This window comes from Cyanistes caeruleus, chromosome Z, assembly GCF_971803275.1.
Source record: "Cyanistes caeruleus chromosome Z, bCyaCae1.hap1.1, whole genome shotgun sequence".
NCBI classification, from domain to species: Eukaryota; Metazoa; Chordata; class Aves; order Passeriformes; family Paridae; genus Cyanistes; species Cyanistes caeruleus.
In genome coordinates, this window is record NC_141732.1 from 43,309,323 (window position 1) to 43,381,411 (window position 72,089).

Sequence of the window (72,089 nt, forward strand, 5' to 3'; positions counted from 1 at the left end):
TAAATAAACCCAGGCCATAGTATATCAGCCTCTTAAATCTGACTTTTTATAAGTACAGCAGGGATTTAAAGTCAGGAATTGGCATCCTACAGCCCACCTGTTATTAAAAAGCAAACTTTTATTTTTTTAAAAGAGAGGGAGAGGAGAGGGAGAGGAGAGGGAGAGGAGAGGGAGAGGGAGAGGGAGAGGGAGAGGGAGAGGGAGAGGGAGAGGGAGAGGGAGAGGGAGAGGGAGAGGGAGAGGGAGAGGGAGAGGGAGAGGGAGAGGGAGAGGGAGAGGGAGAGGGAGAGGGAGAGGGAGAGGGAGAGGGAGAGGGAGAGGGAGAGGGAGAGGGAGAGGGAGAGGGAGAGGGAGAGGGAGAGGGAGAGGGAGAGGGAGAGGGAGAGGGAGAGGGAGAGGGAGAGGGAGAGGGAGAGGGAGAGGGAGAGGGAGAGGGAGAGGGAGAGGGAGAGGGAGAGGGAGAGGGAGAGGGAGAGGGAGAGGGAGAGGGAGAGGGAGAGGGAGAGGGAGAGGGAGAGGGAGAGGGAGAGGGAGAGGAGAGGAGAGGAGAGGAGAGGAGAGGAGAGGAGAGGAGAGGAGAGGAGAGGAGAGGAGAGGAGAGAGAGGAGAGGAGAGGAGAGGAGAGGAGAGGAGAGGAGAGGAGAGGAGAGGAGAGGAGAGGAGAGGAGAGGAGAGGAGAGGAGAGGAGAGGAGAGGAGAGGAGAGGAGAGGAGAGGAGAGGAGAGGAGAGGAGAGGTCTCACTTTATTACAGACTTTACAACTTTTACCGCGTTTGCGTGGGAAGGATCAAAAGTACAGATGTCATATCAGTGCCTCAGGGCATCTGTGTAAGCTGTGCCATTGTGTCCTTGCTGTTTCACTTGAAAAGGGTTGCACTGGGTAAGTTTCTTAAAATGTCTAGGTCTTTGCCTTGAAACCTCTAGGTCTTTTGCCTCTTGACTTGAAAACTATGTAACTGTTTAAAAAGCCTCTAAGAATTGCAGTATGAAAGGAGATAATAGCTCTGAAGCAGTCTGTTGTTTTGCCAGGCCCTTATTTTTGAAGCTGGTAATATTTTGTCCTCTACACAGTGAGTTTCTCCCCAGAGGTCAGCTGAGTCAGAAACAGGACAACATTGCAGGAGATCACTCTCCAGTGATGGAAAAATATTAGTGTTGATGAGTCTGAACTGCAAATGATAGCTGAGCCACATCTATGGGTGGCACCAGGGTAAGCAAGCTTAATTTGCAGCAGCTTACGTCCTAACACAAACGCACACATATAGTGGAAGTTTTCAAGCAAAAAGGCATAATTTAAATGGGTAAAAAGCAAGGAGTAGACCCAGTCATGCTTTAGTCATTAGCTTTTAACTTGAAAGTCAACTTTAGAGAAAAATGGTCCGAAGAAGAAGCTATCTCAGCAAGAAAAGGTTGAAAATGAAGCATGGCATTTATAAAACAGCTTTTGAGAGAGCAGAAACTCTCCTTCAGGCATACCACAGGTTTCCACATTTCTCTCGAGCAAAGTGCAACATGAGGAGCACGCGTTTTACAGTTCTAAGCATATTTAATACAATGTTTTTACAACAGCTGTTGCTTTCACAGAACTTTAACCCCACTGTGTAAATGCATCACAGGGAAAATACTCTGTTGTCTTGGAGACAGCCTTTGCTCGCAAGTTCTTTTCCAGCGAGCTGGTGTCAGCTTTCAGCTCCGGCTGCATTCCAGGCAGGCAGGCACATCCCGGCCTCTCTCTCTCTCCTCTGTCTTCATTATTAGCCTCGCTGAAGGACGGAGGGCTCAGGAATCCGGGATAATTACCGGAGCTTCGTACCCACGGTTTCCATCAGCACACCTGATGAGAAAACGGGGGAAAAAATAAGCTCTAAATAGGGAAGGGGGGCAGGGGTGCGGAATTTGTGAAAGGTTTACTGACGTCCAATTTTTCTTTCGTTTCCTCCCCCCCCCCCCCCCCCCCCCCCCAATTTGGTTATGTCTCGTTTATTGCTTATCAGACCTAGTACAGAGTCAGGTGTCTTTTCCCTGCTAAATTTAAGCCAATTTATTGTCTTTGTTGAAAAGTGTTATGTTACAGCTGACACATGGAAGACCACTGGAGATATCATGTGACAAATGCCTCCCTTTAAAGGACTCCGGAAACCTCTCCTGTCTTTGAGAAAGGTGATACCAGCTAGTGACTTGACCCCTCCAACTCTCTAGCATATGCACCCACTGCTACAGGTAGTAGAGAGCAAATGCTGCCCTCATTACTTGTGTGCAGGCACAGCCCAAAAATGTGTTCTAAAGCTCTGTCTTCAAAGCTGGACATACAAAAAAAGAAATAACTGGAAAGTTTTCTTAACCCCGGAATATTTGTTTTCATCTCAGTTTTAGACATATGAATGTGCTTGAAATGGCTGTACTCTATGCATGAATAAAAATAGTAAAAAATGATGCTACAAACTTCACATATCACCACAAAATATCAAAGAGATTTTTCAAAACGGTGTAGCTGGAACTAATCCTGCAAAGCACTGAATGCCCTTAAATGCAGTGAATGTTGAAAGGACTTAGGTCTCCCAAAAGAACACTAAAGATCTTAAAGAACTAAGGCCCTAAATCTATTAATCTCTCTGTAAACAGCAAGGTGCAGCCATAGCTTTGGCTACCTTGCAGTCAGTGCTGCTTTGCTTCATGTATAAGCACTGCTTAACTTCCACCGTATGTGTGCTCTTGTGTTTGGACATAAGATGCTGAGAATGGTAGGTAATGCAATGCAAATCTAAAAGGTACCTGTTGTTTGTCCCTGTACATCTTCTTTAATGCCCAAAATGCATCCAGAATGCACTCCTATCTAGGGCAACATTTAATTGCAGTCTTTAGTGGAAACATGCATTTCAGATCCCTTGCTTTAAATGACAATTCCAAGGCATATGTTTAACATTAGGAGGTTTCTTTCCTGAACCAGAGCCCAGAAGATTAGCTGAATGTTTTTTCTAAAGGTTTAAAAGTAAAATTTCCCTGTGTCAGAACAGTTTCGTGAGCAAAGATCTGAGGGAGCCTTTTGTAACTTTAACAATGCTTGACTGGAGTAAAAGCAGTAAGGTCCAACATATTGTCCTCTCTGAAACAGAACAGCCCTTAACAGAAGTAAAAGTTTTAGCTGTGAAACAAAATTGGGGTGGAATCCAGGACTGGACCTTCAAATAAGCTCAGTTCAGACAAAGGCAAGTTTTAGAGCCATGTAGCATTAAAACAAGGAAGAGGTCATAGAAGAGCAGTGTATCCTACAGCATTGCAGGGAGCTCTTTTCTGAATTAGGCTGGTTTTTAAGTTTGTATTTTGAGTTAAGCATGGCACATCACATTGATTTGTGCCTGCTGATGCTCACAAAATGTTGGTTATGAAATGGGGGAAGAGGGAAGATGCCTTCAGAACAGGTTTAACTTAAGTGGCACAGACTGAAGCAATGTCTTCCACTCATGGATAAATGGCACAAGAGGCAGTTCAGTCAGCTCTGCCCAGCTGTATGGGTAAATGTAAATGTGTTGCTCTTCCACTGCTCCTTTTGCAGCATTTGCTTGCCCAAGACTAATGATGAAGAGCCCTTCAGATGCAGAGCTACATGACCCCGCAGTGCCTAAGCGTACTCTGCTGTCAGCCGCGGGTCGCAGCACTGCTGAGAGGCTGAGCAAAGCCAGCAAAATGCCATGTCCCATTCTGCTGTCAAGGGGTTTCCTCACCTGGGCTGGGCAGCCAGAGCAGCAAGTACAGCTGCAAGTGCATGGCTCCACCACCCCAGAGGGTCGTCTGAACCAGCTTTCTACTCGTCTCTTTGCTCCTGCCCAAGAAAGGGTTTGAGAGCCCTTGGTGCAGTACCTTATTCCTGTCCATCTCTGATGACTTTGTCCTAGAGGCACACCAGCAAATAAAGGAAAATAAGATCCTAGATTTGCATCTTCTTTAATTTTCTCTTGCTTCTGCTTATTCTGCTGACAGCAACAAGGAACAATGGAGAGCACAGATCATGATAATTTTCCTGATGCATGCAGAGTCACAGTCTGAGCCCCAAAGGGTGAGTAGAGGGTGTTTGCTAAGAAGTGCAGCAGACTTTTAGGATAGAAGTAAAGACAGGAGAATGGAGACAAAGATGAAAGCAAATGTACCCAGACTGAAGTGAGGAGGATAAGGCCTCTTGAAAGGTGTGCGCACATCTGCCCACAATCTAAAATAAGATGCCACATTCTACAAGTGTCACACACCCACCCTGAACAGAGGGGTTCATTAGGAAACTGAACTGACAAGTGCTGTCAGGCTGAAGCCTACTGAGAAGAGCTTGAGTCACTGATCTGAGTCACAGAAGAATTAGTACATATTTGACATTTGTGTGTATAGCCTTCCTGTAAAGGAGAAAATATTTCTGACTTCAGTATCACTCACATATTTAAACGGTGCCACCTCTGACTTGGAAGGCACAAAACCTTTCTAAGTTTGTGCTGCCAGCTGAATTTTGTTGTTGTTGTTGCTTTTTGTTTTGGTTTTGGGGGTTTTGTTTTGTTTCTGGACATTCAAAAGTGCATCTAAAAGTTATACACTAAATAGGTAGAAGGTTGCATAGGCAGCTGCAAAAATTAATGTGACACTTAAGTTGTTCCAAATGAATACTAAGCCAAGGTGAGCAATTAGAAATATATAGTACCTAATCACATCCATTTTGTTTTTGTAAAAGGGTGATCCTTATCTGGGTTCAAATGAAGGCATGCATGTGAAAGGTTTGTATCCAATCACAGACTATACAATCTGACATATTTCTAGTCGACATGAAGCAACCCAGCTGGAACACTGAGGCTCTGAATGTTCCCAAAAATGCAGGGAGACAGGATTATTAATAAATGCATTAGCAATAAGCTTGGCTCAGCTCAAGGCATTATATTTCAAAATAGACTTAGGGGGTTTTTTTGTAGTTTAAAACAGACTGAAGTGAGATGGCTGTGATTTATGTAATGCTAGCTCTGACATATAATATTTTTTATAGATTGCACTCCTGCATTTGTATGTAGTGAGAAGCAAAGATGTCCCGTTATGTTCAAGAAGGAAATACTTCAATGTCAAAGTTGTATTCTTGGAATTTCATCTTGGCCTTTCAAGATGTTTAACTGGTATTTTATTTATCTGTGTTTGTGACCTCTGATACCTACAGTTTCTTATCCTCCATGTCTGCTGTCTTTGTCATTTTTTGGTGCAGTTGCAGACTCCTGAAAATCTATGATAGAATGTTCAAAACTGTTTAATTCTTTTGGAAACCGAAGATCTAAACTCATATTATCAGCCAACATTTTTTCTTTGGTTCTTTCTGAACTCCAGAAAGAAAAATGGGTGTGTGTAGTTCATTATATGAAATCACTGGTAAACAATATTAAGTTTTTTTCCATCCCTTAGCAAAATATCAAAGAAGTAAGATAAAAAAAATTGAACCCTAGTGTATGCTGAAGCAATGCTGTGCTATTTTTATGGTCATATTTTTCAATGAGATAGGACAAAAGTCCTGATTTTTGAAATGAAAGGTGGCATCAAAACTTTCCCAGCCAAGTGGCTAGGTTTAAGCAACAAAAGAAAAGCTGCAGCAGCCTGTACATCCCACTGTAAGATCTCAAAGTGCCTCACTACATCTCACACCCTGTCCAGGCTCCGGCTCAGGAGTGTGTCTTCCAGTGCCATCACCCTGGCTGGTTCTGCAGCAGCCTGTGCCAGACAGAGCAGCTTGCCCTGCAACAAATGTCCCCTGTGAGCTGGAGCCACAGAAGGAGGTATTCAGTAGGCATAGCCTTCTTTCCTGATGCCTCTCCTCACAGACCAGTTAACTAAACTTCTAGTTTGTGCCTAAGACTCATCCTGTTTGACAGTGTGACAGAGCTGTATGTTTTTAGGTATAGACCTAATAACAGACTGTTTCAGTAGCCATTTCTGCAGAGGCACCTTCCATGTTAAAAAAAACCCCAAAACTTTAGAATTTTCTGCCATGAGACCTGTTAACATTAGATAAGGTAGTGTTACAAGATATAAAAAAACTTTTTTAGTAAAAAGTAGAAAGTAAAAAGCTTTCTTTTCTGAAACCTATGAAATACTGAAATAGAAGGAAATTAGTTTTCTGGGGAGGAATCACCTGCAGAGGTGGTGAGTCATCAGATCAAGTCTGATTCACCACTTCTTTGTTTTTTGGACACCGTGATCTCAGAGGTATTTTCTAACTTAAATGAGTCTGTAATCCTGTAATTTATTGGACCAGTTGGTAAAATTCTTGTGCCCTATCATCTGTTAATGGTGACAAATCCATTGTCAGCTGTCAGATATTCAGGAAATAGGTGGAATTCAGAATGAAGTCATTCACACCTGCAGGTTTTTAAAGATGCTCTTACTGATGTTGGTCGGTCTAAAGAGTACAGATGTAAAGAGAAGGAGGATATTCCTTGTTGTGTGGGTGTTTTATAAAGATTTTTGCTTGACTTATGTAAAATGAAATATTAGATCAGTAGAATCAGAAGCAAAATTATTTTCATTAAATGAAGCTATTCTTATGAGTTTTGGTATCTTTTAGTAACAAAGTATCAAAACACCGTGTATTACTATTTGTAATCATTTAAAGGACATCAGGTGAAATATTTGAAATAGTATCTCCGGTGAATTTAATGCAGATGGAACAATTTCAAGAAACAGGAACTTTGGGGTTTTTTTTTTAACAAAAAGATCATTAGATACAGTATAGTCCCCTTTTCCAAATTAATTATCCACCAAGGGCCCAGTCAGTAACACATACTCAAGCTGAGCAGTTGTTAGAGCCTGTGGGACCCTTGCCAGATCTGGGATTGCAAGGCTGATCCCTCAGGGAAGTATTGTAACAATGATGCTGTGCTGAAAGACCTTTGAAGGAAGAAGAAAAAAAAAAGAAAAGCAACCATGGGAAACCCTCCAGGTACTTCTTGTAATTAGATACAAATTCAGTATCATTTTGAAAAGCAAAGAAATAATTACCTTCATTGTTTCATTTGGAATGCTGAAAAAAGCCCCAAACATCCTGGTTTTCAGCAAGCTCCCCAACTGTGCTGAGGAATGTGCAATACCTATTGGTCTGGCTGGAACTACAACTAAAGGATGGCTGTGTCTTCTGCTGGTCACAGAGGTGGAAAGAGGCACATCCAATGGGCAGTTCAGTCACATGCAGACAAGCCATAGGTACCCAGCCATACCGATTATTCTGCCCATGTCTCCACCTCACCCTTTCCTGTAGTTGCAATGCACCATATGGTTTTCAGTCTTTGGAAGAGTTTGAGGTCTAGCACAGGTAGTGGTAACTGTAGTAAAATGATTGCCCTCAACACCTGTTCCACAAATGACAAGTGTGTCTAATTTTCCTTCTTGAATCATCTGATACTCCCTGACCTGGACTTCCATACAGGTACAAAGTTGCTTTGAGAAACAATTTGCATCAGAGTACATTAAATTCATGTTAAATAGCATTTATTTTTATATAACATATGTATTACACACTAAGCATATGCTGATGAATGATTTCTGGGTTTGTCAGTATCTGTCACTAGAATTACATTATCGTGGAACCAAAGCAGTCAGGATCATCAGTCTTCTGAAATGACATGCAGCTCATCAGTTCTCATTATTCTCATTAGTTTTTGCTTGCAGCAGCATGAACTGCTGGCCCACAGAAGGAGCTGCTGCTCTAGTTCCACTAGGTAATATTAGTTTTTTGGTTTAGTTAAGTGAGTGCCTTTAAGGAATTTTCCTAATCACTCCAGCACATGGACTTTCAGATCACTGATTGGTCTCAGGGCACAAAACATACATTCCTTTATGGTTAAACTAAACCAGAGAACATCACTCAGCAGCACATTGACTGTACTCCCATTGCTAATGGACATTTAGCACAAACCAGATCAGAGCTACTCTGAAACAAAACTCCTGAAACACATTTGTTGTGAATGTCACCTCTACAGTACTGCTCATATTGTGCTCTAGAAGTTGCTTACTTACTAGGTACACAGATGTCAGGTTCACTGATGCACATTAGGTTGTTACCTGTGAGTGTGTGATTTTCTGCACTTCTGCCTGTCATGGTGCCTGAGTTCACACTGTATCCACACAGGATGATTCCAGACCATTCAAGTTATGACTGTATTTAAAAATGCTGTATTTCCTTTCTAGGAAGATTCTTTATTTGTTTCCTTTATCTAAAAGACCTTGCAACATGACAGGTGTGCTCAGTTCCTACTGTCTCAGACCTTTACTCTGTGTGGCTTTACCTACCTTTTGGCTCTGAATTAACTTACAGACTGCATTCAATAACAGCTTAAAGATAACAACTGGACAATAAAAGCAAGTGAGCCTGCAAGTGGATTAATAAAAAATATGAAAACAGTATATAGAAAATATTCCACCATTTCTTCACTTCAGGCAATTACTTCTCAACTAACTCCTGCTGACAGACTTTTCTGCTGTATTTGCTTAGACAAAATGTGACCAGAAGCCAATTATCTCCTTTTCCCTCCTGGGAACCAAAACATTTTTCTTTTATCAAAGGTCTTGTTAGGATACAGCCCTATCTTCCCAAGTAGCAGAAGATAGATATATCTCTCTCTATCTCCTTCCCAAAATCACAGCAAAGAGAGCACCCTTGTCCGTCATCAATGCCTTGAAAGTGTCGAGTGTTCTCCTAGCACTTGTTTTTTGCTGAGCCATGCAGTTGTGTTAGAGTGTTCTGTGTAATCCATTACTTAATGACATAGAACCTTGACTTTTAAATTAGGACCTTGTTATTGCAGTCCTATTTTTAGCCACACGTGGCAGTATTAGAGATACTATTGTGTATTCTGACTTTGTTAGGAGATCTAAACCCTATCTTTGATGGTGTGTGGTGATAAAAAGTATACAAAAGCTTGAAACACAAATACCTTAATGTATGTATTTCTTGGAGGATTTACAGGTTTAGTAGGGTCCTGGAGAATAAGACAGGTTGTCTTATGTGCTGCAGTCATTACTGCAGTTACAGACCAGTTTAAGATGCACTTAGTTTATAATGCTTCATAGGAAGATGCACTGAGGTGAAAAAAGAGGTGCTATTTTTACTCAGTAGTTTAATATGTTAAAGGTTAAATTTTGACAGCCTAGTCTTGTGGAGATTGATAGTTTCATCAGATTGTTACAAATATTTTAGTACAAAACCATGCCTTCACTAAAAACAAAATAAGCAGCTACTGAATCTTCTTTTCATCACCAAAACAAACAAGCAAACTAAACTTCACAAAAACCAAAATTTTACATCTGGGAAGTGATCTGAAATGAAATGGCAGACACAGGGTGGTTAAGCCTGCAATTTCATGTATTTTCTACTTTATACTAAATGCTGTTTGAAATGTAGTACTATGGAGGCTTGATTTACACCTAGATTTAGGAATGTGCTCACATGCTACTGTTCTTTATGTACAGCTTTTGGCCCTAGCAAAAAGCATCTGTTCCACATGGCGGAAAATTGGAATCAAATTGACTTGGTTTAAATTAGTTCATTATGTGCTAAGTAGTGGTTTGGAGCAGTGGGTGTCATTGAAATGTTTTTCTTGTCCATAGAAAACTAGGAAATTACCTAAAGTAAAGGTGGAAAATATTAACTAGTGCCAACAGCACTTGAAAAGAAAGGCTGGAGGTGTCAGGTCTTCACTGCATGAATCATGTCAGATTATTAGCTCACTTTCCTGAAGTGCACCTGTAATGGAGGGGTTTTGATGATAAATAGATATAAAAAATATGTAAAAAATAAATGAGAATATGAGCTGCGCTTCATGTAGCCACAAGATTTAACAAACTCCATTTGGTCCATAGCAAATTGTAACTGAATCCCACTGATTTCCTGGGACTCATGAAGGAATTCAAGTAAAAAGGACATTCCTGTAGGAAATACTATCATAATCAGCATTTCAATAGCTCTGCTAGAGCTGTTCTGGTGTTATATGGGATACATGGTTTTTAACTAAAATCTGCTTTTACAAAAAGTGCACTTCAATGGTTTGAATGGGAGCTTGGGAGTTTGCTCCCATGCTGTACCATCTAGGAGAAGTGGAGACTGCAGCTCTTCCAAGGAGCCAGGAAACCTGATTGTGGGCAATCTCACAGCATGAACACCAAGTCTCTGATCTTGATATGACCACTAACAGGTCACACATCAGGACATTGCCAGACACTGAAAACTCACCCTAAGCAAGTGAGCCAGCCGGTCACCTATCTGAGTGATGTGCTGAAAAACGTGTGTTTCTGAAAAACATGTGTTGTCTCACTGCTGAAGGAAAATAAAACCAAATCCAAGTTTAAAGACCGAGGTACCTATTTTTTCTTTTCTAATTTTCACCTTAAAACATTTCAGTCTGAGGCCAATAAATACTATTCACAAAAAAACACAGAAATTGAGCAGTAACCCTTTGTCCAGGCCACTGTTCCTCTTCAGAAGAGACTGAAAAGCAATTACTCACCAGTTTTTGGGCTACCAGGATGCAGAACAATAGTTGGTACTGATTTCTTCTCTCTCAAGGCTGTTACTTTACCATACACAAGCACTTGACATAAGACACTATTTATTTATGAACTCAGACACACCACCCCTGACTCTCATCAGCTCTCAGCTCCCTCTCTGAACACCCTCTCTGCTAATACTCTGCAGCCTCAAGCCTCAAGTCTCTGGATACAACATTGATCCATCCCCTACTTTAGTTTAGTAAACCCTCCAACCTACTCCCAAAAAAAATCCAAAAATATATTTGGCATTATCAGGAAGGATCCTAATGGCAGAGGACACTGTTTTGCCACCTAATAAAACTTTGTAGTGCTGCATGCAGAGCCTGTCTCTGGAGCAAGAGAGGGGTGTAATGTACTTGGAAATCACACACAAGGGAAAGCAAAATGCTTAGGTTGGCAGAGGAGCAGTCTTAGCAGAAGGGTTTAGGAGGACTGTGACTCTGGCACAGAAAAGAAAGAGCTGGGGTATGACATGACACATCTACAAAATCATAAAGGCAGTGAATAACTTGGATGTGAGGATCCTATCCAGTCAATCTTACATTGCTAGAGCTAGAGGATACTCCATGACGTTCATGGATCACCTCAAGTCAGATGAAAAGGTATTCATTTACAGAGCACACAGTGAGCTTCTGGAACTTGCTGCCAGAGGAGGGTGAGAAGGCAGGTAGTACCAGCAAGGCCTCCAGACAGAAATTTGTGTGCAGTATCTGTAATTTGTATGTGAACACTAAGAAGAGAAGGCAGGGATATAGCCTGTCTCACCCCTTGGTGGTGCTGGGAAAGAAGACGAGGAATGGCTCCAGAGTGTTCAGATTCACAACCTCTCCTCTAAAACAGTACCTTCCCTTATGGATAAACATCTTGAAAATTGTCCTGAATATGTAGACAGTCTACCAGTATTTAGCAGAGTCCTTGAAATGTTTCATCTGTGACACAGGCTGCAACACAGAAATCAATACCAGAGGCTAAAGCTTTCTAGGTCATAGTTGGAAATTACTCCTTTTTCCTGGAATTATTTCCCTTTTCATAATTGTGACAAGTATTCTTCTTATGCAGTATCTTTGAAGGAGAACTGTTGTTCTGCTCCTGTGGAGACATGGCTTTGGGCATGCCCCAAAGATACCATCAGTGTTAATACAGTGTCATCATTGTCATGATACTTATACATACCTCCTGATAGTAAAACACATTGGATTCAGGTAATTTATCTTTTTAATCTTAGATATTAAATATTTAACGTTTTTGTTTGTTTGTTTTGGGGTTTTTGTTTGGGTTTTTTTTGTTGGTTTGGGTTTTTTTTGTTGTTGTTGTTGTTGCTGTTTGTTTTAGAAAGAGCGATTGCAACCTTTCAGCCTCTTACTGAAACAGGGGGAAAAAAAAAACTTGCTAATGTTTCTCATCCCCAGATGCCTGATAGTCTTCAATCCTTGTCATGGGCACAGGAGTCAGAAAAGAATATATAAGTAAGATATGAATTCTGCTTTTTCTAAGATGTCTGCATGTTTTGATACACATTTATTTGAAATTTGAGTAGTATCATCGGTGGGACTGTGATACGGAAAGAAAAAAGATTTGTTGATGTTCAAAATTTGCTGTTTACACAGCTTTGACTATGGCCAGTTGTGACTGACATTCTTATGTGGGCAATAAGGTGTTTATAACTGGAAAACAGTCTTTGACTGTAGAGAACTGATGAGTAAAAACTGATGATCCTTTTACACTGGATCCCTGACTCTTGAACCGACTGACATGCATGTAACAACAGATCTCAGATCACTTAGCTCCATAAGCATTTTAGAGATCCTGTATTCCAGTTCTGGTATGTAAATATTTGTCAGCACCATTTATTCCTCCCCACTGCCTTTTTTTCTTTCTTTAGCAGATTAGATTACTGCAGCACAGTCTGCAATAACTGGTATGGTTTATGTTTAGCACTATGTCTTCTTCCCTTCTTCACTTTCATGGCATTGCTTCTGCTCTTAAGCAGCAAAGCACACTGTCCTTAGACCAGGCCTGTGCTCCAGTCTCAAAGTGGAATTTCTAGAGACAATACTGTCTGGAGCAAGAGGCCTTCTTCTCATGTGTGTTAGGATACTTCTGGAAGTCCAGTCAGCAGGGCTGTGGGCTTACTGAGGGCATGCATGGGCTTATTCTTTAATAAGCAGCAGCAAGCCTATCAGTAATAATGGAAGCATTCAAGCAAGGACACTTGAGTTAAGAAAACTCTTACCCACCTACACGTTTGCAGCCAGTGCTGGAGGAGACTCTGAGGTTCACAGACCTGCTGTGAGTGCACACATGAGGTCACATCTGTATCTCATCCCTAGCCCCACATCCACAAACTGCCTATGCAGCTGCCCTGCTCTCTAGGTGGAAAACCAGGGATCTACAGATAACCTAGAGAGAGACAGAAGATGCTGAACTGTTATACAGTTGCCAGTGCCAAACACAGGGCTAAGGGTTTAGAGAGCTGAAGGCCTGTGAGACGGGCATAGGTGCATAGCAGAAGGGACACATACATGTACAGGCCCTTCATAGAATTCTTGTCTTAGAGTTTATGGTTTGAGAAAAGAGATGGCAAAATCTTGGTGTTATTTTGTTTCTAGCAGAGATGCCTTGTGAAATCTATTTTTCAAAATGATGGATAACATTTTAGTTTTCTTTATGAAACTGTTCAGAGGAGCAGACCTTTAAGTGTTTTCAAGGCAAGGGTTAATTTCATTGACTCTGTTCACAGAATGAGTCCTACTTTTATGTACTTTTTGGAAAACTCTGTCAACAACAAATCAAAGACCTTGCCACAGATTTTAAATTAATGTATAAACTCTCAGTTTTAGCATGGTTTCTCCTTGATGCCTTTCAGAATAAGCAGTAAATGAAATACCAGTTATATAAAAATCACATTTTGTTGCCAGGTAACACACTCTGTTTTCACTGCAATAGCATGGAAAGTTTGGAAGATATTTAGCTAGGATTGAATTCAACACCCTAGCAACTGGTGAATGGCCCTTAATACTGTGCCAGCCTTGATTTCCCAGCATCAGATGACTAGACAACTCTAGGTAAAGTGTAGCTGAAGGATAATTGTTATAAGACGCAATAAAGTCAACATAATTTAAAGAGGGTAGCCTTTTCCGTCACAGTTTACACTGTCTTGGAATAAGTGGAATGACGCAGAAGTGATGTCCACAATGAAGGGGAATTCAATCCTTTTTGACTCAGAGCACTATATATAAAACTCTTTTCCAAAAGCAGCTGATGTTTCAGCACTGAAGGCCACCCCAGCTGCTAAAGAAATGCATTATTTAAAGAGACAGTGCAACAAGATGGATGAGAGAGATTTGTGTTTGTTTTTCTTGCAATAGAAATTTCTTACATGACCTAGAGAAATTTTCTTTATATTGTGCTTCAGAATAAAACTTTGTTGCCTTCCCAGGGACATTGTCAAGATGAGGGTCTGAGTGCCCAGTAGGAATGACATTGCCTGGGGGAGGTGGTGCAGCTCCTGTCCTCTGGTCCCTGCAGGGGTGGCCAAGCCTTGACAGCCACATGGCTGTGGATGGCTGCTGGCTTGCCTGGATTGAAGACTGCACTCACAGGCCAGGTGAGGGTACAGGAGCTGATGGGTTTGAGCACTTAACTGGTTTTGGCTCATTCAGCTGTACAATGGGAGAGATATAACCCTGTCAACCATTGTGCCTCATCACTCAGAGCTCTGTATCCTCAGCTTGGCTATTCTGGTGGTAGTAATGCAAAAACATGTATAAGAAAATCAAACTAAAGTAAATTCTACTATTTGTTGGTTTTTTTGTTTTTCTTTTTTGCTCACATGTGTCTGTGTGAACCACTGGATCCTGCCTACTTCCCTACTTTAGCTGGGAGCTGTGTATGGGACAGTGGCAACTGCGTTAGGCTGAGAAAACAAACTGGGGGCAGGCGTAAGGATCTCCATTCCCATTGCAAACAATTCCAATTGTGTGTCAAAACATAATGATATTAAAAATGAGCAGTATAAGAACTGCAGAAGCTAAGCTAGATACCTACCTATCCCTTTTCTCACAATAGTAGAGATAAGAGGCAGTTTCTAGGAATACAAAAATGTACTGAAGGATTTTTTTTTTCATTCCCAAAACACTAAACTGAGAAACAGTGACTTAGAACAGAGCCGTGCTGAAGAGCCACATCTCTTGAGCATTAAATTAAAAAATTAACATGAACTCCCAACAAGGGAGCAAGAAGATTTTTGGAGATTTATGCAACGATTTCCTCTTTTAAAGTAGGAGGCTGTACTTTCATTTCATGGTTTACCTTGTGGCACATATGAAAATAGCCTTATTTCCTGTTTGGTAAGCAAACAGGAAAGATGGTCTCTGGGGGCTGAACTTTGTTATTCTGAGTGCCAAGATTTGTCAGTGAACATGGAATAAGCACTCTTCAGCTTCATGGATTTCTTCCTTGCTAGCAGCTGGTCAATCACAGGTGCTGGCAAAAACCTCACCAACCACTGAAATGTAGTGGGAAGGGCTTTGTTTTTTTATCACCACATTCAGAGAGTTCCTAATTTGCTCTGGTTTGAAGTGCTTCTTGTGAATACAGTGAAAATAAAAAGAGCTACAGAAGGAATATGAATAAATACAGAATAACTTATTTGCAAATACACCAGCTAAGGAAACAATTGTGCAATACTTGTGAACAAAAGAAAGTGTCTGGGGCAAAATTTGATTGTTGTTTCACTTTCTAGCCATGCTATCCTTCTACAAATACAGTTGTAGTATCTCTGTCCTCTGGTATATACCAGAGGAGCACATGGACAGCTGAAAAATTGCTGTTTTAGAGGGTGTGAGAATGTGCCTGGACATCTCAGGAAAACCATAGGATAAATAGTCAAGCAGTCTCATTACTTCTGGGGGACATCCAATAGTGTGATGCCAACACCTTACCACAGAATTTTCCTGGAAACCGGAGCCCTAGTGGGCACTTGGTTCTCACAGTAACACCGGGAGGCCAAGAGAGCAGCCTCAAGGCATCTGAGATTGATGGGAAATGTCTCCAGCAGGAGACAGAAAATCACATTTGGAGGTAATGTGCTGCTCCCAGGCTATAGTCACAAATAACCTATATCAAACAGTGCCATATTTGGGGCTGGACAATAGCCACAGGCCAGAGGGAAGCAGAGATTTCACTGTGTGTCGTATATGGAGGAGTTTGTTTTTCATTACTTTTGTCTTTACAACCTAAATGGTATTTGCTGTTCCAGGAAACTAATAATTTGGAAACTCAGTTTTCATTGGTTTGAAGTTTAAAAGGCCATCGCTTTTCACAGGGTAGGGGACAGTAATGAAATTTTTGAAGGAAGAAGGCATATTGCAAACTAAACAGTTAAAACGATGAAAAATAGAAAACAGCATGGTTTCTGGTTTCCCTGGCAGATCTGCTCTTACCCCATGTCCCATTTCAAGTTTGCACACAGTACTTCTTCAGTGCTGAGACAAGCTTTGGTGGACATAGTAGGTGGCACAAAGAATAAATACCCTTTTGAAAAAAAAAAACAGTTTTTTTCTGGCCACATCTGTGTTTCCAAATGGCATTAACTGAGTACCAGCATGAAACAAGCCATTTCAATTATCTAACTCTTACAGCAGAAATACCTTTTTTTGAGGAGAGCTATTGTGTGAGGCATTGCATGGAAAGCACAGAAGTTGTCTGCAGTGATGTTATTTTCGTCTCCTTACTGAACATTATATTTTAGATGGTATTCCACAACATTTTTTTTCTAATAATCCCTGATTTTGCCTACATTTGGCAGTTTTGTCTGTGCATGTACCTAAATGCTTGCAGGTTTCAGATCTATGTTCCTTTAAGTCTTTTCATAGTTGTCTGTGTCATTTTTTTTTTTTTTTTCTTTTTTTCATTTATGTAGTATAGTAAAGCATGGAACAAGTAGTGGTTTCTGGAGTTACATTTTTCCAAATGCATTCCAGCTTCTTCAGACTTGTCAAATTCAAGAAAGGAATGAGAGATGAGAGGAAAACGAGGGCAGGGAGATGAGAATAATGTAGCCTTAGGAAACCTAATGCTTTGTTCCAGTTCTATGTAGTAAGACAGATAATATGAGGTAGAAGATGAAGATCCATCTAGAGGTCTGAGTGACAAATGACATAGATTTATGTCCCAAGGTATACAATGTTCTCAGATCCTTTCAGGAGAACAAGATCCTTATATTTCTTGGCTGCTTATCTGCTATTTTCTGGGTGGCAGTGGATAAGATCTTGCTGATGCTTGTGAGAATGATTAAATTCAACCTTAGGCAAAAGATTGCAATGGTATAGATAATATGGTCCCTAAAGTAAGCTTGGTGGCCTCAGCTAATTCAATTTAAGGGCTCCTTTCCTTATTGTGGAAATCTTGGGAGAAACTTGCATTCATCAGCAGCTTGATCTACAAAAGGTGTTAAGTTTTTCCAGCTATGATTAATTTCATGTAGAGTTGTGGGTTCTTGCACCTCTGAAACTCAAGCCTTACGTGTGTTGCATGAAGAATCTGCCACATTCAGTTTCTCATTATCGAGGGGCATAAAAGTGATTGAAGGAGGGGAGAAAAAACAACAACCCCAACCTCCACAAACATTCATTAAAGTCCATCATCAGTATCTAAGCAGCATGATAGCATAAGGATATGTCAGTTGTCACTTTGTAGCATGCAAGTTTTATTCCCAAATCACCCCAGTAACCTAAATAAGAAAGGCAAAATGCACAAAGAATATGGCCATCTGGAATACATAATGTGGAAAGATCTGCAATGCATTATATGGTCTGGAAAGTGGCTGGTCGAATTCCAGAGAGCTAAGATAGACTTCAAAGTCTGGCCGCACATCAGTGAAACTGCTGATCAGCTCAGATATTTAAAGTGGGTGTAGATGAATGAATTTATTACATTTTTTATCTGTTGCATTCATATGGGAAAACATGTCTGTGGACAGGTTCTCCACTCATTTCATGCTTGGATTTTTTACTTCAACTGTATAATGCATTTTCATAATTTTACATCATATTGCTGTTTTACAAAATGAGTATTTTTCCATAATTTATAATTTATAATTTATAAGGCCATTGTACAAGAGACAAAAAACCCAAAAGAGCTCAAATAATAGTAGAGAATAATAGTTGACTCAAACACCTTCAAAAAAGGTCAGACAATTTTAATTTAAAAAAAAATGGAAGACAAATCAAGCTGGGTTTCCACCTTTGTTCTGTTTTTAACTAAACGCAAAAACATCCACCATTTGGGATTTTTCATATTTCAATTGCAAACAGCTTCCTCCTAAATTAATTGATATGTCTGACTCTTATTTACCAGACTTCCAGCTTCTCTACATTTGTTGGAGAAAGGGAAAGAAAGATGAAGCTGTACAGTTCATTGTTTTTATGTGCAGATCCTAGAACTTTGTGTATCAGCCTGGGATTTGATGTCTTCAAGGTGTGTTTTACCAAGCCTATGGATGAAACAGTGACTCTCCAAACTTTGATGATCTCTAATGGCACAAACTGGATTATTTTACTCTTCCTTTTTCTCTATTGAATGCTGGTGTTGTTGCAACAGCTCATAAAATACATCCTTTACTAGGCTTTCCAAAGAAAAACTCCTCAAACTAAGCATAATCTTACTATTTTACCTGCTATTTAGACACAGAATTTGACTATGAGTAATAAATAGATTATTTTTATTGAAAAATACCACAATTCTGCTCATGACAGTTTTTTCCATAAATTAGTTATTTTGTGTTAACTTTTGTACTGAGTATTCTTTACTATGCAAGTCAATTTCCTGTTTTTACAGTGCAAGTGTCAAGCAAACTGCTGGTAAAGCTGTTTTTAATTGACTTTTAATTATGTTGTAATACATGCATAGGACTGGTTGCATGGAGTAAGAGAACTGTTCATGGGAAATGCATTTGTGATTGGGTTTTTAGGTTTTACCTCCCCTGGGCCTGTAACAAAATTTTAGCTTATTTCATGCAGTTTCCCATTCTTCAGCTAGGCTAGCACTCAAAAAAATCCAGCAAAACTCCTTCAAATACTGTCAATAGCTAGATCAGTACATGCAGGACAGCAGAAATTGCACTCTCCCTCTTAAAACTGTCTCCTCCCTTTCAAAAAGATAAAAGAATTGTCTTAAAATTGTGATGACCATGGAAGACAAATTATGCTCTCCACAATATTTTTCCAAGACATTAATGAAGTCAGTGAGGGAGGTGGATATTTCCTGTGAAATGGGTGTGGTTAAGGACTGATTATGGTAGTTAGAGTGGACTTCAAGCAGCTGTGCCTGTAGTTCACTCGATTATGTCAATGACCATCTCCCTGCCAGAAAACTTCCTCCAAAGTGCTCTGAAGCCTTTTCAGGCCAGCATTCTTCACCAAACCTCAAAAGCTGAGGCTTGAGGTGATTTACCTCATTCTTGCCAACAGCTTTGAAAAATCCATAAGAGCAATCCCTATGGACATTTGACTCATCAGCTTCCTGTTTCTACTGAAACCCAGATGTAAGAAATAATCTACTATGTCTGAAGAAGAAAAAAAGAAAGAAAAAAGTTGGCTGAGTATTTTAAAACCTTCACACACCACGGAAGTTTGGGTGTCATTTTCCTCATGTTTCATTCATACCTTTAAAAGAAGAGGAGAGGAAAACGTGTACTTAATCAAAATCCCAGACGCACTTCCTGAGCCTATGTGTTTTGCAGATGGGAAGACTTAGAAGACAGATTGATTTTTAATCAATGTTAAATAAAGAAGAGCATCTGCTTCATGTAGTAAAAATGTACCCTAAAGTCCCAGTCATCTGGCACAATTGCTGCTGACATCAGTGACCCAGTGAAAGTGTGGTGGTAGCACAGTGCACACCAAAGGTGGGAAAAGGGGTACCTGTGACAGAAAAACTCAGTAATCAAGAGTTCATTTACCACACCTGGGCACAAGACATGTGATGAAGGGAGTAATTCCTCATAAAATCCATGGGGAAAAAAAAAAAATTCTTCTTTAGTGTAGACACAGATCAAAAAACCTCAACCGCTCAAATAGCTTACATTTCTAAAATGACTGCAGACAGGGTCTAAACTTTGTTGTTTGTCTTATTGTCTTTTAAGCAAAGGAGTGCAAAACCAGAAACTGCTTTGGTAATTTGCTAGAATATTTTATTCCAAGTTGTCCCAAGTACAACTTGCTATTTGCAAGTGAAGAAATTCCTGTTTGAAGAGAAAGAACTGGAGCTATATTTGCCTTCAAGAAAGGCTAGTAGCTGTGAGTACGCTGTCATGAACTGTTTCAATTGTTTTCAAGCTTGAGAAAATAAAGTTGCAAAAACCATAAAAACAAGGTGTTCTGAGTAGAAAACAAACATAATAGTTGATATAAACAATGTATCAGTAACTTGAAAGCTAACATTTTATTAAGTCATCCAGAAAAAATATGCAAAGTATTATGTTTACAAACATATAGGTTCACTTTTAGAATGAACCATCCACATGAAAGAAATGTTTCCTAGATAATTAGTTTCCAAGAGAAATAGTTCAACCAGCTGTAGAAAGGTATGAAAATACGCTAAGTTAAGAACAATAATGTGAACCTGTGTGTAGTAATGTTCTAAAGAGTCTGAAGTATACTGGATGTAGCTGTTTTGGGAAGATGTTTGGAACTTATGTCAAAAGATATGGTTGCTTAGATGAATGTCAAGAGTCACCCCAGTTAATCATAATGGGATTTGACTTTAAGGCCTCTCCAGGCCTACTTTATAAATTGGGCTACTGAGGACTGCTTAGCAGAAGCATAAGCTAAAATCATACACCATCCTCAAGGAATGCTAGCAGGTAAGAAAAAAGGTCTGAACAACCGTCCACCCCCCCCCCCCCCCAAAAAAAAAAACCCAAACAAATAAACAAACAAACAAAGAACCCAACCCAAAAAAAAAAAAAAAAAAAAAAAAAAAAAAAAAAAAACCCACAACCAAACAAAACAGGGCCTTGTTTCAGAGTCTCTAGGACACAGCACTCTTTGCCTTCTTTCTGAGAATTTTCTGACAGGCCAGGCATTTACTTCAGCAAGTGTTAACGCAGTTTGTGGGCAAAGACTTGACTTTCTTATCAGTTACCTGCTGCTTATTAAGAGCGTTCAGTCTTGTCTGTGCTTGCTAAAACGTATCATTCCAGAGGTTCTAGGGTAACTTTTGGAGTCACTTTTAAGGATACAGGATCTTAGCAGAAGATCCTTTAGAGATCTTAAAGAAATACAGATTACCTTTACCACCTCTTAAAAGAAAGGAGAGTGGAAGGTCAGATGTATCGTCTCCTTGCTAACAAAAACAAAAATTGCTCTGTTGTGGCCAGGAAAAAACAGACTCTGCTTCTTCCTGGGGGGAAGAGTACTCCTACTCCCCTTTCCCGGAAGCCGCTGCTTCTAGCTCTTTCCTAACATAGCTGTGGGGTTTGAATCAAATCCCTGTATTATGAAAATTAGAAAGGGAAGGGAGTGTGTAGGAGAAAAATGTCCATATATAAGAAATATATTAAGGCTAGCACTAGAAGGAGAAAGGGGGAACTTGAGAAAAGTGCTAAATAATTCATCTGAGGTGTTTCTTGGGTCATAAACTCTTGCATGTCTTAAAATGGTCATATTTGGCAGACAGTCAAGACCAAGTTTGCCAGTCACTGAAAGTTTACTGAAAGTCTGAAAGCAGGACACTTATCTGTTGGGTTTGGTTTTACATGCATGCCTTTCTCTTTTATCTTCTTGTCCTGCTTCATGTTTTTTTTTCCTATTCTTGTTTAAATGTTCCAATTTTTAGAATGTCCTAATAATCCTTTGAAGCATTTAATTTCCTCTTTGCCAATCTAAGCCAAAACACAGGCTATATTCCATTTGACTGATGTTTGACCATGAGGATTTTTTCTGTATCTGTGCTTGCACATACACACACATGACCACACAATGCAGGCACACACACAATACCTCAGAAACAGACCAATCTGTTACAAATCTGAAAGCAATCTTCAGCTCAAATTCCTCAGGAGCTCATTCAGTGAACTTTTTCAAAGGCAGTAGAGGAATATCCCTTGTGTTCACAATTATTTAATGGAGAAACATCTAGATTGCTTTCAGAGCTCCATCCAGCAGAAGATTGTGTGTCCCACTAGAAAACGAAGCTTTCTCTGAGAACCACTGGCGATGAAAAGCTGTACTTATTTTGCCATGCAAACTATGCAATTTAATGTGCTCTTCCCTTAGGAGGTGACATGGAAAAAAAGACCTAACTAAACCCTTCTGATCTAATGCCCAAAATATATTGCATTTATTTGCTCTATATATTTTAATGAAAAAAGGTCTTTTGAAAATGTTCACATTTAGACATAAAAGAACCCAAATAATTTAAAATAATTACATTGTAAATGTCAGTTTTTCATAAATGAAGCAACAAACATATAGAGCAGGAACAGGGCAACATTATCAAGCAGGTACCCAATTTATAAAGCTGCACTCCAGCAGCAAACATTTTTAAAAAGTAAATCACTGAAGATATATTATCTTTTTGTGGCTGCAGTCCATTTCTCCTCTCCTTTGGCTGGTTTTGAGGAAGGTTTCAGTGCACTTAGCTTGTTCTCCTGGCAGTCTTGCAATGACCAACCCCCATATGCTTCCCCACTCCCCCATCCAAGCAAGAGCTATGCAGTTTCTCCTTGTGCCTGCAGTCACACAGGAGGACAAGAGTCTAGAAGGGAAAAGAAAGTGTAGAACAATTAAATTCTTACAAGGTTTCCCATTATCTAACCTTTCTTCACAGTGTTTTCCTTTAGTTAATTCTCTGGATAAACTAGAAAAAAATTGCAAAGCAATAAGGAGCTCATCCTGCAGAACAAAACTGATAGATTCTATCTGCATATGGGTAGGTTTGTGTAAAAAAAAAAATAATATTTTTTTCTGATTGTCTGATGGAAACCTGCATTTTCTCTAGAAACTTGCTTCTTTCTCTCTTGAGTAAAGCAGTGACAGGTTTTTGTTTCTGATTGGTTCTGATTTTCAGAAGGCTCCCCTGCAGCAGTCAGTACATGACATGAGGCATACTAAGCCAAGCAGTATGCTGCTTTTTCAAAAAAAACACAGCCAGTAGGACACCTATGATGGATTTTCCTCATAGACAGGGAAGGCCAGTACAATATAAGAGGGAAACACAAAAGGAGTACTTGCTCCAGTTAACCCACACTGAGTCCTTGATGAGCGCTCCTTCCTTCTTTCTTCAGGGAGCCCCATCTTGGTTTCAGACAAAGAGAAATACTGAGTGTAACACTGAATACTGAGAATACTGAATATAACACACCTGCACTCTCTCAGGAAAACATTTTCATTGCTCTGCCTTCTAGTCCAAATATTATTTGGCAGAAATTTTACTGAGTATTTTTTGTTTTATGGTTTTTCTCTACCTTCTAAGTGATACAGGGAATAGTGAAGCCCAGACTGTAGCCTAAATTAAGAGAACCAGTTAAAACATATATATCTCTTCCTTCATGTCTGGTTGTGTTACCTTTTGCCCAGCCTGGAAATGAAACTCGAGATAATTTTAGTAAGGAGGTAATATAAAAGGGGACCTTTATTTGAAGGCCTTCAGAGGCAGTTATGGAAAGATGCCCACAAAGCTTCACCCCCCTCCCACCCCACCCCAGGGCTGAATACATTTTTATGGGTTTTAGGAAATTAGCATAATTGATAAAAAGCACCAGTTAGGAGGACAAGTGGTGATGCAATGCCCCCCGAGGTCAAGCCCCTTCTGTGGAGTCCCCCCTTCAGCACTAGCTGTACTTTGTCCAGGAGAATGTACCTGGAAAAGTTGTTCTCAGCCTTGGTTCCCAGGAAGAACCAAGGTAGCACAGAGCTGTGCTCCTGGGGCTTGGAGCTCTGGAATTTGTTTTGTCTTTCTGCTGAAAGAAAAGCCATGGAAAAGTGCTGGGGAAACTAGTCACTAATACAATAGACTACAGAGCTACAAATATATGTGTGAAGAATACAGAGAGCATTTACAAGAAAAAAAAAGGCAAAACTTGAACAGCATCAGTTGACAATGCTCAGTTTTGTCCCCAGAAGTTCATGAAGATGTTACAGGATCCCAAGAGTGGACTTGGTGCCAGTACAACACCAGGTGCCTTCTGATCACCAGATCAAAGGGTGAGAGTTGAGGAATTGCATAGAGCTAAGAATATTTCTAAGATGTATTAATTTTTATTAGAAAAACCGTGTGCAATTAATATTTTCAATATAAATTATTTATCATTGTCCTTATACACTTCTGAAAATTGTAATATAATGGAAAAAGTAAAAACTAATGTCATTTTAGCTGTAGCATTGCCTTCTACATGACTGAACTGGAGAAAATTCAGCTATTTAAGTATATTTTATATAGACAGAAACAGAACAGCCAGTGCTTTAGAAACAAACCAACCTATACAAAACAGTAGAAATAATTTTTTGACTCTGAAATTCTGTTCACTTTGTGTGAGAAATTTATCAGCAAGAGACAGAATATAAGGGAAAAGAGACTGATATAAAACAGAAAAAGCTCTATTGGAGAAGACTTGTCTCACATATATAATATCCTGCAAATAAACTGAACTTTTGAAAAGATGTTACTAACCCCATGCTATTCATCAGAGAGAGAAAAGCTTTTTAAAACAGCTGACTTACAAAGAATAATACTATTAAAAATATTTTCATAATAAAACCTTGATTAAGCAAAGACTTCTCAATGCCTGTATAACCTAAAAATCCTACAATGCAGTTCTAACACTTAATTGAATGCTTTCATAATTACAAGTAGATTCCACAGGTGAAACAGATTTTAATTTATTCATTTATTCTACCCCATTTGAGCTCAACAAGGTTCTTTATAAAATAGTCACAGGTGCTGCACAGAGATTTGCTCTTTTGTAGTGCTTGCTTTACATATAGTAGTTGTTGTACAGAACATTTGCCTCCTCAAATGAGAGGGTGTGGGGATCAAGTGTTTTGTTTTGGTTTTTTTTGTGAGACAAAGAATCCCACTGGAGATTTTTTTTTGCTGTAGTATTGCCTCCTTCTGTGATGGTTAAGGGGTTAATATGCTGGCATAAGGTACTGATCAACGCACAAAAGTAAGACTGAACCTGAGCTCTTTCTTTGGTTGTGCTGGATGAAACAGACTCATACAATGCTTCAGTTATGATCCTTTTATTCCTGCAAAGACCTGTACAGCAGCTGAGCTTATCATGAGCTTGGAAAAAGACCCTTGATTTTATTGGTGTATGAAACCTAGGAAACAGCAGGTCCTTGATCCAGGTCTCTGCATCTAAGTGTGCAGCTCTGCTCTGTTGGGATAATAGGCTGCAATGTTTTAAATAAGTAATTCACTGCCTGTTTCTTACTGTAGTTGGTGGGCTGTCTCTGCACTGAGGAGAGCAGCTCTTCAGACAAAACGCTGAAGAGCAAAAGGATGAAGTACAAATGCCATTCAGCGGTGTCTAACATAACTGATAAATGCTTTTTGTGTTCCTGTATCTGTCAGGTATGATATTAAACTTTCTCTGGTTAATCTTGGCTACAGGAATTTCAGAAATATAATAAAACCATAGTTTTGCAGTGAAGTCACCCATGGTGTGAGCTGAATTTTGAAAAATGGTGGCTTTACCTGCTGTATGGAAAAGCCCAAAAAATAACTATTCTGTGGATTTTCAAATGTGTAAAATACTTTTTTGTGACTTTAGTTTCTGTTCCCGTGTACTTTTCTAAAAATCTGTCCATTTAAAATTCATTCAGGATGATACAAAATGCACTTGCTCCTGTATGCTTGGGATTATGCTTTTAAAAATATATGTCCACATTACTAAGTGAGCTTCAGAACACATTGCTCTTCTTTAGCTGATATGAATTAAGCCTATGAAATTACAAAAGTCCATTTTTTATTGTTTTCTTTTATTTTTTTTTTCCAAGATGGATATCTCCATGACAAAAAAAGTGCAAGAAAATAACATACTAGTGAATTCTGTCACTGCTTACCCTATTATCAACACCTAGTTATCACCAGATTTCTCGTGTGACACCATGGAGTACCCCAAGTGTAGATGCCTTAATGTATCTATAGAAAAGCTGTGTTACACAGCTTGATAAGCTCATACTTGTAACTTTCAAGTGTTCAGCTACAAAGTAAATTAATATTTTAAAGGCAGTTTGTGGGTTGCTTAAGGAATTTTTGTGTGCAAACGTTGCCCAATGAAGAGAGTAAAAAAGAAATGTGCTTTCCAACTAAATGTACCCAATAAAGTCCAAATGACGCAAAACACATCTGGCTTCAGGTTTTGCAATGCACTCCATAAATAAATTTTGATTAGTCACAGATTTGCAAATCTACAAAGAAAAGTTGTGACCAGTGTCTCTGTATGTGGAAAGCTACTTATGGTATTTGGCTGGAGACCTTACAAAATTTGTGTTTCGCCAGCTTTGTGAACTCTTTTTTGGTTGTATCTGAACTGCACTTTGACTTCTGGCTTGCTCAACATAAAGGAGAAACCAAAATTCAAAGCTAAAGGTTCTGTGTAGCTAGAAGCAAGAGAAAATGATCATGTGAAAAAATAATGCCTTCACAGCCAAATTTGCATAGCAGTAGTCTTTTGTTTTTATTTTCCCTTTAATATATGAGCAATTTGTATTTCAAAACTCAAGCCCAAGCACTGGAATCAGGATTTAAAGCATGAGGTTTTAAAAACCATGTCACATGTTCAAAAGCTGCTCAGATCTGTATCACTGTAAGTAGCATTTTCATTTCATTGTCATAAGGAAACAATCTCAATCCAGTATTTTGCAATTGCTCCAAGATTGTCAGAAGAGATTTGGGCTCATATCTGGAATTAAGGAGGCAATCTCACTAGAGAGGGGTAGAAGAAATTGCATATCCAGAGGGCAGCCTTGAGAAAAAAGAAAGCAGAAAGAGGAAGATGCTTGCAAGTATATCTCACTGTCAGAAAGTGAATATCCAGTCATCTCCTTCTGATGCTCAGTAAACACAGTAAATTTCACCAGAGCCAGAACTTCAACATGACTTTTCTTTTGCTGCAAGGTAGTGAAGGAAATCTGCCCATAATTAATTGTGCACTTGAGTGCAATGGAAATAAATAATGAGGGGAACTTGCTGGCATACAGAATCTCCCAAAAGAGACAAAAAGCTATAGGAAGTATGGGAAACACAGGACAAAAGCCACCCGTGATTTCATCCTTTACCTCATCTACTCTAGTTTATCTCTCTGAATGATCTGGAAGAAATGATATGTGCAACCCATTTTGTGATATTTCAAACATGTCCCAGATGTCATCCCTCAGTATCAGAGCAGGGAAGTCTGTTTATTGGGAAATGCAATAGCTGCAATTTATGGTCTGAAAAAGTCAGTATAATAACTGATTAGTGAGTTAGTGGGTTTCTGGTATTCTGCTTCTACTAGCCACTTTTCTTCCATCAATTGAGACATCTCATTTTATGACTTTGAAGATGCCCAGAACAATGTTAGAAGAAAAACCTGCATTTTAATTTAAACAATGCAAGTACAACTACAACTAGTATTCATCCTTGCTAGAATTTTACCATTTAAGTTATGAAAACCACCACTAAACTATGCTGGTATATCCAGTGCTTGGGCACAACATAAAACAGTTCTTGATTTATATAGAGGTCAGATCCTCTCACAATTGGAAAACATCTGTTTGAGAAGTTTGGTCAAACCAAACAAGCACTTCCACAGTCTCTCACTGCACTAACCAATAAAATAATAATAATTCTAAAAAAGAATCATGAGGAGCAGCAGATGTTGAGTTCATATCTTTGGCTTTTCCAACACTGCAGAAACAATCAGATGGAAAGACCCAGTCATAGCATGTTTGAAATTGATTGAGGAGGATGCAATTTATTTGCACAACCTTGTTGTATACTCAAGGCCATAAACTCCTCTCCACCTAGAACACAGTGTGCCACAGGTTTTAAGTGGCAAAGAAGGGAGGTTGGATGAGAAGAAGAAGACAGAGCTCAGATCTGAAATAGTGCAAGAGAGGGTGAAAGAGAAAACTGAAGAACAAGAAGAAGGGGCAGGACCTTTCAAGTGGGATGGCACTGTATTATATAGGTATGCAAGTGAGTATCAGCATGACAGCTACTTGATGACTGGTTTAGCAAGGCCAATATAAGAGATGGGAGACACACCTGTGGCTCTGCAGAGCAGAGTGGAGCCAGTGGAGAGCTCATCCTTATGAAAAAACCATAGGCACTATGGGCATCTCTAGCACTACTTCAGATGAGCCCCAGGTATGACAAGGGTGTTGATCCTGTGCTGTTCCAGCAAGAGCAGAGCAGAAAGCCTGGATACCCCTGCCACAGACAGACAGACAGACAGGGTCACAAGGCAAGGGACTCAAAGCTGACAAGTCTCAGAAGATCTGCTCACTCCAGCAATGGCCCTTGAGAACCTTTCTTGAGAAGTTTCCCAACAGCCTTGGTTTCTGACTGGGGGAACTTCATGGCCTCATCATGAGTACCCTGTTTTTCTGTAATGGGGCAATCAGGTCCAGGCTCGTGCAAAGCAGGTAGGTGCTCTGGAAATAAAAATCCAAACTCAGCTTCCTGAGAGATCTGGAAGATAGAGACACTTCAGGAGTTAAACTGAAAATGGACTTTTTCCCAGGGCTCCCAATGAATATGGGTAGGTGCTGGTTTACTTTTGTTGATCAATTTTGTCTAATGTAACTTGTCATGAGGCATAAGATTAAATGAGATGACATGTGGATGTTGTGTCAGGACCCTTTGTTCTCTGCTGCTCCACAATAAGCTAAGCCAGGAGAGTCCTAGAAGGTACTTACCTGCCTGCTGGCATTCATTACACATTCCCAGAAAGCAGAATACAGGTCTCTGTAGCACTGTAGCTCTGTAGTTTGAACAATGCAATGATGAATGGCCAGGACATGCAGGGATAAGGCAGATATCTTCACAGTTAAGAAATGGTAAGTCCTCCCATGAGAGTGAAAAGTCTGGAAGGTCTGCCTCAGGCATGTATTTAGAGAACAGAAAACCTCAATGAGTTCTTGTACAATGCTGTGATCTTCTAACCAAAAGAACAAAGGATGTGTCTCAAACGATTGCAGGAGAAATGGCTATACCCTTATTAAACTGGAGAAAAGTCTTGAATGCCATGGTTATATGGAGACATAGACAACTCTATTGTCATGTAGTCCTCAGAATGGAAGTATACTCGAAGTTCCAGGCATCCACTTTTTTACAATGAGATATTAAATTTCTGCTTTCTTCCTCTGGCTCACAAATATGTGGGCTGCCTGCAGCCACTTTGCACTCGTGGGAAGGTTTAACTGGTTCTCCAGAGAAGTGTCTAGAGGCTGTCTGAACTCTGTTCCTGGCAGAAGATGTCGTGATGAAAACCCAGAACTGGAAATGAAGAGACCCCATGCTGCCAGCAGCATACTGGCCTGTGTGCTTAAGCAGTCTGCCTAAGATTTCAAATAAATGTTTTGAAACTGGAATAACTTCACTCACATGTCTCTTAGGAGGGCGTGAGGGGAAATTGGTTTGCAGAGATGCAAAAGAGGCTGAAAAAACATGCAGCCTCTTCTGCTCCACTGTCACAAACCCTAAGCCGGGCCTACTTTGTTGTAGCATGAGGTAAGAAAGAAGCAATTAGCATTTCATTGGCTAAACCATATCCTTTGGCTCAACACTTTATTCTGGGATGAAAACTTTTCGGGGGCTAGCTTATGTGTCCTGTCGAGACAGGCTGAGCTGCAACCTTGTACGGCCATCTTAACCCATGAAACGATAGAGGGAAATTTGAGTCTGGCTTTCCATGAAGTGTTTGTCACCTGCAGACAAGAGGATCTCATATCTTCCCTGGGCAAGCTGCCTTTAATTTCTGACATTTCTGTTTTAACTCCTCAAAGCAGTCCAGTTTCTGGAGAGTAGTTAACTGTGCTTTCAAAGTTGTAGAATCTATCATTAGTATATTTCCCTACTTCACAGTTATTTTTCACAGTTTTGGATCCTTTGCATAAAGTAATCATCTCTTCAAAGGCCTAGCACTGGTACTGAAAAGAAGATAATTAAATACATCCTGACAAAAACAAATAATAGAAGAGTCTAGAAATGTGATCATGTCTGTTTGTAAAATGGGGTTATTTAATTCATCCAGATTACTACTATCCAGATTTGCCATTACCCTTTCCTTAAGTTTTACTGTGGATAAAGTTTTTTCCTGTGATGAAATATTTTCTCTGATTCAGCATCGAGTCTCTTGCTAGATAAGAGCTATACAACTGCATAAATTGAGACATATTCTTAGGCTGCACCTGTCTATCTACAATAAATAAAAATTTAAAAAATAAATATGATGGTGTTTATAGAGAAGCCTACAAGCAGTTACTAATTGAAAAAAAAAAACCTCAGTCTGAAGCATAAAACAGAGATAGTATTTGTTAAAATTCTTGGAAGAGTTATTAGCTTCTATACATATTTCTGATTGCCTGGTGGTGTGGTTTCTTGCAGCTAAAAGACATAAATGTGATAGTCTGCATTCAGCAAAGTAATAATTATTTTCTTTCCTTTTTCAGAAAAATTCTTAATCAGATATGTAGTTTTAAACCAAGTCTTAGAGAAGTCAGTGACTGCTGTACCCAAAGTTAACCCCAGGCCATTGTTGTTTTGAGGCATGGTCCTATTGGAGCTCAAGGATAAGAGCAGATTTAAATTGCTAACAGCTGTCTGAATCACCATGGTTGTGGTGGTGAGAGTAGAAAAGCACTTGAAGTTGTGTCATAGGAGTGCCAAAGGGATAGTCTGTGGTACGTTACAAACAGAAAGGTGACCAAAAACTTAGAAAAAAAAAAAGTCAGACTAAAGGCTGACCTTGTCTAACATCCAGTCTCCAGCAGTGTCTGGTCCCAGGTGTTAAGGAAAGAGGTGTATTTCCCATGACCACCCTCCTAATATCCAATGACAAGCAGTTCAGTAACTCCTGGGCCTTCAAAAGCAGTAGCCTCCCATCAGATTTTTCTTCTCTGAATTTGTGCAATTCTTTCTTGAAACCTTGCACACTTAATATGCCCACTGCCCTGATGCCTTCTCTGTGGAACACCCTGCTGAGGTATTTTGTGGGTTTTTTTCTGCACTCATCTTTTCTGGTGTCTCCTGGTTCAAGGGAAAATGAGGAAATGATGAATGCTTTTTTCTTGTTATTTCCCATTGCACTGATTCCCTTATTAGAAACTACTAACAACAACCTCAACAGTCTTTCCCATAGAGCTCTAGTTTAAAAGCATTTGACCACGCTTGTTTTTCTCTTTGCCTTTTCCATTTCTTCTGTGTCCTTAAAGGACTGCACTATACTCAAGGTGTGGGGGAGCAAAGATTATGACATTTTCTACTATGCTATATTTTCTCTCAAATAATTCCAAGCACACAAATTATCATTTTAAACCATATAGAGAAGTGGTTGAGGTTTTTTTTTCTGTGAAAACCAAGATCCTATTTCCATAGAGAAACAGTCCCACCAGAGCTGCTCAAAGTATAAGTTAAGCTGGAACTTTTTCACTAACATGCAGGTACAGTTATCTACACTGAATTTCATCTCCCATTTTATTGCTTTATTTCTTAGTTTTATGAAGCCCTTCCAGAGTTCTTTTTTATCAGGCTTTATCTCTACCCCCTAAATAACAGATAAAATCTGAAGATTCTGATATATTTCACTCCCTTTTCCAAATCTGAAACCCTTGTTGGCTCCACTGATGACCAGTTTCCACTTTAAAAAATTATTAGTTCCTGCCATCTTATTTTATCCCTTCTTTTAGTTATGCAAGATTTATCCACCATATCCTAAGGCTGATTAGATTAATGAAGAATCTCTGCTGAGGGAAAGTCCTGCTGTCTGATGACAAGAAAAGAGCTGTGCATCCTCCTTGACACACTGCCCAAAAGCATTAGCAGTACCTGAAAATTCCCTTGTCAGTAACTCAGGTTTGGCCACAGTTATCAGAACCTCATTAACAGTTTCATGGACACAACAGTGCGATGATGGGGAGATGCCTGTGTCCTCTGTCTCTAATGAAAAATATTCTATTCAGACTCAGATATATTAGAACATGCAGGAAATCCAGCAGGTGTAGGCAAACATATTCTTCATCCTGTAAGATATCTCACTTTAGGAGCTTGTTTTAACGTTTCACAGACCTCTCAGCCTTCCCTGTGATCTGTCAGCCAAATTCCAGAGGTATCTCTATCATCCTCACTCCCTTTCCACCTTTAACCTCTTGCAATTGTAAATGTTCCTTAATGTGACACACAGCGTGGCTCCTGTTCCAAGTGCTTGGCATAATGACAGGACAGTTGCTCATGCTCTCTCTGGGCCGTGTGAGTGCTCAAAGAATTTTTACCCAGAAGGCAATTGCTTGAGGCAAATTTAGCATATTGGGCAAGAATCAACTCGAATAACTGTGTCTCCCCTCTCTCAGTTAGTGGGATTGTGGTTAGGGAAGAAAAAGAATGGCACATGTCATTGTACCTTATAGTAGGTGTGGTATTTTATTCCACCTGGAAAACAGAAGTAAACATTTTACACATTTTTGTTCTAGCTTTTCTGAGGATATTGACAGTTACAGGGAGGTTTGAGATAAAATGAGGGCTCCAATGGGAGCTGGGAGTGTGGCCAGTCACTTCTCTGACACACAAGTCTGGTTTGAAATAAAATCAGAACCACTTGCCAGTGTTCAAAAAAGTCGGAGGAACTCCAGCTGAAATGACTTAGACTTATATTTAGGAATCATGGTGAAACTAACACTATATGGATTCCTGTATAGTACCTAATCAAAATATAAGAATTTCTGAATGTCTCCTAGATAACAGGAGAGATATTGTTGTATTTCCTTTTTTTTTTTGTCTATGTGTTTTATTAATCTGTTGCAAAGTATTTGAAGTCCAACTTTGAGGCACAAACACAGTGCCAGTAAAATGACCCTTATAATTCAATTTGCTCTCACAGCAGAAAATTAGACTAGAAAAAAAATATTTCCTTTGTGGGGAAGTACACTTGCAGATATAAGAGAAAAATTCATCTTGCTTTCTTTCAAAGAGCTCCCCCTCTGGTGACTGTTGCTGAGACCTCCACTCATTAGGTCATGGTCATCTCTTTTAGTGTTTCTATTTGCTACAAGTTGCCTATCAGGAAAGTGAGAGAGAAAAAAGAAAATAGTTCTGCACTAGCTCTTCAGGTTACCAGTTATGAAGGTCTCCCCTTCGTATTTTGGCCAATTACTTAGGAAATCTTCTCTGAAATTAAAAAGAATCTTGGGACCAGCAATTCCCTTATAGCAAAATCATGCTATTATTTTCCTCTGATATATGGCTGAAAAATGGTCTGTATTTGGTTATTTTTCTAAGGCAACATGACAGGTCCCAGCTCAAAACCAGCATTTCCCCATCCCATTTAACTGTAATGAAGCAACTGCTCACACTGAGAGATGACGATATGACACCTGTGAAAATACAAGATCATAAGTACCATGATGTCATTGTAAATCTGCAGGAATTAAATAAAATTACGAAAATTGCGGTGTCTTTATTTCACACCATGTATCAGCCACAAGGCAATCCCGAGAGTGTGGGTGTGGAGACTCAGTAAGAAGCTCAGCACCAAGCCCTGGAGAAAGCCAAAACCTCTGCTTGTAGGGCTGAGCCGTGCCTCATTGTTATGACATCATTTGGTCTCTAAAGCCCAGGTTTCCATTAAGTTCAGTAGACTTTTAACATGGGCCCAAAGGCATAACCTAGAGTTTCATCTTGTATATATGCTACATTTTCCCTCTGATCCAGAGATTTCATCAACCTGCAAATGGCTGCAGGCAGCTCGTAGGCCAAGACAGCCATGACACCAGAGCCATGCCATTTTCCTTCAACCTTTGAACAACGGGCTCCAAACCCCAAATCCAAGCTTTGTTTGTTCTCTGGGCTATTTTCTGCCCCGTAGAAATCACCTGGGAACCACACTCAACCTTTCTCTTCCTTCCATGCCCCTGAAATCAAGGCTCTAAGCATTACAGCAGAAACTAGAGGCTTTCAGGGCTAGTATTTCAAAGGGCAAGAGCTGTGTTTGTGCACACAATATTTGAATGCACACTTGTTGCATGCTTAATCCCCCTCACGTGCAGGAGAAAAGGGGTGGATTTGCATTTGTAAGATAGCTGTGTCATGCCCCAGAGCTCATTTGGCCAAGGCTGCCATCTACTACTTTGTGTGAGCCGGTAGTTTGCATCTGTCCATTTTGCTGACAGTGTTGGGTAAAGTGTGGCTCCAAGAGGGATAAATTAGACTTTAATTTTTGACAGCTTGCCCTTGTGCCTTTTCTAGCCATCTGGGAGATTCCTTCACTGGTGTTGCCCCTGTGCCAGGTCTTCTGCCAAGGTTTGGATGCTTTCAGATGTGTCTGGTGAGATCTCACTTCTCTGTGGCCACAGGTAGCCTGGAAGGTGGCTCAGTCTTTCCTCCCTTCTGTTTCAATGACCCAAAGCTGAAGGAACATGTCAGGAGAAAACCTGCCCTGACCACAGGGATGGAGTCCTCGATTTTCTGAAGGTATGGTTTGAATAAATGATGTCCTGCTTTGGGGCATTTTTCAGCATGAGATTCATGCATGTGCTCTCACTTCCAGGAACAACTCTGCTGAATGGATGAGCTCACAAAAGAAATAATTAACACAAGAGGAGGAAAGGGGGAAACAGTATGCTCAAATCATTGGCATTGCCTTCCCTTGGGACACTTCAACTGACTTTTTGCCCTTTGTGGCTTCATACTGTATAGTTTTCACGTAAATTTTTCAACTTCATTCCCCACAGAAGTACCCATATATTGGTTCAAAAGTCCCCTGCTCTTCTCTCAGCAGACAGGCTATGTGTCAATCACAAAGTTTCTCGTTCATTCTGCTGCCAGGGACCTCTGAAAAAAAAAGATTTCCAAACCCTACAAACACTTTACAAACTGCATTAGCCCCCAGGGAGGGGTGTCATAATAAGTGATATCTGACAGTGGCAGATGTTTATCTGCTTGGCAGCTTGGAGTTTACAAATACTCCTACTGTAGTGCAGTCACTCTTTTTCTGGGAGAATCAAATGTACTTTGCTTTGAGGGTAACTGGTAGACTGCCAGGTTTGTGGTCTCTAAAGGGTTAAAAAGGCTAGAGCCAGTGTGAGAAAGCTCTTTTTTTACAGCATTTCTAACAAGCTGAAAAAAAATCCAGGCCTTGTTTAATGAGCACATATTTTATACAAATAAGCTCAAACGAGCTTACCCATCTCTAATTAAACTAGAAAGGAAGCATTTGTCCTAATTGGACTGCATAACTGAAGAATTAATTGTGTGGCTGCTTAGAATTGCAATCTTACGGCCCAGTTCACAGAAAATACCTTCATGGTAGGACATACACAAATTTTCTCCTGTCTTGAACCAGCACATAAGCCCATGTGTGATATGGATGCTTTGGTTTTGTTTGTTAAAGAAAGAATGTTCACACAGACATACATGGGCCTTACTGGAGGGTATGTACAGTATTCCATTATTGTAATTAGGCCACAAAAGAATAGTTCTCTATCACTGTAATTAGGTACTCAGTTAATTCCAACAGTGAAAACGCTGTGCTAACTTATTTACAAATATCACAAGGGTGACTATTACATTGACTTGGCTTCCAGAAACAAAAAGATTGACGTGGAAATTCATATTTCCTACCAGTAAGGCCTGGCTCTGTGCATGATATTGCAAGAAGCTCAGGAGCGGTTGGAGTAACATCTGCCATTTGGTTTGGAGTGTGCTTATTAAAATAGAGGAATAACATTGATAAACACCTCCCTGTGAATCTTGCAGATCTCTCCTGCTCTGTTTACCAACTGGAGCAAGTTTCAACGACTGACCATGCTGTGCAGCCAGCTCTGCTGTGAGAGAAGAATGACATGCACCTAGCCCTGAGCACTGCCGGCAGGACTGTCAGCACAGCTCCCTCTCCAAGATCTCTGGTGATGATACACGAGACAGAGCGCTGCACAGCTGTCAGACACAAGCCAGGGCATGAGGCAGATTGGCAGTCATAGGAACCTCACTTTAGCTCATAAACTAAATGCTTTCTATAGGCCTCCCATGTGAAACCCTGCTTCTCGCTGGTCGAGCTCCTTGACCAGACCTCACTTTAGATCTTCTAGAGCACTGTTTTCAAGCTAGTGTAATGCAAAACCAGCACAGCAATTTAGGTGCATGATTGTCTTTTGAACTTCACTGTAAACAAGACACTGAATTACTTCAAAAGGCCAAGAAATTCCCTACTGAGAAACAGTAGCTGTGATATAATGCCTTAATATTTTGTATGCTCTAGCACTAATGACAATATAGACCTACTGTCAATTTTTTCTTGGCAGGAAGTGGCTATAATGTAGGTCAAGACTGGAAGATCTGGCTATATATGAATGTGAACAATGGAGGAAAAAGCCATAAAGCATTGAGTGATAGGTTTTTCAGACCCTTCCTGATTGTTCTGCCTGCAAGGACAGTGCTGTTATTCTGTAGCATAGGCAATAAATATGTGTTATATTAACTGCTCAGCTTTTGATTCTATTTGATCTTTCAATGCATAGGAAGTTTATTTGTTAGATTCATTTCTTCTTCCTGTATCAGGTTTTCATTTAAAAGTTCCAAAAGTGCCTATCTGTCCTTTCCTTATTTAGAATTTTTTATTGTTTGAGTCATGCCTGTTTTCATTTATTTTCCAAGATGTACATAAAGTGGACAGAAAACCAGAGGATCTTCCTAAATTAGACACAGTAACTAAAAGTGCAGACCTGAATATTATGCAAGACAAAATTAGAGACTTCCAAAAAAAATCACATCTGTATCATGTAGGCACTGCAGCAGATCTTGGGGGACCAAATTTAACCAGGAAATGCATAGGAACTAGTTGAATTTTTCCTTGTGGCAAACCCTCACACTCAATCTAAAGTTGTACTAAATATATCAAGAATATGTGTGCGCTTTTCCACATATCCTAAATTAAAGCAAAGGAACATGAACTACAAGGACCAGAAAAAAAGTTGTAAATGTACTGCTTATGGAGACTGAGTTCTGCTCTTAGTGCTACTTCTTGGGGTACCATTTCTAAACCACTGGCACCCGAAGGTTCTGCATTTCTGGGTCCATGCTGAGAAGAGATCTGGGTCTACAGCAGCAATCCATCTTGCGGCCAGGTTCCCCTAGCTGAGACCTGATTTTTAGCATGTGCCACCAAGAATGTCTGCCAGGATACCAAAGGCAGCAGCCTGTACACTCCTCACTTGAAGGGAACCTTTATAATGGATCTCCAATTACTGTGTGAAACAACAATCATTCCTTGGATTCCCAAGGTTCAACCACCTCAGCTAAGATTAACGTGAGTCACTGTTAACCTACACTTCTGCTGGCATTTTAGAGAGGGAAAGAAAACAGACTTTGACCCTCCTTGCTTCTATATAGGTCAGTCATAATGATTCATGTCCAGGATTTTAAATAGGCACAAGAAGTGAATGATTGCACATTCCTCTTGCAGGTAAGGCAATACAGAACATCGCATCTACTTTCTAGGATTTTTTATTTAAATAGAATTGTGAAGCAGTTAACCAAAAATGTTTACTCCTAGGATGTGTGAAGAGTACTGTCAAGGGGCTGTGTGGATTAAAGCATTGTTTTTAATCTGTACAACTGCCAGTGGTATGCGGCCACAATAATGAAAAAAGAAGTCCCCATGCAAAATAACAGCTGAAACACGAGCTTTTCTATCCTGTGTAAAAGAGTTCAGTGGTTCCAGTCCAGTCAGTGACTTAAATGAAGAGTGCAATTCTCTGTGTGGTGTTCTGTGGGAAATAGGTTGCACTGCCAAAAGCCTTGACACATAATTTGGCGCAGTTGGCAAGTCTGCTGCACTGAGAGGAGACTGGAGCAGTCCAGAGACCAGATTGACTCACAGTGATAGGGAAAACAATTGCTCTCTTGAGAAAAGTCTGGTCTTTGCCTGGCAGCCTGTTTTTACTGTCTGAATCGTGTTAGTACAGGAAATAATACTTTACCAAGTTTAGGAAATATGTGTAAAAACTTCTGGTTTTATCCATGGCAAAGATTCACTGCAATACTAGGCACTAGGTAAAGGGGTATTTCTTAGCCATCCTCTTTATGAATACAGCATCCTCAGGCAACCATCAGTGTTTTTAATTTAGCCTCTTCAAATTATTGTGTAGCATTACTCACTGCTTTCCCAACACAGTCTGTGTATCTTGGCCTGGAGTCCATCTATCTCACCACAGGAATGAAGAGTTAAAATCTGCCATCACTCAGACTGATGTAAATGCTGAGAAAGTACTTGAGGCCAGTGGAGTCATACTGGATTTATGTAGATGTAAGTGACAGCAGAATTACTATTAAGTGTCTATTTGATACCACCAAAATTCTATGATGCTTTATGATTCAGTCTCTAGTCCTCAATTCTTTGCATTGGGCAAGTTAAAACAATATTTGACACATTCTTAAACAGCAGGGTGTAATTTATTACAATCCAATTACAAAAGTGTCACAAGAGAAAGGAATCAATTAGTTAGACTGGGAGGGCATAAAGAGCCACTGATAAGATGCAAAAAGCTAAAAAGGAAAAGGAAAACAAAATTCCAGAATCATATACAGGAAGATCTTGCTTCTCCATGGAACTATCTTTTTCAGTTGACAAATGTTCATGAATTTGACAGAGCACCTGTCTCTTTCTGGATCTTGGGAGAGAGGTAATGTGTGCCAACTGTCTGAGGCTGCCTGAAGGTAAAGCAGGCCCAGACTATTTCTGGAGTGGTATACTGACACTGATTTATGTCGGTATGACAGACACGACAGTGAAGACAGATTCGTTGTCAGAAGGAGGTTCCTATGGAACAACATGTTCTGTGTAACCCTCTCCTGCAAGAAACCTTGGGGATAGAGTGTGTGCAATCAAAACAGAGCTGCAGGCAACACATGTAATCAGTGAAGGCATGTTGAGCACGGGCCAATCTCAGGAAAGCTGTAGGTGATATTTTTGTTGCATATAAATGAGGTCTGCCAGTGATAACTTGTGTCTTGAACCAATTTCCTGTTCAGAAATGTATGCTCATAAATTGTTCAGAAATCATAAATTGTTCCTGAAACAGCACCTTCCTTCTCATGAAGAACCACTTAAAACTATGGTTATGGGGACACAAAACCCCCAATCTCTTCTCACATTTTGTTCTCCTCTGTTGCAAGACTTTCTGGAGCCAACGTAAACCATCCAAGCTGTGCTGAAAGCAATATAACTGTGCCTCTCTCACACAAATGAAGAATTGCTTGTGTTTTTCTAGAAAAACAGAGCTCCTCAGTTTGCTGCTGCAGCTGGCACATAAACCTTGAAATGGAGAACCATCTCATTGTGTGCATCACCTCATCCACACACACCTCGAAAAGGTGATTGAAGAAAAGGTTCTGAGGTGTGTCACAAAGATTTTATGCTAACAAGCAATAAGTGCATTTTTCCCTTCCTTCGCATCTGCTTGTTTTTCTCTTACTTATATGAATATTTCCAAACATCCAAACACTCTGCAGCTCTAAGTAACAGAGACAAAGTCTCCAGTTGTTCAGCTTAATGACATGAGACCATTGCTCAGTTAGCTGTGATGGAGTTTTCAAGAAAGACGTCTCTCAATAACATGTCAACAGGACAGCCTCTTTTCTGTAATCTAATTTGAAAGTCTTTGGCTTGCTGATGTCTTAGCCACAAAAAAACATTTGTAATAAAGCTTGTTCTTGGTTAGTATTCCATACAGTACTATTGAAAATAGGCATAACACAAACCGGAAAAGACCAAAACTCAAAGGAAATCAGATGCAATCGGATGATTCAACAAAAGAAAGAAAACATTAGTGAAACTTACATTCAGCTTCTTACTTAGACAGAGTTTAAAATTACTTTCAACTTTCAAGTAATATCTTTCAGAAACCTAACTGTGAAACATCTTTAAGATCTTTAAAATATCTTCTCAGTTATAGCCAAAAAATTAAAGCTATTCTTTTTAGGCTGGTATCCTGTGAGTGTGTTGTTCAGACAATCACATTATTTGAGTGAACATGCAAAAATACACATTTAGGAAGTATGGGAATGAGTAAGGGAAGTAGAATTTATTAGTGCCCCAAGGTGAGGAACCTTTCAGAGCTGCTTCTTGGAAACTCATCTTCAGGGCACAAAGTTGGAAGAAAGCTCCCCATGGTAATTATTTTCATTTTTTTGCTAAAATCTAAACCAGAAGAGCTAATTTTATTTTGAGTAAACTGCATGATGCAACTACTTGAACCAAAACCACACAAAGATGAAATATGTCCTTCATTCTTCCAGGATCACCTTCTAAATTCTGTTTCTATCATATGGTGCACAAGAAAAAAATCAACATCTGAGTCCCCTAGGAGCCTACTCCTACCCTTCATTCCCTGACTAAGGGTCATCTTCCATTCTTCAGCTATGCCAGTGATAACAGTAAAAGGTGCTTCAGCAGACTCTGGTATATGATACAAAATGAACACTTAATATGTTTATGGTGAAATTCTGGATACTTTAGGATCTCTACCATTGACATCATTTATGTGCTCATGATTGATTTAAGATAACATGAACTGCTTTGGAAATGCCAGCAGCAAACACACCAGCTTCTGGGGCAGTTTTGTTTCTCTAGAAAAACTATAAAAATGGTACAACAACATGATCACGGTGCCAAGATAGAAAAGTAACATATGGGTATGAGAAACTGAAGACGATAATGAGATGTGCCATGTCCAATACTTCAGCAACTGATACAGGGATTGTAAGGATTGGGTTTCCATTTTCATGTTGCCTTTGACAGTACAAAATCTAGACTACTTGAACATTCATCCTAGAGAGAAGGTTATAAAATCAGATGGAGTTTCAGGTCAGTTTTCCTGTCCCACAAGCTTGCCAAAGGGAAAAGACTTCTTCAGAGTGCCTCATAATCAAGATGGCACTGTCCCAAAATCCCCTGCAGAAAGGGCTACAAGTCATAGAAACCCCTGCAGTGAATAAAGTTGTATAAAAGGCAAATGCTCTCCAACATTGACATTGTACACTTTGACACTTCTCTGCAGTAGTAATTACATCATAAGAAGTAATTACAGGTTGATGAAACATTGCTTATTTAGCAGAGAAAGAATCTCTTCTAAGAGATCTGTTAAGATACTAGTATTGCCTTGTATCATCAAAAAAAACCATTTTCTAAATGTTTCTACACTTACCTTGCTCTTAAACTTAGTGCTGTGCATGTGGGACTGTTCATAGAAATTCTCTAATTCATATTCAAACTAAAAAGAAAATGCTGTAATAAGTTACATGAGGAAAAAAATAATCCCTTCAGACAGTGTTGCTGGATTTTTTAAGACCTTAACTGAGGGGAATGAATTTCACACTTTCCTATCTGTTTAGAGAGCATTTCTTGTATATCCATTGTTACATCAAGAAACAAGCATGATAATAAAATTAAAATTGAGATGTTATTGATTTTACTTAATTTAATTTTCAGCAAGATATTGCAATGGTGTCTTTTCTTTCTCACTCTCTTTTCTTTACTCTCCACCATATCACCCTGAAGTCGCCTTTCCCTTCTCCTGTTCCTTTTTATGCTACTCTCTCAGGTTCTTTCCTTCATTAATATCCTTCCTTACTTTTTTTCTTTTGGGGAATTTTTTTCCATGGTTCTTCTGGGCTTTCTCTCTTCGTCTTTTTTTGTTCTGTTATCTGCCTTAATTTATTGACTTACCCTTTGTAAAGGACTGCCACCTGAGTAGGCAAATGAGTGGGTCTTTGATTTTAGCCCCTGTCTCCTAGGCATGGGAGTAAAGCTGGAGGATGGGACATCTGCCATGGGGTCACGCCGCCTGGTGTGGCTTCCTTTGCCATCTGGAGAAATAAAACCCAGATTGAGAAGGACCATGAGAAGATACGTCTCATTCTGCCACAATGATCTTTGGAAAAGAGCCCTTCATTGACAAAGTTTCTGGGGAAGTTGCTCAAGAATGACTCCTACCTTTGGTTGGCTGGTTGCCCTCTTACACTTTGTGAAGCTCATGGCTAGAAGCAGTGACACTGACACCAGAAATGCCAGCTCATCTCCCCATTTTTCTCCTGAGGCTTTCCTGTGCTTTTGCCAGAACCTGACTCATTAATGATCCATTTGATAGGCAGCCCTAAAGCCAGAATCCCATGGAAATGCCACATATCTGATTGGCTGTCCTGCTCACTTGTATAAGGAGATCTTTAACAGTAACATTTTCCTTTCCAAGGCAATCACTGCTTACCTTTAAAAACATGACTAAACAGGCCAGATATGGACCACCTTATTTTACCAAGTAAATGGTCTAAAATTGATGGAGCTACCGGTCTGCTGACAGCTACTTGATGACGATGAGGTTTGCATTTCTTTCAGACTAACACTCCATGAATGCTTCTTTCGGCAACGTAATCACAGGAGTGCGGTCCACAAGCCTGCTCATCTGCCACAGACAACGCTCAGTTACCTTTGCTCAAGAAAGCAAAGACGAGGCAAGTAGCTGCTGGTCAGGTGTGCAGTGGGTCAGTGATGAATATGGTGTTTGTGCTCAAACAAAGACATAAAATTAGGACCCAGTGAGGATAACATAATCTCTACCTACCCTGTGACAATTTCATTGCAGTGCCGGCTGGCAGTGTCCTAGTAATTCCACAGAAAGGAGCTCGTTCACTGGGACTTCAGAAACAAAAGCTAATCCCCTCCCACCTCACAAGGGAATGGGGATGAAATGATTGACAATGAGATTAATAAAAACCAGCTTGTTGCATAAATGTTTAAATTCTAGTGACATTGTCAGAGAAGATGCTCTGCCTTGCAGGTCTGTAGCACCTCTGTACCTTGGGAGTCAAGGCACAGAGGTGCCTTCCCAATTTCTGACTCTGCAGACTGACAAGTGTGAACTCAGACAGTTCAGATATTCAGTCATTATCTCACAGGAAAAAGCAGGACTTCAAATGTCTAGTGGCTGAAGACAGTGACTTCTCAACAAAGACTTATACCAACATACTAATGAATTAATGGGTGTTTCCACAGCTCATCTTCCCTCACAAACTATAGATCTTCACCACTTACCCCTCATTTGCTTAACTTCGGCCATCCTTGACTGCAATTGTACACTCCTGTGAGCACATAGCCTCTTGGTTTTCCCTCATTGTTTCCGAGGTAGCAAAAATGCCTTCTTCACTTTTACTATAAGTATTTCTACTTGACTTTTAGGTGCCCTCAGTTTTTCTTCTGTTCATAACTGCAGCTTTGATTTAGCAACAGTGATAAGCCACAGGCTTTATGTTCTGATAGACCCTATACTGGTTAGGTTGTAGTGTTTAGGATCTGGAAAAGGCACCAACAAGCTCCTCAGACTGCAATTTGAGTGCTTGTAAGGATTGTGAAGAACTGTGTGGTTCTTTCAGACCCAGCAGATTCTGGAGCAAGAAGGACCTCAGGGATTTATTAATGGATCTGGAGTAGTTCAGCATTCCTTGGTTAATAACATCTGAAATAAAATATCAGTTATCATAATTGTATTTATACAGTTACACAAGTTAATTCAATCTGGTTAGAAAGATCTCTGTGAAGAAACCATATATTTTACCTTTTTAAATGGCTACAGTGAAAAAACTTCTCAAAGTTTCTATCTGGTGATGCAAAAAAACAAGCTAACCCCCAAATTAAAACACTGGTTCAGATTTTCAGCTTGCTCCCCTGTGTGTCAGGGAAGCAAGGAAAAGAGAGAAAAGGGTCTTCCTTCTCACTTTTTTCCACTTATTAAACTCTAATATTTCTAGCTACAAGAGGGACTAAATAAAAACCAGGCACATATTATCTGTGGTTTTGAACATTAGATCAGCTGAAAACCGTCCTCCTTTACTAGGAAGTGCCTGTATTTGCCAACAATTCTTTGTGTCTGACTCATTTCCTTATTACCTCTCTCCCCTCTTCTGTTTTCCCTTAAGGGGTTGACTTTCCCCCACCTCAAACAAAAATAATTTCTTTGGCATATGAAGGTCAAGGACAGATTTCCTAATGTCTGCCTGCTTGCATGCCTATCTCTCTCTCCCTCTTTCTTTCTATCTGTCTACTCCCCTAAGGCATTTATTCTTGTAGGTTCCTGGAGCACATAAAACAGGCTTTGCTCCACATTACTGCAGTTTGGGGATTTTTTTGTTGTTTTGTTTTTGTATTTTTTTAACAGAAGATGAACACAGATGTGCCACTTAAGATTTCTACATTTAGTGATGTGACCAAGAAATCTACCTGTGCTCTGCAACCCTGACTCAGTAGTCATACTGTAACATGAGGAAGTGCATGTAACAGCAGGAAGGAATTAAGACCTCTCTTAGCTCAAATTTTGAGTATCAAAATTTCTCCTTTGTGAGTAGTTCAAGGGGGCAAAAGAGGCTTTAATGGACTAGTCTCTCTCAGCTCCAACAGTGACCAAGAGAAATGTAGCATACCTATTTCTCTCTATATTGATGGTGCCCAAATCTTGGAGGATGCTCTCTGTACATTAAGTGGGTGCTGATGGGATTCAACACTACTCTTCTACTGCCTGTTTCTTTTTGCACAGGAGACAAGTATATAGAATATATAGCATATGATATACAGAAGGTAGACCACAGAAGAAAAACAGCTGCAATATGCATAGTGTAGGCAAGCATGCTTTCAGTCTTGCGTTTTTATGATTTAACCAGGAAGGGAGCAAACATTGGAACATGAAAACTGCACCCTTACTACAAGCTAGATGCCAAGGCAATTAGTTAATCCAGACAAGGGAAAAGCCAAGAGCAGTGCTCTTTAAGCAATCAAGAAACCTTCAACATTTTCAAATCCCTTTACTCAGGAGTGGCTTTTTGTTTCCATTCTGAGAGAATATTCACTCTCTCCATTTATATTTTCATTTACTAAATGTTCTACAGATAAGTTATGCTTTCTGCAACTTTCAGACTGCTTTTTTACTGGCATTGTGTGTCATGTCAGAGGTAAGTATTGTGGGTAAGGTAGTTTATCAGACTAGGATTGAAAGCAGCACAGTTGTAGTGCAGAATGACCAGAAAATAACTCTGGAAATGCTATATCCTATAGAAGACTACTAAACTAAGGACACATTTCATCTTTTATAATCAGAGCTCACATAGAAGACAAAGCTCAAATGTGAGTAGTGATTTGGGATATTCATCCTTAGATGTAGTAAAAATTCAGTGCTCCTTCAGGGAACATTAAATCTTCTTCTTGAAGGTCAGATGACCTTTCATTATCTCAAACTGAGAATTAAAAATGGAAACATTAACTATCTTTAATCAGAATTTGACTCTTGGTGTGGAGGGTGGCAGCCTGAAGAGACACTTTTTCAAACTCTGACCTTGCAAATACTACTGTCCAGGCCAGTTAGGGATCAGCTGAAATGCTATGTAAACTTTACAGCATTTGTAGAAAGAGATACCAAAATTATAGACTGTAAGTCTCCTCATAACAATGTCAAATCTAAGAGTAAAGCTTATTCAGCTGGGAATTGTAAACATGACTACTATCAAAACATACTTCCTGCCAGTACTAAGCCGTGCACAGTTTTATTTATTACTCCTAGAGGGTTATTCACGCCATCAAATTTGGACATCTCACTTAGGTATGATTCAGAGGATCAACACTACATTCCTTAAAGAGTCAACAGAGAGAGATGTAGGCACTTCCCAGGCACAGGGTAATTCTGTGTAATTAGGTCAGATGCCTAATGCTACATAAAGTATATGGCTCACTTGTTTCCTGCAAGGGACTTGCTGGCTTTCCTAATTCTATGATCGCTTCCCTGGATGGGATCTCCTTGGATCATCAAATATTTCCATTTCTCCTTTTCCCGCTACCACAGACTCAGCCCATCAAACCCCATCCTTTCATTTTTGCTTCTTACTCCTGTGACCATTTTGTACTTTGCTCCTTTCCCATGGAAGTCACGAACCTCTGCATGAAAGTGAGGGTTGTGGTGAGGGTCGTAGTGGTGGGGAAGGCACAGGGAGGGACAGGCACCAGCATTAAATACTGGGATTATCTCAGTTAGTTAGACCACAGTGCTAATAACACCAGGTTAGTGGGTTCATCCCCACATGGGCCATTCACTTAAGAGCTGGACTTGATAATCCCTTTGGGTCCCTCAGAATACTCTGTTATTCTGTGATTAAGGATGCACACATCCATGCACAGGTGTGATAAACATTATGGGTACAAAGTGCAGCTGCTCTTAATACATCCTCCAGTGTCCCTGACCAGCTGTCTTGGCTCTCCCTGTTACCTGCTTTGCTGTAGCTGTCAGCTCTTGAGGTGCTTTTTTATGTGTTGATAAACTCTGCAGTAAAAGATAGAGGAGTAATATATAAAGTTAAGGTCTGATGTGTTCAATATATTAGCTGAATCAAATGTCTCTATGTGGCATGAAAGGACACTGCAGGCACAACCTCTCTATGTATTTTGAACATTTTGATAACCCTAGTAGCACAAACTCAAGAAAAGTTTGCTCCTCCGCAGAAAGTTTAAACAAAAATGGCAAAGACGACTTTTGATGTCAAGAAAATCAACATCTCCATAGATCAACTGTGATTATGCATCTTTACACAGACTGAAGAAATAAGGTGAAGAAACAGACCATGAAATAGACCATGTTTTTCTAGCTCAGAATGATGTAGATCTGATGCTCAGAGATGAAGCTGAGAGCACCTGAAAGTGCACAAATGCTTACTTGTATAATTACAAAAGCATAAAATGTCCGGCTACAGGAGGAACTCCCGCTCTGAGAGGGTGAGGAAATTTAACCCTACAAATTATAGATTGCTATTGTTTTAAAAATTTTAATGTAGCTTCAGCAAAAGATATTGCCTGAGGCATGACCAATTTTAAATGTTGTATTTGCATTCACTAGGTTTTAAAATAACAGTCTTGGTAAATTAGTCCCATTTGGACAACATCTGCTCTTTCTCAGCTCCTTGTATTTTGCTGTATCTGAAAGGAAGATTTTTAAGTTGCCTAAAAAAAAAAAAACCAAACTAACATTTTACGCCACTTTAAATAAGATATATGATAAAGCTTTTCAAGTATAATTTTAGATTACAAAGGTTTAGAGGGTTTTCTTTTCTTATGAATATTGCACCATGTGGTCTGGATAAAAAACTGGCTTTGGTTACCAATAGTGTTAAACAGGAAAACAAAACTCCACATGACTCAATGCTTGAAATTTGTTTAATCACGGCACACAATAAAATTTTACAATTCAATACAGTATATTTTCTTAAGCTGAGCTCACTTTCATTAAAGCAGTGGTAAAGAAGCAGCACTGGAAGGAGTTTATGGGCATGGTGGGCCAAATGTCCCCACTCAGGTCAGGGCACTGCCCTGGAAGCTCTGGGAGCTGGTGGGGTCCCACAGGTCTTGAATACCGACATGTTCCCAGTGCATCACACTGGGACTTGGGAATGTGGTGGTGGTGGTGGTGAGAGCTGTATGATCCTGGAACAACAAAGCACTCACAGGGAAATAGTTTGTGGAGGCCCTCAGGAGGCAGGTGAAGGGCCTGTTTCTGTAATTTAACTGTCTCACCCTCAGTTCCTTCCTGTTTAAATATGACTGTACCTCTCCTTGCCTGCACATCTCCATTCCACTGCTTTCATCTTCACACTGTCTTGCAGAGCAGAGCAGCACCTCTGCCCCTCCAAAATGTCATGGACATGGGCACAGGCTGGGCTTTTTTCCTTTGAAAATGGGAATTTTTGAAAGGGTTGGGCACAGTACAGGCAAGGGCTTGGTGACCTCAGGTCACAAATATCTCTACAGAAATGAATGCTTGAGCTCCTCACTTCTTGTTTTTTTCCTTCATGATTCAGCAAATTCAGCACCAAGTATCAGCAATTGTGGTAACAACTCTGGGATCTATCTTCCTGGCTTGAACTGAAGAAAACTCAGTGAAAGTTCAGACAAGCACAGACCAGATGCCATGATTTGAATGTCAAGAAATTTTGCAACCTTGTTTAAAACAAAGAGTTCAGAATAAGTGAAATATAAGAGTAAAGGATCTTTCCTTATCTTCAAGAACAGTCTTGAAGTCTTTTGCAGTCTCTCCCTGTGCATAGCTGCTTGTTGTATCATCTCTGCAAAAGTTAAACATGAAGACAGGATCATTTAGAGCAGAAGAAAGTCCTGCTTTTACATCCACAGACATGGAGCTCATCTTGCAGTGGACTTGGACACACACCACATTGTGCGTGTGTGTGCAGAGAACAGAATGCCAGAAAAGGAAATAAAAATCACCAAGAAGTGCTGGGAGAGTACTTTTGCTCACAGAACTGATAATTCTAGATGATAGTAATTTTGGCTCTTCCTTCAAAGTCTCCAGAAACAGAAAATTGAAATGAAATCAGGAAATACAAAGGAAGATGAAAGAGAGAAATATGAATGATAGATTGAAAAATGATACGCATGAAACAAGCTATGACTGAAGACAAAATGATTGCCAAGTAGCATTTTAGTCAATCAATACCTCTCCCTGCCTTTTACACAAAGGCCAGTGATTAAAGTAAATCAGTGCTACTTAGATGCAGTAAATTTTCTGTATCAGAGGAGATGAATAAGTCCAGGACATGCATTTCCTGAAGATTCAAATGCTTTTGCATGAATCTTCATTTCCATTAAGAAAACAAAGACAGAAAAAAAAAAAAATCTAAATCTTGTTTACAGAGAGGAACATTGGATCATGTGCATGAAGGTTTCACAGTCCTGAACATGTAGAATGGAATATTTCAGAAATGAAGTCAGACTTGCTAGCTATAAAAACCAATGGAAAGAACTCAGAAGAGCAAAATGGTGAGCAGCTGTTGAGAGAGACCAGTGGGCAGAGAGAAAATGCCTATTAGAATCATAGAATCAAATAGGTTTAATGAAATCTGATAAATCTAATGTGGTTTGATTTGTAAGGGACCATAAAGATCATCTAATTCCAACCCCCTGCCCTGGATAGCGATATCACTTGTTATATCAAGTTGCTCAGGATTTCATCCAGCCTGACACTGAACATTTCCAGAGACGGGGGATCCATAACCTCTCTCAACAACCAGTTCCAGTGCTTCACCAGTCTCTGAGTAAAGAATTTGTTCCTAATGCCTCATCTAAATCTGCCCTCTAACAATTCTAAATCTGTGTCTAACAATTGTCCGTTGTCCTCTCACTATCTGCCCGTATAAAAGTCCCTCTATCTCCTTTTCTAAGCCCCCTTAAGGCTCTAGAAGGCTGCTAAAAAGTCTCTCCAGAGTCTGCTCTTCTCCAGACTGAACAGTCAAATTTTTGAAGTGCTTTTGTGATCTCACTAAGATCACTTCAGATGTGACCCAGGTCCGAGCCTTGCAGTAAGTTTCTTTAAATACAATTTTAAAATAGTCCAAAAACTATTTCAACTCATAAAAAAATTTTAATCTTTAGTTAATTCTAAGAAAATTAATTTTTACCTAAAAACAGTATCTGGTGTTTCTGAGCCTGATTCACTGAAATTTTCACAATAATAGAAATTGTTCTCTCTCCTTTCAGCATGAAGCTTGGCTCAGCCATAGGAATGGCAGGTCCATAGTTTACTCCCTTATGACCAGTGATTGTAGATTGGCAGTTGGACTCTTGAACAAACTGTGAGGCCAAAAAGAGCATTTTTCTTTTCCTTTCTTGATAATGTAGAAATAACACAAACCCTGCCAGCAGCAAACACTTAAGCCTCTGTGTACAAATATGGGGCAGGTAGGTAACATATTTTTGACTTGTCAGGTTGTTTCAATTTCTAAAAGCAGTAATTTGAAAATGGAAAAATACATTAATAGAAGTCAGCTCTTCCACAATATGTGCCAAAATTCTCTTTAAATATAGAGCTGAAACTGTTTTTCTTTAATCTCATTAGTTTTCTGTCTTCTTTACTCTTTCCTTCCTTTGCTTTCTTCTGAAAATTGCAGAATTATCACCTGTTGTCATCTCCATGTATGTTCATACTTGTTTGAATGTGAGTCAAACATTAGTCTGTAATTTAATTGAAGGCTGTAAGGTTTATGTTGGGCTGAGTGCTAAGCAGCTGCATGTTGTGCCTGTGGCCTTGAATCAGAAAAAAAAAGGGGGCAGCATTTCAAGTGAATGTGAAGCCTTTTTGTGAGATGAAGTTGGTGATGAAGGAGAAAGCTCTCTTCACCTTTACAAAACCCTGTGATATATATGTGAGGGCTTTGTCCACCTTGGTTTCTCTCTAAAAACTGGTTACTGGAAAGTGTTAACTTGCTAGCCACTGAGGAGCTAATGTACACTGTTTACAGAAACTTAGGAAGCCAATGTGTTAAAGAAGTTTCCACATTACTTATTCGTAGACCGAAAATCATGCATTTGATGAACTAGAAATATATATTGATCACCATGTAAGTATATTATCTGTCTTGTCTTTTAATACCATCAAAGCAAAGTGCCATAATGATAATTTAACCCATCTCATAGTACAGATTCACTGTTTACATTCTTCATTGCTATACTTGATTAAGTACTTCATCCTGTGTTTTACCATAAACACCAAAACAGTATAGAGCAACTGAATATACCTGCTCGTGTCGCTGTGGCAAATACAGATGATTAAATAAACTTCTTCCATTTTAAGATTTTTGTTTCTCATTAATTCAGGTTACAGAATGCAAAATCCTGTTAGATTTTTGCTTTGAGTTGTATTTGGGATCTTAGCTGTGAAGAACAGTAAGATTGTTCTTCCAAAAGAGAGTGGGAGGGTTGTCCCTCTAAGAAGGAATGAAAGAATTCTCACTGAAAATTCAGTCTTTCAGAGAACTGTCATAAGAGTATAGCTACTCCACCATGGGTGCTGTTCCCATGGCCTTTCAGTTCTCAGCAGAGGCACCCTAAAAAATCTTTCCAGAATGGTGCTCAAATAGAATGTCAATATTTGGAAATTTCTATTACAACTATAGTGGTACACCTTCTTTGGCTGCTCCAAAACCACCATCAGCAGTGGTCATTGTCCACATACATGTCCAGACAGATGAAACAGCTTGGAAATGAATGGCAGCCACTGGAAATGAACTGTCAAGAGCATGGAAAATAAAAAGCTAGAATTTCAGTATCAGTAATGATCAATCCTGCATATAAAGAGTTCATGTTCCAAAGATTGGTGTTGTCATGGAACATTAACTGTGGAAATGTGTGCTTACCCAAAATGTCCCAGTTTTTAGGTGGCAGACACCCAACAATAGATTTAAAAAAATATGTTTATACCTTCAATGTACTAGTACAGTTATTTTATTACTTGGCAAATTACTGAAACAATTGTGTTTGCTTATTTTGTTTATACAATTATTTCCTAATGGCAAACTATTACTGATGTATTTTAAGAACAATTTGCTTTCTCAGTGAATGCAAAGACAAGTAAAATACTTTGCTTAGAGAAAGTTGGAAATTGCTTTATTTCTTCTGCCTTGGGAATTACAGATGTTTCAGTGTTCATTGCGCTTCATTTACAGACATTGGCCTTTAACATGAATTATTTTAGCCCAAGGACCAAAAAAAAAAAGCACACGTGCTTCTTGCCAGTGTCAGTGCATCCTTGGTTTTGGGGAACAGCCTTGTTTTACAGGAGAAAAAAAAATTAGGATATGCTGGTACCAGTTAGGAACATATTAGTACAACACTAATTATAAACTGGAATGTGTCAGAATTAAGTGAGTTATGATCTGGTGAGGACCTGCAAACTATAGTCAGATACTTAATAAAGTTTAGACATGCAGCTGTGAATACTTCTGGATCCTTGCCACCTTTTATTAGAGTGGCGCCCAGCAACACTGCCGTAGTTAAGGGTCTGTCAGCATTTCCATTATAAAACCCCATTTTTTTAGGGCTTTGTAACTTGCCCATTTTAAATCACATCAAGCTGAAACTTGTCATTAAAATCGTCAGGAATCATTTCTTTTAGTACACAAATATTACTTAGAGGTTTGATCTATTTTTGTTTTGGATTCAGATAGGTAAAGAAAATAAAGCAAGTTTATGTCCTACTTTATTAGAAACTTTTTTTTGCCATACTTTCAAAAAGACACCCCAAACTATGTCAAAAAACAACAGAAGGGATTGAGTTTGAGAAATATATATTTTTAGCCCTTTAGGAGTGAATTCAGCTTTTTGTTTCCCACTAGGCATAAGCAGAGAGTACAAAAATGGCATGACATTCTAGTTTCTCAACCTTCTGTCTTGAATCTGACCTAAAATTTCATATGAATTGCCAAGATGGTTTGAATTAAATACCATCTGATTATAAATTTTGTGCATTGTGGGGTTTTGTGTTTCTTTTTTTGTGTTGTTTACATTTTAGATTTTACAGTAGACTTTTCATATAGTTTCCTGCTTGTTTTCTATCAGGGAATCACGTTTTTCAGTCTGATGTTCATATAGCTCCAGAGCAATGCAATTTATACCACCTGAGGATCTTCTGCTCAGCTGATTAAAAAAATTCCTTGTCACTCTGATATCCCTATTTCTACCTTCCTTCATTAAAAGAAAGCAAGAATAATTACTTGGGCAGGTTAGTTTTCAATACCCTTACATTCCTGTGCAATATAAAGCATGTAATGGGGGTTACAGACGTTAGAATTCAAATGTAGTCCCTTATGATCAGTCAGTCTGTCTGACTGTCAGACAATCAGATGAAAGATGTGCAGTTCTAGCCAGGTTTCCTGTTAACTGAGGTTGCATCTTGATTTTGTGCTCTTTGTGCTGTGCAGATGGCCAGAATTGGAACCAGACAGTGATTTTTATTAGGGATCCTTTGTTTTCATTCTCCCCTCTTCTGCTACTCTCCTAATATATGTGAAAAAATTAAATAAGTTACTCAGACTGAAGTTTACCACTGATCACACAACTGGAAACAACCCATGAGTTTTCAGTCTAGATGAGCCTGAAAATCTAGAGTAGAAACTGAGGGAGAAAGGTCTTGTAGGGATTGAAATATTATTATTATTATTGTGTTGTTGTTGTCATACTTGATCTGAGGGACAAAGAGCAGCTTTGTTATTCATTTGAAAGCTTCGCAATAACTGTGAAAACTACTCTTTCCAACATAACATAAATGACAGACGGCTCCACGTATTGCAAGCCATCACCTGGTCTCCCCTTTCCAAGTCATTCAGGCAAACTGAAACTAGTGAGACATAATTGAAGCAGTGGTACCTACATCTTGAATACTGGAAGTATTCATGCCTACCTCTTAAATATTGGAAGTATATCTGTCAGTCCACATCCATCCCAACAGTTCTCTATTCTCTTAATATGTTCTGGGCAGCTAAGGGTAAGAACATGAAGCAAGTTCAACCTGATATTCCCTGTGGATTTACCCTTATGTCTTTCTCCCTTCTCTTTAGAGATGGCTTCTCCTCTATTTAACCGCAGGTCTAGTTTGCAATCCTAAATTTGTTGTGTCCCTCAACTCCTCTGTATCACATATTTGATACCTATTCCATGCCCTCAAACTTCTTCTAAGGCTGAGCATGACTGTCCTTATCCTGTCTTGACAATCAGACAGATGGATCATAAGGGACTGCATTTGAGTTCTAGCAGCAGATTCAAGGCCATGTCAGTGGTCTTAGCAAAAGAGTCAGCTGATGTGTTTCATTTGTGCTGGACTAACATGAATGCAGGATTGATTACCACAGTTCATCTGATGTGCAAATAGCTGGTTAATCCACTTGTTACCTGATAATACATCTGAGACCTACCTTTGAAAATACATTCTCAAGTAACCCCTCCTCCTACTCCTGCTCTCCCTGCCTGCCAGTGCCTCCCCCCCACACACCTGGCCTCCAAATTCCTGGTGAGGTGAGCATGGTCATTAGTTCCTTCAATGATTCATCATAAACAGAGCGAATGTCAGTAAAACACCATGGCTTTCTAATAAGCGAAAATAATGACTTGGACAATATCAAACCTGAAATACTGCTGCACAAGCAGGAGTAGCAGGGCTCCAGACTGGAGTTGTGGTTTTAATGAGTCATCATTCCCAGTAACTCAAATCATCCTAAAGCCTCTCTATCAGGATTTTTACAGCCAGAGGACTCAGCATATCTGAGTGTATCAAGGAGCAGTAAATTAGCAGCCTTTAAGTGGAACATGACTTCTTGGCCATCTTGAGTTTCATTAGCCAGTGTTTCTCGTTCATCTCCTTCATGAGTTACATTCTCAACCTTCAATTTGCCTCTTTTAATAAGGGGTCCATTCCCACCTTTCCCAGTCAAAATGGAGCAGGTTATTGGCATTTTTGTTCTAGGTGTGAAATCAAGGTGTGGATTTTCAGGGTGCTGAGTGCTAAGCTGTTTTTAAAGCAGCCCAGGAGTACTCATGGGGCTTCATCTGAAAATCAAGCAGGCTTTGTAAAAGGGCCTAAACTATGAAACCACAAAAGTGACAGCTCTAGCATCTGGATCCTGGCCCTGCATATTGACTCAAACAACCTCACCATGGCTGCCCCCACTCACCTGATCACCCAGTCGGGAAGGGACTCCAACAGTGCCAAAATCACAGCAAAAGGCACCCCAGTTTTCAGACCATTAGAGCCTGAGGAAAGCCTCTCTTTGGCTTATATAGTGTGTTCACTCTTTCTTCTCCAGCCAGAGGGGCATTTTCTTGCCAGGTTCAGAAAGAGCTGATTAAAAATTTTTTTGGCCTGGACGAAAATAAGAACTTAGGCTGGCTTAAGCTGTAACAAAAGTGTCTGCATTTTTTCTGTATTCATAATTTTAAAAGTAGCTTAAAGTATTAATATCCAAACATTTCCAGCCTCTGAAAAGCTGCTGATAGAAGAATGCTAGAACAAACTATTGGAAACAGAGTGTTCTTAAAACTGTAATGCTGATTGACCAGGTCAGCAGGAGCAGTTTCGGTAGAAAAGTGTTGCACTGTTGCCATGGCAGCTGATTCCTGGCATCTTTCTGTTGGAGCACATCTCCTCACACTCTGCTCAGCACTAGCGTGAAGGACAGGCACAGCGTGTCCAAGGGCCATAGGGCAGGCAGGGCCTCAGGGCCTCTGCTCAGCTCATGGGGGCAGAACCCTTTGGGAGGGGTTAGGCAGAACCTCTTGTCTCTCTGAAGCTGCTCATCTTCAAATTAAAAAAACAAAAAACAACTGTGTGAGATGTTATGCTGTGTCCCTGTCCAGGGATGCTGCACAAACTGAGCTCTCACAGAGGCTGTGACAATTCTCTAACCCTGAAAAGGGGGTTCCTTTGTGGGGATGTGGTGAAATTGCATGCAGGGAATACCTGTCACAGAGGAAACCAGACCAGGGACAGAGTGTCAGGGGACTTGACAGCTGTATTCACATCTCTGTGTGCAGCAGCAAGCTGCAACTACTAGCCAGGTGCCCACCAGTACCATCAGGATCAGTCTATATGCATGCAGCAAGTCAGTAGACAGAACAAAAACGTCAGTCTCCAGGAAAGATAATAGCACAAGAAACGCCATATTGAGGCAGTCTAAAATCTACCCCCTTCCCCAGATTTTGTAGAAGAGAAAAAATTCCTGCTGTCTTGAGATAGATATAAAGCACAAAGTGACACAGGAATATTTCCTATCTATTAGGAAATATTAGTTGCAAGGAACTTTTCAGATAGAAATGCTGTTCCACATGGAAAATGCAATAAAAGGTGAAAAAGAAGTCATGTCTGTGAACACCAGCTGTTGCTATCAATATCATGGGCAACATTTAACTATCATGAATAGCTAATACTTATTTAAAATTATCATGGCCGGTTTCATCCGCTACATAATGTCATTGACTTAGCTTTGTAGAGCCATAGGGAAGGGTACAAACAACAAGGCTTATTAGTGCTTAATTCACACAATAAACAGCTGAAAAACTAATTTCCTGGATCATATCAGTGTGTATGTCAAAGCCTGGGAAATGAATGACATTGGAAGGCTGAGTAAAAAAGTTGGCAAACCTGAAAATCCTGACACCTTGACTGTGCAAACAGCATGAATCTACAAAAGACAAGACACTGAGATAACTTCTGGCAATATTTTCTATTAATCTGCCCTATACTGATGCTTCCTGGGGAAAGGTGAGGGAAGGTGAGGCAGAAGTAAAGAGAATCAGTCTGTAATTTACATCTGAATAACCATCAGTTATTCCAGTATTTTAGTCTTTCATGGTCAGATGAAATTTAAATAAAGAGACATGCAAAACCTACCCAGGGAAGCAAGCAAACAGCTCCAGAGAGACTCAATTCATATTTACATCAGGGTCCACTTAAACAGCCTGACTAATGCAAAGAGAATTAAATAGAAATGAGTGTCACTGGAGCCCTGTAACTAACTATTCACCCACTCTCTTCTGCTGTGTCATGCTGAGCGTCTGTAACATCAGATAACTAGATGGGAGATGCCAAGGAGTCAGCCTGGCTTCTCCCATTTAAGGGTACTGCAGTCACGACTCAGTGCTCAGCTGTGATTCCTGCTTGCAGCTCTCTACACCACTCTGGTGGTTTAGAGGGACTTTGCTTTTCAGAGCTGCCTTCAGTGCTGCTGGCATGTCAAAATGCTGCACTGCACCATTTTCTCTGTCTGCCAGAGCAGTCCTGAGCAACCCAGCACTGCTGGCTTCTCCAAATGAACACCTTCATCTTGTTCTTGAAGGGCTCAGTGCCTCTAAGGAGGACCACAGTTGCGAGACTGAGCTTATTTGTGTAATGTTTCTGACTCTCATGTAGGTCTGCAGGAAGAGAACCAACAGTGTCACATTCTCGGATGGATCCCATTTAAGGGAAGAAATCAGGCTTGTGAGAACAGCCACAGCTTGGACATGTGGCTGATTGAAATACAGCCATTTTCCATTAGGGGAGGCTGGAACTACAAAAGATGGACATGTTTGGTTTCCATTTCATAGATACTTTATTAGGGATTTAATTTGACTACATTACATGCTTAGGGCAGGCTGTAGATTTGAAAAAAAAAATGTTGTTGACTTTTTTAGTGTTCACAAATTAAACGAGTGGCTGATTTCTGCCCCAGTTCACTAGGAGCAGAGCAGTAGATCTGACCCTGTTTCCAACTCCTCTGACCTATCCTGGCAATGGGGATCTGGCTACAGCCAGAGAAGAGCAACAAGGAAAAGCACCCACATTACAGAGTTTTGAGAAAACTCACATACATCTTTAAGAGCTGATATTCAGGAGATGGTGCACCTCACAGTCTCCCTTTTGCAGTAGTTGCTACCATGTTTTCCTGGAAGCTCAAAGAAGTCTGACCAGAGCCATAGATTCTTGCAAAGGCATTTGAAAGGTACAGTGGGAATATCCCCATCTCACAACCAGCTCCACCTCTGGCCTTGGCCAAAGTTTCTTGAAAGTGCAGCTGGAACATTTGGAGGCTTAATAAGCATTTCATCTGCTTCTCAAACTATCTAAGAGGTTTGCATTTATTTTTTCAGCTTGTAAGTTTAAGCAGTATATCTAATAAAAGGACATTATTACCTATACAAAGCTCAGAGCAGATGTATGAAGAAGCAGAACGTGGCTGTGTGCTCCTCTTGTTGCCTGCTAGTCCTTGTACACCTGGGCTGCTTCACCACCTCACTTTCTAAATTGTGGATGACTACCATGACTACTGTGATGGCTGTGGTAGTCCTACTGAAACAAACCTTGTTTAAGGTTTAAGAAATAAGAAGGTGGTAATGAGAAATGAAAAGGCCCCTAGATGTATAGCTGCAACATATACCCCTGGCAGACTGCCTATATAAGAAATTCATGGATGGAGGCATTATTCTGTAAAACTCGAGAATGTGACCATTGTTGCCATCTGCAACTTCAGGGACAAGGAAACTGATGCTTCTTCCTCCCCATCTGAACATGGGAATAGCTTTTTGCTTTTGCTGAATGGATGTGGACTGTTTCCTTTACAGAATTTGCACAGCAAATGCATTAAAATGTGCTTGAAATATAATCTGGTTCTGGACAGTAACAGGCAAAAAGTCAAAAAGAACATGCTTGCTTATCTATTGTACTGCTGTTTCTGGAAACAGAGCCAAATACACATTCCCAAGAAGTGAGAAAACTATATATTTGCTATCTGTCTTGAGAAGTCCTATGCCACAGACCAGCCAGCACAGGGTAAGTCATAATATAAAACCTAACACTGCAACCCAAAAATAAAATTCAGCTCCAAAATGCAGACAAACACTAAAATGGTATACAGAAGAGTTGTAAACTACATACTTTCTTCAGTCATCTAAAGTAAGTTTACAGAAAAGACTCAGAAAGGGCTGAGTAAAATGTAAAATGAGAAATTAGGTAAAACTCTTATAGAGTTTTTCTTTCAAGGAGTTCTAGAAATGTCTTCCAATTTTGTGAAGTGCAGCTTGATCCAGAAGGCAAAATATGACCTCACACATGGAGGATAACAAAGAACATTTCCTGTATGTTTAAATATCTCAGTTTCTATATCTGCAATACTGATAGACTTCATCAGGAGTTTGTGGGTGCTCAGCAGGTGCTCAGTTTTCAGGCTTTTGCTTTGTGTGTTTAACTATAAAAGCAGTTTAGGAAGAGTTTTGTATATAGAAGCAGCAGGTCACTCATATTAGAATAACTTAGGCCTAAAGATGTTTTAGAATAATTGACAGCTAGGACACAATAGCTCTACGTCAAGCAACTGATGTGAATGGGCTTTGTTATTGAACAGCATCCTTATAAGAGCTGGCAGAGAAAAAAGAGAATTAGCTAGCTACAAAATTATGTAAACACTGCAATAAATGCAGTGCAAATAATAAGGAAATCTGGGATGTCTGCCAGTTTAACGCTGTTCGAATTGGCTAGTAAGAGCAGAGTTAATCCTTGGGACACTCTTCAGTGACCAGAATTAGTCTGGACCTATGAAGTCCTCAAATATTCATTGTTTCTGCTAAAGCTGTCTTATAGAACAATTACCTAGAGTCCCTGTAATCCACTAACACACTCACTTGTTATACACTTTTATTACACTCCCCTGCAGATGTTGCTGTTTCCAATTAGAGATGTAACTCCTACCACTGGCTGTTAATAACTATTTTGCCTTGAGACATATCTTATTTGCTAACTGAAAAAGGCAGGTTAATGGTGTCTGCACTATAGTATATTATTAGAAGTGAGCTTGTGAAGTAAACTCCCAGTGACTCTAATCTCAGGAATGCTGACTCCTCCTGAGGTCAGTAATTGGGTATTTTGGAATTTGCCATAGCAGCAAGCCTAAGCCTGTCTTCAGCTTTCTTTGAAATTTGGACCCTGAGGTCAGCAAAATAATTGGTTCATTTGAACTGAAAACCAGAAAGTGAAGGGTCCACTTTTCCCATAGTGTCGAACTTCCAATTCATCAAACTGATTTTGAGATATTCTCTCTTCTTCAGGTAGCACAACGAAGTTAGGCACTGCTCAGTTTCATTTCCCCTTTACTCTCCCTGCTGAAGTTTTTAGTTTGTCATGAATCCTAGACAGCAAGGGGAGCAAGGCATGGTTACTCTTAGCTCTGCACGTATTTTAGAAACAATTTTTTGCTTTCATTACTTGAGCATTATAACATATAAAGACAAGATCTAGTTCTGGTCGTTCTTTTATTTTCTTTTTTTCCCCATTTTATCTATTTGGAAGTTCTTTCTATTTTTGTCAAAGTATAGCTTTGACTGCCTCAATGGCTAGCTATTGAGCCACTCAATGGCTATGGTCTCAAGCTCTTTATTTTGGTAGACTCTGGCCATAACTATTAATCAGTAATCATCATGTTTATACAGAGTTTGAAATGGAAGCTCTTTATCCATATTCATGGCCCTATGAGATTAGGCATGTGTTAACAAATAAACCTTCAGAAGTTTAGGGTTTATGATGTCAACAAAACGGTAGAACCGGGAAAAGTGATCAGTGTATCATAGAATAACAGAATGGTTTTGGTTGGAAGAGACCTTAAAGATCACAAACCTCTCCACCATGGGTATGGACCCCTTCCACTAGACCAGGTTGCTCAGAGTTTCATCCGGTCTTGAACACCTCCACAGATGGGGTACCCACAAGTTTGGGCAACCTGCTCCTGTGCCTCATCACCCTCACAATTAAAAATTTCTTCCTAACACCTAATCTCAGTGTACTCTCTTTCAGTTTGAATCCATTTCCCCTTGTACTATCACTATTTGCTCTTGTAAAAAGCCTTACTCCATCTTTCTTGTAGGCTCCCTTCAGTTACTGGAAGGTCCTAATTAGGTCAACCCAAAGCCATCTCTTCTCCAGGCTGAACAATCCCAGTTCTTTCCTCTCTGAAGAAGTGCTCCATCCTTTTAATCATGTTGGAGACCCTCCTCTGGACTCACTCCCACAGTTCCATGTCCTTCCTGTGCTGGGACCCCAGAGCTGGATGCAGGACTCCAGGTGGGGTCTCAGCAGAGCAGAGCAGAGGGACAGAATCCCCTCCCTCCCCTGCTGCCCACGCTGCTCTGGATGCAGCCCAGGACACGTTTGGCTCTCTGGGCTGGGACTGCCCATGGCTGGGTCATGTCCAGCCTCTCACTCACCAGCACCCCCAAATCCTTCTCCCCAGGACTGCTCTCCGTCTGCTCATCCTCAGCCTGTGCTGGTACCAGGGGTTGCCCCAACACAGGTCCAGCACCTTGTACTTGGTCTTGTTAAACCTCATGAAATTCCCAATGGCATCACTTCTTGAGCTTGTCCAGGTGCCTCTGGATGACATCTCTTCTTTCAGGCACGTATCCTTCCCCAATGAAATCAGTAAAGAGTTGAGTTTGCTCTGAAGAACACAACCTAAGTGAGCCCTAATAATCCTGTCTCAAATGGAAAAAAAAAGAGAAAGTGCAGGATTAACACTGCAGACTGCAAACACACAACAAGTTTGGCTACTATTTCTGCAAAACTAAAAATACATGATCGTGCCATCAGTAATTCAGTGCACATGACTGCTTTGCAGTTTCGAACATGTAGCAACTAAGTAAAAAGCACCAAATATGTATGGTTCTTTTCAAAGGTCTTCTAAGGAAGAAAAGTGATAAAGTGGATCTAGGTAGTGTTATGATTCCAGAGTGTTATCTCTGGAGCAGAGATACTCATAATATGGCACATCATAAATAGATATCAGATCAGATTATCACTTACAGCCAGGCTGTGCTTGAAAAGAGTTGAACAGTGTCAGGAATGAAGTTTGGGTGCTGCATCCTGAATATCAGCCTTGATGTGTGTTAAATCAGAAGGCTAGTTCAAATGCCAGCTTGATTGGACTAATGTTAAAAATGTAATTGTAATAATAATAGGTTATTCTTATAGGGACAAATTTTGAAATTCTGGCATATTTTTGCTAAGATCTGATTGAACAAAAAGTTTCCATTTGTGTTTTGTGCCTTATATAAAAAATAACCTTAGTTATTTTCGTGATTAACGTAAGCTTCCTACACTATAAATGTTTTTCTGCTGAAAGAAATGAAAAATGGTTTTGCAAGTGGGAATGTCATGAGCATTGAGAGACACTGGAATTTTTCCCATATTTTTCTCATTTGCCATTGTTTTTTGTTTGCTTTTTTGGTTGGTTATTTCCTTGTGTTACTTATGATTTGAGATTTCATTTTCCAAGAAGTTCTGAAAGTCTTATTCCTGCCAGATTCTGTTCTGGTCAACAATGGAGTCTGAATAAGAGCTGAAGATTCTCTGCAGTCTTCACCACCCACATTTAAATGCTTTGTGGTAGTGACAATGTCTATTTTGAATTGTTAGACACCTCAAATTATACAAAATAAAAAGCTAAAGTCATGGAGCCTTTGCATTCTTCTTATATTATTTTAGTAATGATATTAAAAACCAACCTATTCCTAAAGAAATATGTTCTAAGCATCATTTCTCTTAATAAAGAAAGGTATTACAATGCATCTGTAATACCAATTGCTTTCTCTGTCACTGTGATTCCTGGTTCTTTATGTTGTACTGTGTATTTCTTTGAAGCCTAGTAATTCAGTCAAAAAGGAGACAGATTGTGGATCTATGGAGAAGAAAGCAGCCCCACTTGTAGGCATTCACAGGAATGCCTATAAAATCCTCACTACTAAAAGCAATAACAGGATAACCAAACAGCACAGTGCTGAATTTGTTATGGCAGCTTTCTATCAATACAACACTGAACTGGCTGAATAATAAAAGCAAAAATCTAGAGAATGCTTGTTAGGCACCAAGCTTCCAATATGCTGTTTCTACCCTAGCAGTAACCTGTGGGTTCTGACTCTGAAACTGAACTGCAGCTGGTACAATTTAGGTGGACTGGGGATGAGGGTTTTGTTACCACATACTGCGCCCATGCTGATACAGGAACAGGGGTGGCTCACATCGCACAAATTAACTGGAGGCTGATCGATTTTATGCTGTCTGACAGTTTTCCACAGGGTAGCTTTGACAGCCTGGGGTTGCTAGGGAAGAATAGAGCCTGAAAACATCCATCCCTCTAAGACAAGTTCTTGCTGTGGATGACTGGGGAGACCCCTATATGGTGACAGTACCACAGAAAGACATCATTCTGTGGTCAGAGCAAGCAGATTTCTGCTGCTTTTTTGTGCCTTGGGGGCTGCGTAAATCAGCCAAAGGGGAGGTAGGATCTGCCTCACAGCAGGAATGACCACTGAAGATGATCTCAAGAAAAGATACCTTTGACACTTGGGGCCTGCTAAAGCTCTCCATAAAAAGTGAAAAGTAACAGAAATGTAACCAGACCTGCTGGATGATACTGGTTACCATCATTCCTGACTCCTGCAGTGTTAATGACAATGTTTTTTCTGTCTGGAAATCTTTGTCTTGGCTCCTTCTTGGAAATAAATCCCTTGTTCTTAACTCCTCTGTTTCTGTGTAGGTTTGACTAAGACTTCTGTGGGAAAGTTTGAGATTTTCTTCTGGTTTTTTGGCAATGTTTCACCTTTCCCCCCGCCCCCTCCTCATTTCTTTGGACAGATTTCATTTCCCAAACAGATGTCTCTCGTTTCTGGAAGCACCATACACATACACAAGATTTCTTTCTTTTACTATATTTTTTCACTCTTTTTTTATCATTTTCTTCTTCCTTGCTTGCTTTCTTTCCAATCTAAATTTAATCTGCGTATATTCCACAACCCAGTTCTGAAAAACTGTTTCTGAAGTATGATTTTATAGTGGCTTTTCTACCACTCCATGGCTGCAGAGGCACATCAGAGGCCCTGAAGGCTGGATTTTCATGTAATAACATAATCATAGAGCTTATACATAATTATCTGCATAGGTAATCTGGGCATACATGCATACAGATGCCCAGCAACAGGTGCAGAGGCGTATTTCTTATATCCAGAGCCTGACACTTTGGACTGCTCTAATGAGAGGCTGGCAAAATGCCACTCTTTTGAAATCACACAGTCAAGCTGAAGAGCTGTACTGATGAGGAACACTGCTTCTGCATTTGGTAGAGTTCAGCCTTCAAGCTGCCCTACATATGCTGGCCAGGCAGAAAGAATTTAGCTTTGTTGCAGGATGTGTAGGTATTTTTAGGTCTGAAGTTCTTAAGCCTTAAGTAGGGGCCCATTTTTTTGCCTCAGAACCAACTAGCGCCTCTGCTCAAGAAAATGACTCTCTGTGATACATAGCCATGGGTGTAAGAACCTGCATTTTGAGATACTCAGATTTGTTTTAGAACAATTCTAGGTCATGTTTTCAAAGTTGAACCTTGAATATTGATCTTCTCAATACCTATCCTTTTTGTTAACAGATCTTGGGTTTCCTGAGATGTCTAGGTACCTAAGTAGTGCTGAGAGTCTGTGAAATATGAACATAGCCAGCACCTTGCATATTTTCCATATGCTCCAGGAGAGCTCAGGCCTGGCCTTCTATGCAGGAGCATAGCTAGCAGAGCCATTTCTGGACAGGCTTCCTCAAGGGTATGGAAGTTGCACAAATATGTGCTTGGCTCTGAACTCATTAACCAATTAATGCAACTATCTCTAAATGCTCTTGGGTTTTCCAGAGCCTCTGAATTTGGCTGGGGTGACAAGGGCATGAGCAGACCTTCTGGAGTGAGAGCTCCGCACCAGGCATGACAAGAACCCCTGGCCAACTCAGAGATTGTAATCTGGACAAACATTTACGAGAAGCCATCCACTTCCTTTCTTCTAGTCTGTAGGCACCATTGGCAAACCTGAGGTTCGCCAATGAAATACATGAGAAATACCAAATAAATACACAAATCAGGTTTGACCAGATCCTTAAACCTTTTCATAGCAGGCTTATAAGTATCTGCAAAGGACCACAAAGAAAAAAAGACATGTTGTATGCATATGGGATTTGTAGGAATCTGAATGTTTAATGAGAATCCTTCGATTACTTCATGGTCCATTTCTGATGCCCAACTTAATTTTGAACTACTGATGTTATGGTGGGTCTAAGGAGAAGAGCCACATGTCTATCACCGATGAAAAACAGTTCCATATGTCCCATGTATCGTTCTTGTTATGTGCCTGGCTTCCCACAGTCAGTATTGCCTTGGGATGTCAAGCAAACAGGGAAGGAGAAACAGAAATCTGCTTTTATTTAAACCTGATTAAAAGAGGGAATAAATTGAGGATAACCTATTTTGAAGCTGTTGAAATTTGTTCCAAGAGGCTGACTGCATAGCTCATGTAGAAAGCAGCTGCCAACATTTCTTACTTGTTTCCACTCCGTGCCCCAATCAAACCTTTCCATAATCTTTAGCCAGACTGCAAGCATGGCACTTTGAGCTCCTTTCAAGGCCTTCTTGTCCTTTAAATGTTGAAATCAACTCCCTGTTTCAGCCTAAGGAGCAGAGTGAAGTCTGCCCAGAAAATAGGAAAAGCAAGCAAAGACATCTCTATAGAACTAAGACTTGGAATGAGAGTCTATTTCCAGTGTAGAATCATGCTCACCTCTGCTTTCATTTTTACCCCAGTCAGATTCTTTCTCCAGTGCAATTTAAATGCAGACAACAAAAAATAAGAGGCACTCTGTGCAGTGTACTATAAAACATTTTGTAAGAGCATATAGGAAGCAGTGTCCCCTCTTCGTCCTAATTCTATTGCCCTATCTGTCCACAGGTAAGTCAAAATATCATCACAATGTCAGCAAAACCGTGTAACTGAGAGATCCTGCCGTGCTGGAATGGGAGGAAAGCAGTATGTAATTTCTTCAGTTTTATGCAGATAGGCATTTATACAGATAGGCTGTGCCAAGGTGCCTTGGAGAGACACAAGAAAACAAACAGGCTTCAGGTCATTGCAGGACTGGGCCACAATGCACAGTGTAATGGTATATCAATTCTTAAATATATCACCATATTCTGATCTTTTCTGAGAGAGTTTAGATTAACTAGTTCATTCTTGTCAGTACTATTTTGTAAAATCATGATGCAAAACCTTCAACAGATTTTCATCAGCCTCTATAAAAAAAAATGGATGAGCAAAATTGCCTTGTGTTGATGCTAAATCAACAGAAGCAAATTCTTCAGATATAAATAAGGCTTTCTTTATGTCATCAGTAGAATAACAATCAGGATTTTGGAGGCATACATGAGGTGAGAAAGAGTGTGCAATTTACTTCAAGTCAGACATCAATACCCAGCTAATTTCTCACCATGGAACTGTGGGATTCAATGGTATCTACAACTGGGAAGCAAAAACACTGTGCACCAGGGAAAGTTTGGGTTGAGATTAATTAATTCTTAAACTTTGCATAGCTTCACATGGATGAAATTGACTATTTATGTGGAATTCTAAAAGAAAATGTAATTGGCAAAAAATCAGTCAAAATGAAACATTTCAGTTCATTGGATTCCTTGGCTTATAGAAAGAAGAAAATGTTACTGGAGATTCTTTTATGCTCTGTTGTTCATAAATTGGAAGTGCCTTCTGAAATACTAGGTACTGCCCAATCTGCAGAGTTTTCACAGGTCTATGCATGAGTACACATAATTTCTAAGTTCATGAGGGACTCATAAATTTTTACATTAGCATTTTTCCAAGTTCTGTAGACAAAAAGAATAAATACATGTATTTGTAAGTGCATTCTCTATATTCTTTTTTTTTCAGAAAAGAATTGAGTTTGTGTCAGCTGTGTTTAGGTGGCAATCACTAAAACAAAATTCTGTAAAAAGAAAAAAAAAAAAAAAAAAAAATTCTTCACATCAGATAAGAGTGCCACAGCTTTAGGTCTTCTGAGAAAAAAATCAGCGTGATTCCTGAGGGTAGAAATGATGCATGCAATGATAGACACAATGTAAAGAAATCAATTTATGAAAACAAATAGAAAACAAAAATATAAGACAGGAAGAGTGTCCAGCTGGACCAGTACTGTCTGTGGGAACTCTTCTGGTCTAACATATAACAGACGTGTAGGCACGAGGCTCTCCGCCTCTCCATTTTTATTTAGAAAAGAAAAGATGCCCGTTGCCAGGATCATCAAAGAATGTTATTCTTCATTAAATCCATGAGACCTTGGAAAACTTTGCCCAGCTCATTTTTTAAAAACAAAAATAAGTACGTCCTGCAAGTGCCCAAAGGGAGGATAAGGTTACTTATTGTTGCTTAAAAATTCATTTGGTGCCATGTCAAAGCAGCATTGGGTATATTTTAAAGTGACAGGTCTAAAAAATATTGTTCTTATTCCCACCTGCCCCTGAACTCCCTCCATACCAAAAGAAGCATTCTCCATAGTCCCCAATTAGTGAGCTGGAGTATTTAAAATTCAAACAAGGACCTTCTTCTCACTCTCATACTCATTAGCTCACTCTAGCCCTCCTTAGTCAAGGGATTTTCTAAAGAGTCCATTTAGGAGTGCTAATAATAGTAATTAGAGGTCGAGAAACCATCTTGAAACTTGACCCAAATTTTCACCCAAAACTTGAAATGAACACAAACCCTTTCTCAGTTTTGAAGGAACTGGGAACTCCTTCAAAGAAGAAGTTCGTGACTTGGAAATTTCCCTTTTAAAATGTTGTTTCAGTCCTGCATACCAAGTCCTTGAAAAACTATCTGAGCAGAAAGGCTGCTTTTTAGGAACCTTCTAGAAGCATTTGTTGTGCTGTTCTTTTGCGCCTGCTCAAAATGCATGCAGTATTACTGAGCCTATTGTAAAGTGTGGGCTCTTTCCCCCCTCATTCACATTTATTCTATGCCAATGGGGTGATATTAAATTACCTCCTGCACCTCCCAGGAGTTCAAGCATTCTTTGCGCTACCTTTTTCATGTCACAGATTCCAGGCTGACACAGTCCCCTGCAGATAGCAACAGCAGCCCTGTGGCTGCTTTGATGCATGGATTTTTCATACAGATCCATCTGTTCCAGTCTGTAGCTCAAAACAGCTGAAATGATAGTGTCCCAACTGCTCCTCTTTCTTTCTTGACAGGACACCCAGCTGTACATTGAGAATACTCAGCTAGGGTGGCTAGTGCTGCCTCCATGCAGGGGACAGATGCAAAAACCCATACTGGGAACTAAACTCTGTTTCACTGGCTCCAGTGGAAATTAATCCCGGATGCTGCAGCAAATAAAAATGGAGTATGGTCCAATGCTTCTAGTGATGGCTTTGCGTTGTCCCCATCCATCCTTCTCATCTGTCTGTCTCCAAGTAAACAGGACATCTGCAGAAAGGCACAAGAATCAAGCCTGAACCAGGCAACACATAGAAAAGTTTAAGTCTTCTATAACTAGATTGATGTGATAATTAGATCTGGAAATACACACTGACCTTCTACAAATATTAGTAATGTTTTTTAGCTATAATACAAGCACTGGGCCTTACTATGACCCTGCACTGCCTGAATAGTTTGTCTTATAAGTCTTATTTTACGGCTGTTACTTAAAGCTTCTAGAAATGTACTGTATATTATTGTATATATTATGTATTATATATTTTCTATTCTGGCAGTTGCTCTGGAACAAAGGGATTCTAAAGTACGTTGCAAAGGACTTTTAAAGTAATTGGCAAGTTTCCCCTTGTAATTTGAATAAAATATGAACAGTTTTTTAGATTCATAACATCTTGAACAAATTTATATGTCGTTCATTATCAGAAGCAGACATGGTCCAAAACTGGAATTTCTTACTGCAGGGATGTTTTAATACTTGGGTTTGTCCTGAACTGAAACAAAATGTCAAAATGGCAAAGCAATGTGTACAATGAAAGGCAAATAAAATATTGATTCAGAAAAATCAAAACATTTCATTTTGAAAATGTCCAAAAAATATTCTGGAAATGTCCAAAGGTTTCAGTTAAGAATTTTTTGTCCAGATGGAACATTTCAGCATTCTTAAACACAAATATTTCATATCTGGCTGGGCTTACTTAGGCCTCTTTATCGAAGCTCAATTACCAGATACAATCACTTCTTGCTGGAAAGAAGATTATGGCTTCTAAATTGTGCATGAACTACGTGCTGCTTTAAAAAGCTCCTGATATATTAAGATTGCATGGACATATTTTCTTTCAATATCTAGTCACAAAATGTTTCTATTATGGTAGATTCACAGATAAGCTGCACCTCTTAGTAAGAAGAAAGAGGAGGAAAACAGAATGATAAACTATATCAAAATCTGAAAAATGAAGCTGTAACTAGTTAGCTCAAGAAATGGAGGTATTCCAGCATGTCAGAGATTAAAGCTGATGAAAGTTTACATCTAGAATAGAAGTATTACAGAAACAATCCAGGTTTTACAAAGATTTTGCAAAGAGTTTCTAAAAAATCTTATACTTCAAAGCATAAAATATCCTCTAGTCAGTTACCTTGCTGCTCCAAAGCATTATTTGTGATAGGGTCAAATAACATCAAATTGCTTTTATATTGCATTTTTTTTAATATTGGACCATGCTTACATAAATATTCTTTGAAGACCAGGAGTTTTCAGAGAGACCATAATGGGATATTGACTTTAAGTTTTCTTTAGGACGACGACCACTTGATTAAAAGTGACTTTTGATAACAAAATTGTAATGGCTGTAAAAATTGCTTAACCAAGGCAATTTTTAATTATTGACCAAGTTTTCAAATATCTCTTGTCAGTATAAATACTGCCTTCCTTAACACCAGGCATTAGTGCTTTACAAATAAACATCTAAATTGCTGCAACCCTGATATTATGCCTCTAATTTTCAGAGGGGAAAAAAAAAAATAAATATTTGGTTTGTTGCTTTATCTCTCTGTCTGATAACGTTGCAAAAAAACTGTTTGAAATCTTATAACTCCGTAATGGATGGCATAAATGTCAAGGATAAGAAAACTTAGAATCAGTTCCACCCGCTGTACATTTCACATATAGTTCCAACCCGAAATGAAAAATATCCTGCCTCAACATATTACTCAACCAATAGCAGTGTTGGATTTTTGAGGCCACAGCACCAAAAGTTATGAAAATATTCAGTCTAAATAAGAAAACCAAAACTAACAACAACAACAAAAACACACAAAAACTACCCCCCACTCCACCCCGCCCCAAGAATTATTAATGACATATGATAGTAAATTCATTCTTTCCCTGCCATCTTGAATAGTTTTTCTACAAAGGCAGACAGGAGGATTTTTAATGCAATTTTTACACAACAATCAAGAAAAGTCTTTTAGTGTTAGAAACACACCCATGGTCTCCCGAAGCAGGTCTTCCTCATTTACATTGCTGCAAATCATGATCTGTCCCACTGAACTCAACAGCAGTATACAATCAGGGTAAGATGGATCAGGCTGTGTGTAACATACTCTTTCCAGTGTACAAAGTTCACAGTATTATAGACAGTCTGTAAGATTGATTAGACTGTGGAGGGTAAGCTGGGAATAAACTAAACTTTGAGCATGAGACGGTGTGTACACAACCTAATGTAACTGCACTCAACTGCATCTTTGCTGCTCAGCAGTGTCTGATCTAACAGCCCTAATTGTGTCCGCCAACAGAAGATGTGGTACTCTTTTTTTCTCACAATGTGAGTGTCACATACTGTTTTCTGGGTAGAAACTTCTCTGGTTTTTGAAGAAACCAGAAAGGTTTATGTAAAAGCTTTTATAGCCTCATGTGGTCAGTCCCACATCCCAAATCAAGCCCATAATTAGAAGGTATTAAATCTTGAGTTCTTGTTCTTTGTTCAGATTTATTTTTATTTTTTTTCCCAATCTGTTGCCATTATAGCATCTAGTTTAAAGCAGTAGGATGAGAATGAGGACTGAGGATCAAAGGGGTACCTGCCAGTGCCTGCTTCTTTCTGCCAGTGCTCTGGAGCCCACTGCACCCACAAAGGCATAGCTTTCAGTGATGTAGCTACTGCAGGGAGCTAACTCATTAACTTCAGTATAGCCAACTAAAGTCAAAGCATCTCCTAATATCACACATTGAGTTGTCTGGCATAGTGGCTGTACTGACTTTAAGAAGCAAATGGCAGTTGTGGTTGCCAATAGTGAGACCTGTGGTTCTTGAACCCTGGGGCCTTCACAAACGACTATCCTATGGATTTCTTGACAACAAGGGCACATAAAAGCTGTGATACAGTATTAGAAATCCAGCTATATATCCAAGCTTTATGGGTCTTATTAACAATGTGCCAGTCAGGGTATTTGTTCCAGCAGCTGAGGCATAGACAATTTGGATGATACAGGAATGAATTACCAGAATATCCCTCAGCTTTATGTTTTCACTCCTTCTGGGGTACATACTCTCCCACTCTCCCTACCATGCCTGTCCCAGATATAATTATATTTTCTAAAGATTCATGAGAGCCTGTGCACAGAAGTGACAGCAGAGAGGAAATACTAACTGCACAGACTTAAAGCCAAAGTAGTTCTGAACATTTTGAATATGTTAAGTCCAGCAGCATCCTCATTAAACTCTGATTAACAAGTGGACTTGATCCAGGCTAATTCATGGCTGAATGGGGTTTTTCTTTTTTTTTCTTTTTTTTTTTTTCCCCACTGCCAGTTTATCAGAGGTAGGCAATTAAGAGCTCACACACCTCCAAGTCTTGTGGTTTTTTGAAGCAGGGATCTCATACCAGTCTTGCAATAAAGCCTTATTGTCCTTGGGACAATATTCTTCACTAATCTCACTTCTGGCAATTTACTTTTTCTTGCTGAGCAGATTTAGAAACAAAAAACCTTGAAAGGGCATGGGAGGAGGAATAATCTAGAGCCATCTAATCCCATCCCCAAAGTGGGAGTTTTCCATTCAGCTTCTCTTTTAATGAGCACTGGAGAAATAAAGTTTTACTGCAACACTACTTTGATTCAAGAGACCTATGAGGACCCAATTATCCATCCAGTGGGAGTGGGGTGGCAATCTGTTTTTCAAAGCAAAAGCAATGTAGCAGCACAGGCCCCTTGTAATTATGTCTTCCCTACAAATTTATAAACCCAGAGGTGAGCTTTGCTTTGGTTGATTGTTTAAATGCAATTATTACCTTTCTTTCACTTTCAGGTTGTTAATAAAGCTTTCCCAAATGCAGTGCTTGGTGTTATTCTTCCTGAGCACTAGGATTCCAAAGGCTTAACTGGAAACCAATCCTCTACTTCACTGAAAGGAGCACAGTCAGGTCCGGTCAAAGATTATCTGAAGAGCCAAAATGTTTGACAGACACACTGAGGGGGCCACATCCTATTTTCCACCTGAGAAAGCGAGAGGGGAGAGTGAAACAGAAAGAAGGAAGCTAAAGGAGACTGGCAGAGAATAGGAGAATGGAAAGGAAGAAACACTACTCAAAGAGTAGCCTGATTCAAGGGAAGAATTCTGTTTATGTCATTTGTCTTCCTTTGCAGCTGTCAATATTATATTCATTGCACAAATGTGTCATTTTTGGAAGTGCATGCAGATATGCCTATAACATAAACCTTTTTAAAATAAGGAAGGGGGACAGTTGTCCTCAACAACACATTTTTCAGTCCTGGTCTTTTATAATCCCATGTTCAGTAGGACACAAGGAACTCCTGACTCTTCCCATTTCTAAGCCCCACACCCCACAGGTGGATGTGGTCAGTGAATCAAGTGTGCCTATGTCATGTAAGCAGAGGCACAGTGTGTATTGCACCAATTCACTTTCACTGCATCACATATATGTGCAGCTTGAGGCAGTGACTTCAAGACACTGACTTCAGATCCTTGTCTTCCAAAGGCATGCTGAAGTTGTTAGGGATACAGGTAGACATGGGGAGCTAGGGCTTAAATTTATACCAATAATAGAATCAGCTTCACATATAATAGACATAGAGTCTACAGGAGATGTAAGTATATCACAGCTTTGCTTATTCAACCTTTGAATAA

At 39.7% G+C, this 72,089-nt stretch overlaps 2 long non-coding RNA genes across 3 annotated transcripts; both read right to left on the bottom strand.

Moving 5' to 3' along the window:
- Positions 1-1,526: 1,526 nt before the first annotated feature.
- Positions 1,527-56,170, bottom strand: LOC111940721 (uncharacterized). Of its 2 annotated transcripts, XR_002869639.2 has the most exons (3): positions 56,010-56,170; positions 41,483-41,622; positions 1,527-1,834 (listed from the first exon to the last, which is right to left on the bottom strand). It is a non-coding gene; the product is annotated as an uncharacterized LOC111940721 (long non-coding RNA). The 2 variants fall into 2 exon arrangements; XR_002869638.2 differs by lacking the exon at positions 41,483-41,622.
- Positions 19,723-23,515, bottom strand: LOC147648398 (uncharacterized). Its single transcript, XR_015280657.1, has 2 exons — positions 23,416-23,515; positions 19,723-22,311 (listed from the first exon to the last, which is right to left on the bottom strand). It is a non-coding gene; the product is annotated as an uncharacterized LOC147648398 (long non-coding RNA).
- Positions 56,171-72,089: the final 15,919 nt, after the last annotated feature.